We start from the raw sequence: 72,089 nt of genomic DNA on the forward strand, positions 1-72,089 counted from the left end.
GGTATAGATCCACACTTACATTGCAAAGGAACGACTCACATGATCGCTTGAAGTCAAAGAGAACCTCGGCTTCACGAGGTCAGAGCTAAAAAATAGGAAAGGTATTAGAGGGAAGAAAGGGTTGTAGAATTATTTCATCAATATTGTTCTACCCCTGTTTGTCTATCTCTCACCCACTCCTAGTAAATCTGTAAAACACATTGATAAAGCGGAGCTTTTCTACATTTATTTTTTTCCATTTAAACTTACTACAAGACTCAAAAATCTATATTGTTGAAAAAAGCCATTTGCCCCTAAATTAAAAGGTTTTAGAACAAAATCTAAAAGTTGACAGCTGAAATTTTTGGCAATTATTATTCCCTGTTCCTATGAGCATTTAGCTTATAATTTACTTGGTTCGTTGGCCTGTCAGTTATGCAATAAAAGATAACGATACTTATTTTTATTGAGGTTTCTTGATTTTTTTTCTCATGATTTAACGCATATTCTCTCTCTTTTTATAAAACAACTGAATGTATACACTTGTTCGTTTGTGAATTGAAGATTCTTGTGCTTCTTCTTTATAAATGTTGTCATCCTTGTTCATATTGTTCTTTTCAAATTGAAAGTTTAGAATAACAGGGAAAGTTACGTGTAAAATAATTCTGGAAGTTCTAATCCTTGTTACAAATATACCTATACCGTATAGAAATGGTACATGTAGTATCAACAAATCCATAGAAAAACAATGCCTAGAAAAAATCTAAGTAGATGTTTTAACAGATTTGTTACAGAATTTTTTTTTTAAATTCAGTATATTGTAGGGATCTTCAGGGAAGAGACATTAGACGATAATTTAAAGTAACCAATTACAATATAACACAAGTATTTATCCAATGAATAATATAACGTAGTTGTAGAAAATTGGGTACTCTTTCAAAATACTCCCTGAGTATTTTGAAAGACAAAATACCAAAGCACCTCTCAACACTGGATCGAATAGGGTTGATATACAATGTGAATATTCTATTGTTCTGATTCTATGTTGCTTCACATATATATGAACTGAAATTAGTTTCCGAATGTGAACACATTTTCCTAGGTGTTTCCCAATCCTATCTCAATATTTGCTACTAGCTAAAAAACCTTCAAACTTAAAAAAAAAAAAAAATTTGAATGTATTAACGATTTATACATTATACATTCAAAGTTTTAATTTTTCAAATTTTTTTTTTTTTTTTAAGTTTGAAGGTTTTTTAGCTAGTAGCAAATATTGAGATAGGATTGGGAAACACCTAGGAAAATGTGTTCACATTCGGAAACTAATTTCAGATCACCTATTTCTCCCCCTATTTTGTTATTATTGGCGAAGCTTCTCGAGAATTCACCCTGTCTGTCTGACATGGGAAGGTATGATTTTCTTGATTGCTATTTCAGATAGATTGCTGATTTTTTAGTTAAAATACCATTTCCAAAGTATACAACTTACTCGTTCTGTCAGTCTATCTGTTATGCTAGAAAAGATATTTGTAATCATTCATATGACCACTAAACATCTGCTATATAATTGACCGTTGGTCCATCTATATACTTTTATCCTTCGATACTTATGGATGATTCCATCCTTGTTATATTTCTCATTTGCTATTGAATTGAAAGTTTCCAAATAAATTTAGATTTGTGTATTTGAAACAAACTTAACCCCCCTCCGCATTCCTCAACACATCAAGAAGGGAGGGGGCAATGGGCTGTTTATTATACAAGTCCCCAAAGTTTTATAACAAAGTTTTTTTTATTCGTTGTTTTAATAACTTTGGGCATTGATTTTGATTGGTAGGTTCATTAAAAGGCTGTCAACACCGCCCTCAGGCGTTTTTCAGTCCTTGGATACTTGTATTATATTGTGTTAATCCTATAGTATTCATTGTTTATATAAAAAATAGTTTATTAATAAATTATTAATGCAATGTAATTACAATTCATGAATGTTGAATATTAAATGTATATGTTGTTTTGTCCCAATAAAAATATTTGAATTTGAATTGAATTAAGTTGAGTGTCCGAACGTTTCAACCACTAATTATAATCTACAGAAGGGGTAATTTAGTGTATCATCATTAGGGACGTAAATAGGCTTATTTTTGGGTTCTGTAAAGTAAAGTTGGGCCTAATGAATTAAAAAAAAAAACATTTATCAACTTTTTAAACACCTAAAGGGTTTTTCAAGACTCTGAACTTTGAATCCTTTTCTTATTCTGGTTTAAATAATCTTTTGAATTGATTATTTATTTTCTTTAGTATATTTAGAAAATAAGCTATAAACCCTTAGGGGTGCAGGGGGCTAAGAATTATAAGAAAAAGTCAATTTTGAATTAGTTAAGTTTTTGGTTGTGTTTATTTGGTTTAAAATATTCATCTGTTTATAGTATTAGTAATAGCCTAGACAACTTTGTAGGGTAATTTTTTAATCTTTGATACGACTTTTTGATATTTACGCACAATAAATTTAAAAATTCAATGCTCTTTAAAATGCCCTTTGCAACAGTAAGAAATATTTTTAATGCCTTTTAATGTGATAGGTTTAGACAAAGCCCAAAATCTTTACAACTCTTTAATATTACATTACGGATATCTGAAATTTCTTTGGGCATCTAGTTTGATAAATCTATTGTTTAGAGAATTTTGCATTTTGGCAAGAATTCTATCCAAACTCTTTAAGAAAATGTTTTTACAAAACAATATTTTTTATTATGAAGGGTTTCGAAAGGGGAAGATTTGTTTACCCAGGTATAATGTATGGTTATGGGTGGGGGGAAGGGCTTTATTATCCCCTCCAATCCTTGTGATTATAACTGAAAGTTCATTTTGTCGGCTGCGCGTGGATGTTAAAAATTTTACTAAGAGTTATATACTCTCCCCCAAAATAGTTACACACCTTACCGGGACCTATGAGAAACTATCCTGTTAAGGAGAACATCATGTTACTTTATTATAAGTAGAACATTTGTCTTAGAATACAATTTTACCTGTAATATGTAGGAATCTTAGGTGACAAGGCAATGAACAATAAATTAATGTACATCCCCAATAATGATAATTATTGGTTAAAAAGTTCAGAGACCAATCAAGTATCCAAAGAATTTGGACTAACAAATTAGAAAGCATGTTTACTTTGGATACCAATATAATTCATTACCCAATATCCCCTCCTTTTAGCTATGTACGTGTCAGCTATGGGCACTTTTTATAAAAAATTCTAATGTCAGTAAAACAACGATATTCAGGCCAATAGAATTGCAGTTTTAATCATTGTCTATTTTCTAAAACAATATTTGAGTAATTTGCAAAAACACCCATCTCTTTGTGGAAGATAGCCTGATATCTAGTTGCCGAAAGTGTACCTAGCTTCCGCGTCCTATCTCGAAATTTGCTATTAGCTAAAAAAGCTTCAAAATTCCAAAAAACAAATCAAAATTTTAAAAATTAAAATTTTGAATGTATAATGTATAAATCGCTTTGTTTTCACAAATTAAGCTATTTTTACATTTTATTAAATGGAGTTCCAATTGAAAAAGGGAGGACATCTAGGGTAATTAGCAAAAAGAGAGGGGTATTTTAAGAATACCTTAGGAGAATATACAATAAAAGGGAAGGAAAAATGCGTATTAATGGCAAATGAAAGCAATTCATGCGTATTTTGATCACATAAGTCGTCTTTTTATTTATTTTTAAATTACTGATAAGGAAATTATTTTTGTATTAAGTAAATAAAAAATTATTTTTCCTATATCCCGTTTTTATCAAGATAGGATAAGATGAAGGACCAAAGGATCTCGCTAATCGCTGAACCAATAGGGTTTTCCTTAACATGGTTTTCATACATCTCGGGAAGGCTAATAACTATTTTCCCATTGCGAGCTATAATTTATAGAAGCTCAGCTTCTCAGTAATTAGATAAACGTCACATACTCATATTCCTTCATTCAGTAACGGACGTTTAGCTTTTTTGACGATATCTCCATTGTTTGTTAATCGATTTGAAATTTCCCTATGGTATTGCCATGCACCCAGAATTTTATAAGGACATTTCTGATAGTTGCATGAGTAAAAATGTCCAGTATCGGCTGCTTTTGAAATTTTTGATTGATTTAAGCGAACTGAGCTTCTATAGGGTCCTATTGTACCATGCTTTTCAAAACCAGAAAGAGCCTATTTTTCTTAAAAGGGATTTTAAAGAAAGATTATAGATAATAATAAGAAAGAAGTCCTTTATGCATTGGTCCTAAGTCCTTCATCTTATCCTATCTTGATAAAAACGGGATATAGGAAAAATAATTTTTTATTTACTTAATACAAAAATAATTTCCTTATCAGTAATTTAAAAATAAATAAAAAGACGACTTATGTGATCAAAATACGCATGAATTGCTTTCATTTGCCATTAATACGCATTTTTCCTCCCTTTTATTGTATATTCTCCTAAGGTATTCTTAAAATACCCCTCTCTTTTTGCTAATTACCCTAGATGTCCTCCCTTTTTCAATTGGAACTCCATTTAATAAAATGTAAAAATAGCTTAATTTGTGAAAACAAAGCGATTTATACATTATACATTCAAAATTTTAATTTTTAAAATTTTGATTTGTTTTTTGGAATTTTGAAGCTTTTTTAGCTAATAGCAAATTTCGAGATAGGACGCGGAAGCTAGGTACACTTTCGGCAACTAGATATCAGGCTATCTTGTGGAATAATACAAAAGTGTTTAAATAATACTCAAAATTTTTTAAGTAGCCAAGCTATTTCATAATTTCAAATTTTAGACAGTTTTACATTCCGTTCGAGTAAAAAATCATAAAATAGAGCCTACTTTTTTTGTAAGAATCCCCATGCTATTAAGCTTTTTTGCCAGCCAAATAATGATAAGTAATATGTACACATAAAATCATTTTTAGCAGATCCTATTATGGCAGAAAACAAACACCCCTTTGATTGCATGACTATTGTATTTTTGCTGAAGTGAAGTAAAACCCTGAGTATTAGACTGTGGGCCAACTAAGTTTCAAGAGTACACACAGGACAATACAGTACAGTTTCAATTAAACATTCATTTTCCTTAACAATCTTTATATAAAAGTAACAGGATGTGTGTCTGTGTGTTTGTATAGATGGATCTTGCTAACAAATGAACCGATGTGGTACTCTTTTACAGTAAAGCTTCTCATTCCCCTTATATTTTATTTCATTTTTCTTTTTAAAACTAAAATAAAGTTTGCTATGCTTTCTGAATAGTACCTAAATATTTCAGGAATCATCACAAAATCGTTAACACAATTGAATATCAATAACCAAATTTTGCAAACTTAACCTAAAATTTGAATTAAACTAGATTTAATTATTGTTTATTTGCAGATTTGTATAATTTCATTTAAACTTATTGTTCAATCACTCTAGGGAGGGGACATTGGACTGTAAATTACACTTGTACCCATAGTTTTATAAAATCTCACATTTGTTGGCAAAAACAAAGGGTACTTTATCTTAACATTAAATGGTTAAGCACTAGACTAGCAGTATCCAAACTTGTCAACCAATTTTAATCTACACAAAGGGTTATAATGTTTATAATAATTGGGAATTTACATAAATTTATCTTCCATTGTCTTATCCCTTAAAATCCCTGTCAATGGCGTATCATTTTGGATTTGATTATACTTGTTTATTGCAAGGAAACTTATGAATGTGTTATGAATCAGAGATCTAAAGGGATAAGACAATGGCCGATAAATTGATGTACATCCACAATGATGATACACAAAATTCTGTAGATTAAAATTAGCAGTTGAAACGTTTCAACACTCAACTTAATAAACAAACCAATCAAAATCCCTGAAGTCCTCAAAGATGTTAAGCCAACGAATAAGAAAACTGCATTATAAAACTTTGGTGACTAGTGGAATAAATAGCCCATTGTCCCCTCACTCCCTGGTTATAAAATTATATAATGTAAATGTAATAAACTGTTATGTCAAAATGTCATTTTCTATTTTGTCTGTATATTCAAAATTTTTACATAATATAATATATTCTTATTCATTCAAATACGTATTTTATCAAGGAGGGAATGGACATTGGACCGTAAATTATACTGGTACCTAACATTTTATCAGCATAATATTTCATTTGGTGGCACAAAAACTTATTAAATCATAATTAGTTAGTTACAAATTGCAGAACTAGATCTTTAAATCACAGCGATACTAATGCCAATGCCTCTAGTTAGTGGCTCACCTAATAGCATTATTTAAATCACAATGGCAGTGGTGAGTCGGAAAACAATTTGAACTCGGTCGTAAAATCTTTTAAATATCTATGTTTTATTGGTAGCATCGGTAGTGGCATCGGCATCACTAAATGATTTAAAGATCTAGCTGAGTGTAAATTTTTTCACAAATAATGTTTAGTTTACTAGAAAAGAAGTTTTGTTTGCTATCATTAAGGATGTACATAATTTAAAATAAATCCCTGGTATTTAAAATCTAACAATAACTTCGCCTAAAAAATTGGGTGGGGGTAAACACCAACATTTTATATTTATTTATGAAAAAAATAACTCAACAACATAATAAAAATCTAGGTAGGGTTTTAACAGATTTGGTTTCCAAACAGATAATTAAAGTTTAGTATATTTCAGGGATCTTAAGGGATATGACAATGGAGATAAATTCATGTAGAGTAAACTAGATTACAATGCATTAAAAGGAAACCCCAATATTTTATATTTTTTCCAAAAAAATATTTAATTTTTTTAGTCTAATCCTCCAAGAAAATTCCATGAGGTCTTGGGGACTATTATTAGATTTAATTGGTTAGTTCTTTAAGTTGAGTGTCCAAACGTTTCAACCACCAATTGTAATCTACAGAAGGGGTAATTTTGGGTATCATCATTGGAGATGCACACTAATCTATCGGCCATTGTCTTATCCCTTTAGATCCCTAGAGCAAAATAATGAATAGCAGAATACACATTATTTAAACATTCTGCAAGGTTCTAACTTCTACCGCAATTCATTTCAGGCTATAATTTGAGTAAAGATGTTCTTGAAATAATACAAAAAATTTATATTTATTAATAACGATAATGTCCAATAATAGCGGATCTCTTTTGTGAAGATTAAGAATTGAATTTGGAATAAGGCGGGAAGTTTTGTCTTCGGTAAAACGTTTTAGATTTAAATATAATCATTGTTTTTCGCATTGATTTTATAAAAGTTTTAATGAAATTTTTTTTTATAGGAAAGGTTTAGGGATCCTTAGGGATAAGAAAAAGTCCCCAAAGTTGTTATACCAATGGAAAACAAAACGTTATTATAAAACTTTGGGGACTAGTGTAATAAACAGCTCATTGGTTAATTCATTCTGCATATGTGTAACTTACAAGCATCGCAAATTATTACAACAGCACGAACTGTTCAATCCTTCTTTGCATCGTTGTCAAATATCCACAACTCTCTGCTAATTGTTTTGTTGAGAATATGCGGATGTGAATGCACACCAAAAAGGTATATGAGCTAGATTTCCTTACCGACATTTTCCTTGTTTTAATAATGGATATAGGATAAATGTGGATATATTGACAGGGGAAATTTTGTCTTCAATTTATTTAGCTTGCTAATAAGGACCTCATTTATTGGTCCAGTTCGATCATCCAGTTGGTGGTGTGGAGATTGGGTGAAAGCATCACTCTAGCTATAATACAAAGTATAATGATGCCTGTCTGTCTGTCTGCCGTCCGTCCCTTAAAATCGTAACAACCATTGAGATGATATAAATATTGATCAGTGATGACGAAGATTCTCTAACAGCTAGTCAAAAACAGGTTTTCATCAGGAGAAATCAAGAGCTCAAGGCAAAGGTGAGTTGTACAGGGAATGAGAGGACATTTGTCTGTTTATTACACTAGTCTCCAAAGTTTTACAATAACGTTTTATTATTCGTTAGATTAAAAACTTTGGAGACCTCATTTGTATTTAGATGGTTGGTTCTTAGAGTCTACACGTTGCAACCACTTATTGTAATTACAGAAGGAGTAATTTTGTGTATAATCTTTGGAGATGTACATCAATTTATCGGCTATTGTCTTATCTCTGTGAGTTGCAGGAATCTTAAGGGATAAGACAATGGACGAAAAATTGTTATACATCTCAAATAATGATAAAAAGTTACACCCTATTTATACTTTAAATATTGGTTAAAAGGTTAATCAACTAATCAAAATTCAATATAAGTACCCAAAGTTTTTGAGCCAACATAAAAAAACGTGGTTATAAAACTTTGGGTACATTTACTGTAATATATAGTCCAATGTCCCCCTCCTGTCCTGCTAAATTATAATAGACTTTGTCCTAAGGATCCCTCTACATTAACTTTTGTTTAAAACAGAATATTTTTAAATATTGTTTTTCATTTCTTAGTAACCTTTAATAAAAAATAGCCTAAAATTTGTAGTGTAGAAAAATTAAATTTGTATGAAAAACTTTTTTAGAAATTCTAACATAAATTGATTAGGTTTCTTTAGCTATTAAAAAGATATAATATGGATATTGTCATTTTTGTTTTTAGTAGCGAAGCTACTCTATAATTCACTTTGTCCGTCCGTCCGTCAGTCAGTCCGTCAGTCCGTAACGCTATGGGGGAAATGGGATTTACTCAGCTCCTATAAAAGATAGAATGCTGAATTTTTTTGACAACATTCCCATTATTTTTAGATAAAAGATTATGAAAGAAAAAATGGTCGGTTCAATAATCAGCCCAACAAGTCACAAACACCTCTTGGTAAGTAATATAAACATTTAGACCAATTTTTCAATTAAGTGACTCTAAAAATATATAATCCTTATACTAAAGTAACAGGATGTTTGTCTGTGTGTCTGTCTGTGTGTACCGAAGGATCTCGCTAACTGCTGAACCGATCGGGTTCTCCTCAACAGGTTAGCTTCTCATAAGTCCCAGGAAGGTTTATAACTATTTTCTTGGGGGGTGGGACACCTAGAGGCCTCTAGAGGCGTAGCCGCTAGTCCTTTAAATAAAGTAACAGGATCTGTGTCTTTGTGTACCGAAGGATCTCTCTATAGGGTAGCTTCTCATAGGTTCTGGGAAGGTTTATAACTTATTTGTTGGAGGTTACCACTACCCTCCAATGAGAAATCGCCCCTATAAAAATGACCCCCCTCAACAAAAATTTCTAAACCAAAATCAAATAAAATATGGGGGTGAGGGGAGGGGTCGAAACCAACCCCACACCAACCTCAAGTGCCCTGTTTAATGACATTCAGACATAAATATAACTTACTCACTAACAGCTGAACCGATATGGTACTTCCTTGAAGCTTTCTTGAGGTCCAGGGAAGGTTTTGAACTATTTCGTACCTTCCCCAAAAAATCGTCCCTATGAAAAATATTTAAACCTCACCAAAATTTAATAAAATTGTTGTTAAGATGTTCGAGCCTTAACGCCCAACACAGCTGAAATGCACGGTTATCACTCTATGAGACAGGTACGAAAATTAGTGACGTATAGGTTAAAATAAACTATTTTTTTGAAATTTGAATATATACATATATTTAAGGCGTAACCGTACTTACGTGTGTCCCAGGAAGTTGAAACATAATAAGTTTTGTATAATTTTAGGCGTTGGATCAGAACCAGAAGGATAACATAAGAACTCCAAGGTCAAGAGATTCTGTCAGGAAAACAAACATTTATTGCTTAATACTTTTTTAGAGGGGAGGGCATTTAAACGTCCTTGTATATACGGAAAATAACTATTTAATTGATCTTACAGAACAAGGATAATCATGTATTCAAGCAGCATGGCAAAAAATACATATATATCTATGAAAAAAAAGATTAAATATGTTTGTTTTGATTTAGTTATTTTGACAGAAATGAGGGGTAAGTTCTTTTGTTTTTATATTGAAAAAGATAGGAATATGGTCTGTATTTTTATAAAGATCTTACAAACAGTTAATATAATTTGAGTAGAAATAAAGTAGATTTTTATCATTCTTCCAACCCTGCTTTTTTAAAATTTATTTAAAATCATTAAAAATCTATCTTTACTCATTGTGGCGTATTATTTTTTTTACAATTGATTATTTTTTTTATTGCTTATTTTTATATGGACATAACTGATCTTTTTTATCCTGATTTTAGGCAATATTTGAATCAATCCTTTTCCTCTTATGATGTTTCTCCAAGATATAGACAGAGAGATAGAGACCAAGGTAATCTAACCAGAGAGGGAGGGGGCAATTAGCTTTGTATTACATTAGTCCCCAAAGTTTTATATTATCATTTTCTTATTCGTTCGCTTAAAAAATTTAGGACCTTTTTTGAATTTTGAAGTGTCCAAAAGTTTCAAATGTTATCTACAGAAGGGGTAACTTTGTGTATCATCATGGAGGATGTACATCAATTGATCGGACATTGTAATATATACATCTATCTTCCCTTTAAAAAAAAAAAGTTTTAGTTTTATAAAAAAAAACAGGGGAGGGGGGAGGATTTTTATCCAGTCAATTCTCTTATTAGGATAGTCATAGTCATAAACCTATATAGATATTGATCTATCTATCTACCTCTCTCTCTATTTATATATATAGATGGAAGTCCCGAGGCATGGTTGATATTACAAGATGGTCACTCTCCAAGGAAACAAACATTTTATTAAATCTTAATAATAGTTATTTGTATTTAGAATTATGTTTGTCTGTAAAATATTATTGTATACAACTTTTTAAAAGTTGCATTACTAACAAACATTTCAACATCCGTCTATTGAAGTTTTTTCAAAGTTTATGAAAGATAGAAGTTTAATTTTTCTAGAGTAGATTCCTCTAACTATAAGGTAAGTTTGACCATATAATACACTGGCAGCCAGACCTCCCCCTGACTGCTTTTTGGCAGCTTTTTAATATTGATGTTTGTACCTGTCCAGAAATCGGAACGGCTGGCTGAGCAACCAGCAGGGGTATAATAACCACGGGGGACCAGGCAGCATACAGTCGAATTATCCAGGGAAAAAGACGAATAATTTAAAGCGCTTAAAATTGCAATGTGTGACGTCATACAAATAAGAAGTGGGAAAGGACACTTCTAAAAAAGAGATGGATTTAGGCTATTTTTATGATGTCACTCATGACACTTTCCAGCGCTTAAATCATATTACCAGGAAGAGAGGGAACATAGGGCTGTAAATTATACGGGTTACTAAGCAGTTTCTCCCCTTCTTTAATTTTTATTTAACATTGATTGGTTTAGCTTAAAGTAAAATCTACAGTATGGGTAATTTTGTTTATTATAATTAGGAATGTACAACAATTTATCATCTTTTATTTGTTAGAATTTGTCCCCCTTAAGAATATATCTTTTTTAAATTAGATGAAATTATTATGTAACCAAAACTAAAATAACGAGTTCCAAGCTGTTTTTGTGGCCATACAAAACAAACACATCCAGTATTATTTTAGTTATTTTTTTTATAAAAAATTCGTCTTTTTTACCGCAGGTCAGCCAAGATATAAGCTGTCGGTCAAAGATGCCTACCCCTCTCCCAGACGTCAACAGGTAAGAGGCACATCCCCTTGGCCAAACCCTTTGCACGCCACTGCTTTATGATAGTAGATAGGTTCAATTTTGTCAAATTTACACCCGATTATATAAAGTAGTACGTAAACATTTTTTTGTCCGTTAAAATTTCGTTAACCACAAAACCGACTGAGCTCTCCATATTAGTCAAGACACATGAGTTATGTTATGGTTGTGCGCTATTTATTTGTCTTGGAATTGTTTTAGGCCATTTCATTTGTCCCTTTCCTTCTTATGGACCTGTTAGTTTGAAACCAACAAATTAGAATTAGATAAAAGTGCACACAGTTTTTGATGCAACGAATAAGATAACGTGGTTTGTCCAATATCCCATTCGTTACTTAATCCCTTTTGTAGGATTAGGCCTTTTGTAGAAATGAGTCTTTTGTAATTTAGGTCTTTTGTAGCAACGCCTATTTTTCAATGATGGGAGAGAAAAAATTTTTTTTATATGATACTTTTGATAAATTATAAAAATTGATAATTTTCTTATTTTAATTGCCCTTTTTTTCTTATAATTTTGTTACTAACAAGATAATATTTTTTAACAAGAAGAGAATTATACATGAGTAGCGAAGCAATAACAATCTTCATATTATGTAAATATTTAAAGGGGTAATAGCATGAACGATAAACATACACATCTAATGACCACTCCTGTAAAATAAAATTATTGGTGGAAAAGTGTGAACACTACTTATCTATACATCAACCATAACATTTAATAAAATTATCTTTTTTGTAAGGCAACAAAAGAGAGAATAGAACAATTAACTAAAACTTTTTAGACCAGTGTAATTTTGAGTTGAATGTTCCCTTCATACCTAAAATTAGCTTTTTGTTTTGTAATATTTTCAACAAGAAAGACAACATCCATGAGTATCGAAGCATAAAAATATTAAAAGATTACAACATTACAGGCTGAAATTTAAACAGACGAACAATTAAAATAATACAGTAGCTTCACTGCTAAAGACTTTAAAACTGAAATATACGTAATAGGTTATTAATTAAAAAATAAAATAATATTTCGAGAACTTTTTGACGTAGGTTTCTTTTTAGAAAAGGTAATTTTTCGTCAGAATTAATTGAAATGATTTTCAAAAGCGAAGCTTTAATAATGTTTCTACGTCTGTATGTTTGGACGGTTAGCTCTGATGTTAAATCTGTGTATGTAATAATCCCCAGAGAGGGAAAGTGGGCTTTTAATTATATAAGTTCCTAAAGTTTTATGATATTGTTATCTTATTCGTTTGCTTTAAAGATCCTTTAACACTAAGGTATAATCTTGTTTATTTTCGTTTGTCAATCTTTTCATATTGTCGTTAACCTCTCTTTTATATATGTTGTCAACCTTGTTTCATTAATATTTGTTATTGTAAAACTCTTATCGAGAAAATTAAGTTGAATTTTTGAGAATAAAAATTCTATATTTCTAAATAATTAATTATAGAAAAGTGTGAGTATCATTATTTACATGAAAAATGGGGTATTTTAATATCAGGTTGTACATCAACCTATCGTTCATTGTTTCATCCCTTGATATTCCTGATATGAATGTTGTTATTCTTGTTTACTTTAGGTTGGACGTGTTGGAGCAATTCCAGTCAATTTGGCCAGCAGTGTTGGCAGCTATCTTAAGGTAAATATGGCCAGCAGTGATGGCAGCTATCTCAAGGAAAATATGGCCTGCAGTGTTGGCAGCTATCTCAAGGTAAATATGGCCAGCAGTGTTGGCAGCTATCTCAAGGAAAATATGGCCTGCAGTGTTGGCAGCTATCTCAAGGAAAATATGGCCTGCAGTGTTGGCAGCTATTTCTAGGTAAATATGGCCAGCAGAGTTGGCAGCAATATCAAAGTAAATATGGCCAGCAATGGTGCAAGCTATATCAAGGTAATTATGGCGGCCACCAGTTCTAGCAGCTATCTCAAACTAAAAACTATGCGTTGAAGAAGTGTTTTTTACAGTCCCTACCCTCAGTAGGTGGAAATGCAAGTTTTTTAGTTTTAGCTATTTTTGCAACTAATCCTGGAAAGGTAAAGCTGTCACAAAATAAACATAGTTTTTTTTATTTTATTTTAGACAAGTTTTGCGAATCTAAACACAGTGCGAGAAACTCCAGTTGAAACTTTTAGGTAATTTTGAGAAGCAAAGCTTTTCTGTAATTAAAGTTTGTACGTCAATTTGTCATGTACTGTTATATGTTATATATCATAAGTTTAGGCAAAATATAAATGTCTAATTATTTTAAAACTCTTTCATAGTGTGGTTTATACAGACAACTTTTTACTCGATTGAATGTCTGTAGATTTTTAGTAACGAAGCTACTCTATAATTTACTTTGTCTGTCCATCCGTCCGTTCTTTGAAAAATGGAAAAGGATTGGGGTAGGTTACTTTGGCATCCAGACCTATAGGTATTTTAAAATTATTTTAATATAGGAGCGACGATTCAGACCCACTCATCAAAGAAGATAAAAATAGGTAAAAATTCACATTTTTTAGTAGTGAAGCTACTCTATAATTTGTTTATATCCGACAACACGACCTTCTGACACTAATTGACCTTTGACGGTTGCATGCCGTTGGTACGCAAACTTTAAAATTTACAAAGTTAAGTTTAAATCTAAAAATATAGTTTATCTAATTAACTGAGGTTTTATAGAATCTCTTTAATCATTGAGCATTTATAGTATTTTATAAGGAGGGAGGGGATATTGAACTGTTTATTACAATAGTCACCAAAGTCTTTAACGTTTTCTTATTTGTTTGCTTAACAACAAGGGGGATTTTATGAAATTTTGATTGGTTGGTTCATTTAGTTGAGTGTCCAAATGTTTCAACCACTGATTGTAATCCATAGAAGGGGTAAATTTATATATTATCATTGGGGATGTACATCAATTTATCGGCCATTGTCTTATTTCTTTAGATTCCTGGTACGTCAACACAAGCCCAACCAAAATAATCAACTTTTGTAATGAGCAGGGGCGTTACTTTTTACGCCAACTTTGAATTTCATAAGGATAAGTTTAAATCTAAAAATAATGCATTTTTAATTAAGAAACGTTTTTTTACTCTTTATTTATTGTGCTTTTGTCTTTTGTCCAATTAGCTTTTAAAATCTCGTTGAATTAATATGCGTTTTTAAATTATACTACGTTCTTTTATATTTTTTTGTGTGTCTGTCCTTATTTCTATTAAAAGCTATCCATTCTTTTGATTAGTAGCGAATCTACCATATAACTTTGGTTTTTCATCTTTAATTCCATTCATTTTAATAATAAAGTTTTGATAAGAAATCCCCCCTCACTCAATTAATAAACCAACCAATCAAAATTCATTTAGAGTCACCAAAGTTGTGAAGCAAACGAATAAGAAAACGTTGTTATAAAACTTTGATGACTTGTGTCATAAACAGCACATTCTCCCCTTTCTCTTCATCTATCCTGCCCCCCCTTTCCACCCCCTTCTCTTAAACAAAATTTTCCCGAACCCCTCTAAAATTGAAATATTGGATGTTTTTGATAAATTCATTAATTCTACTAATCATTATCTGGAGTATAAATAAATCTACGCCCCTTTATTCCTCCTATTTTTCTGCAGAATTATAGACGTGGCCATGATATATGTGGTCGTTTTTAAAGGTCTTTTTGTTTTGCTACTCATGGGCCGAATCATCCCTGTTCTTTTCATTATGAAAATAAGTTAAATGAACTTATGAAAATTTATTGAACTATTATTTTTATTATTATTAATTCTCATAATTGGATTTTTAAAATTGCGTAATTACTCCAAAAAGTTGTTTGAAGGAGAGATGGGATTAATAGTAGGGAGAATTTCTGGGCCAATAAACAGGCCTATGTTATTACCACACACAACGTTAGGATTTCCAAGTATTGTGCAATCGAAGGGTTGGTTGTCTGTTTGGTTTTACTTGACCAAATATCCAGCTTAAATCAACAACTGGACCTCTCCCCACAAAATAACAACTTCTGCAGATTGAAGTTATTGGTTATGGACACTTCATGTTTGGAATCAACCAATCAAAATTCAATCAAAGTACTCAAAGTTTTACCCAACAATAACATGGTTAACAAAATTTGGGTTTCAGAGTATTTTACAGTCCAATCACCTTCCTCCCTGATAATAATAGTAAATTGGTCGGTGTAAGAGTTTGTTTTAAGAATTTGAACATATTTGTTTTTATGTCAGGTGTCCAACCTGTTTTTGGAATGTTTCTATGTATCTATCTATCCATCTATCTAACTATCTATCTATGGCAGGTGTCCTAGCTGGTTTTGGATTATAATGCTATGTATTGGAGCTCTCTATCTATTTATCTATTAACGGCAGGTGTCCCAGCTGGTTTTGGATTTTAATGCTATGCATCGGAGCTCTCTATCTATTTATCTATTAATAACAGGTGTCCTAGCTGGTTTTGGATTCTAATGCTATGTATTGGAGCTCTTTATCTATTTATCTATCTATCTATTAATGGCAGCTGTCCTAGCTGGTTTTGGATTCTAATGCTATGTATTGGAGCTCTCTATCTATTTATCTATCTATCTTTCTATGACAGGTGTCCTAGCTGGTTTTGGATTCTAATGCTATGTATTGGAGCTCTCCTGTTGATTGGTTTAGTCATTGCTGCGCTATACTTTATCATTACAAGTCAAAGTAAGTAGTTCTTTTTATCCGTGTAATTTATCCACTTGTACTCGAGGAGGTGATAAGTTCGAATATTGACTCCAGTGCTGCGACATTAATAGTTAGATTGGGGGGATATCATAGCCCAAATAAGCCTAACTCACTACTATGCAAAGTTCGGACTTCCAGACAAAGGTCGTGCAATCCTCAAGTTTTTTTTTGCACATGATAACAAAAAGATAATGCTTATTTGCATGAATATGTAAAAATATTATATTTTTCAACTATTTCTAATTTGCATAATCTATTTTTGTTTTTCAGGTTCAGGAAACTCTCAGTTAAATGTTCAAACACTAGACCCGGGACCTGGTGATAATAGTAAGTCTATCTATTTATCTATCTATCTATCTATCTATCTATCTATCTATGTATCTATCTATCTATCTATCTATCTATCTATCTATCTATCTATCTATCTATCTATCTATCTATCTATCTATCTATCTATCTATCTATCTATCTATCTATCTATCTATCTATCTATCTATCTATCTATCTATCTATCTATCTATCTATCTATCTATCTCTCTATCTATCTATCTATCTATCTATCTATCTATCTATCTATCTATCTATCTATCTATATATCTATCTATCTATCTATCTATCTATCTATCTATCTATCTATCTATCTATCTATCTATCTATCTATCTATCTATCTATATATCTATCTATCTATCTATCTATCTATCTATCTATCTATCTATCTATCTATCTATCTATCTATCTATCTATCTATCTATCTATCTATCTATCTATCTATCTATCTATCTATCTATCTATCTATCTATCTATCTATCTATCTATCTATCTATTTATCTATCTATCTATCTATCTATCTATCTATCTATCTATCTATCTATCTATCTATCTATCTATCTATCTATCTATCTATCTATCTATCTATCTATCTATCTATCTATCTATCTATCTATCTATCTATCTATCTATCTATCTATCTATCTATCTATCTATCTATCAATCTATCAATCTATCAATCTATCAATATATATATATATATATATATATATATATATATCTATCTATCTATCTATCTATCTATCTATCTATCTATCTATCTATCTATCTATCTATCTATCTATCTATCTATCTATCTATCTATCTATCTATCTATCTATCTATCTATCTATCTATCTATCTATCTATCTATCTATCTATCTATCTATCTATCTATCTATCTATCTATCTATCTATCTATCTATCTATCTATCTATCTATCTATCTATCTATCTATCTATCTATCTATCTATCTATCTATCTATCTATCAATCTATCTATCTATCTATATATATATCTTTCATGGCATATTTTTGAAGAAATATTTTGTTATCTTTTTTTTCAAAACTTTGACATAAAAAGAAAAGTTTTTGTAAATTTTTTCTTCAAATTTTTCTTTGCTACTTTTTTTTTACATGTTAGTATAAAAAAAGTGTAGTTAAATGATTTAAAAAATCAAATAAAATAAAGCAAGAACTATTATGTCCATAATTATCGCACTGATAAAATCCTTACATAATTTCTATCTAGTTTTGGAATTTGAATTACCTGACGAATACAAAAATAGTTAGACAGACAGACAAATATCCAAACGGGCAAAAAGGCGGACAGACAAAAGACAGGCGGATTGAACCATAGTCTATCAGACAGATATATATAAATGAATAGACAGACGGAAAGACTCGAGGACGGACAGAAGAACAGACGTACAGAAGGAAAGAAATAGAGACAGGCAGACTAACAGACAGATGGACCTAATAACTGTCAGACAGACGGACATACAAATTGTGAGATTAATAGACATACTGACAGAATGGAGGACAGACAGACAGGCGAGCAACCATACGGATATAAAGTCAAATGATATTAAGAAAAGACATACTAACAAACTGATGAAAAGACATATAGAAGGAGATAAAGACAGGCAGACTAATACAGAAGGACAAACAGTTAGATATAAAGACTAACCGGCAGATGGACAAAAAGACTGTCAGACAGACAGACAGACGGACAAACATTTAGATAGACAATCACATACGGACTCCAATTATGAAGCATCTATTCTAATAATAATAAATCTTACAGCGCCCTGTGTTGACTATGTCGCCCTAACAGAGAAATGGCGCCGACTCATTGGCCGCGGCCCATCACAAACCGGCGAAAGATTCCACTGTGATGGACAGTTTAAGGTAAGACAATTTTTCCCTTGAGCATTTTGATAATAAATTTTTGAATGACGTCATAGTTCATTGCTTAGTATTAAAGCTATTTATCTACAAATTACCAAAAAGGATGGTTTTGACTTTATCAGATTTAATAATACCTATCTTTTTACCTGTCTTTTTTTTATAGATGCAATCCAACAAAAATATAGTTTAAAATATCATAGAGTAGTTTCATTTCCAAGATACATTTTAGTTCTCATTCTAAGATTCCATTAAAAGATGAAATTTATGAAATACATTACAATACTACTTACACAGCCTCCAACAATTAAACGTTCATACTATCCAGAAGCTTATATATAAAATAGCATAAAACTTGCTATGACATCCATACACAACTATTTTAAACTAATATCTCCCTGTATTGATATTGATTATATCATGTGACATGCGCTTTGTCTGCTAGGAGAAGAGAAACAAGAAAAGTTGCATTTGTTCTAGTATCCGAAGTCAGATACAACAAAAATAAAGAATATTATATTCATTATCCAATCCATGGAATGAAATTCCTTTAGTAAATAAAAGATATTGGATGACAAGTAGATTACACATTAGAGTAAAACACTAGAGACAAAAAGGGGTTAAATAACTATATCTACCCAACGCAACCACCTTGTGCAACCTATCTATTGGGTCATTGAAAATCACTCAATGGTGTCGCTTATATTAACACAGTCAAGTAGCAGAAAATAATTTAGAAGTGGACGAAAGAGGTCTTTTAAAAAGGAAGGTAGGTAGTTTTCTTTATATACATCTAAACTATAGATCTATCAAATAAACACAAATTTTTCAAACCCTCCAATCCTAATATAAAAGTAACAGGATGCCTATATGTCTATCTGTGTGTACTGAAGGATCTCGACAACTGCTGAATCGTTTTAATTTTCCTTTGCAATTCATAGGTCCTGGGAAGGTTTATAATTATAAATTCCCCTATAAAAAATATTTTATCCTTAAAAAAAAAATTGGGTTTGGGGTTGAGAAACTCCTACCCATTTCAAGTGACTCTAAGGGCGTAACTAATAATCGATAAGATTGTTACAACCTACACAGTAGATGCACTAATAATCTATAATTTAATCTACATTCTGTGAACACCACTATATAACCACCAATTACAGTTTGAAAAGAAAATTATATTTTTTTCCTGTGCTCAGTTTTTAAAGGGATAGGGACAGTTTTTAATAATTTGAATTATCTCCCCTTTTTAAATTTATTTAGCTTTTGTTAAAGATAGATGTCTGCTTTTATTTTCTTATGACCAATGAACATTAATGTGATTCATTATTCACAAATGAAATAAAACTATGAAAAAACATGATTAGTAAGTTTTTTTTGTGAGATCCACAGCAACAGAAGCCATCCAAAATTCATTTTCTAGGGGACTTAAAAAATAATAAATCTCATTTCTTACATGTTTTTGCTCCAAAAACAAAATTAAAAATAAGCATACTTAAGTCGAGGGGGGGGGGGGGTGGAAATAGAAGCGGATCATGAAAAATACTATGGAAAAGATAAACGGAAAAAGTAAGTTTTAAAGCAGATGCGCATATGTGATGAAAATCTTTAGCTGCCAATCTTCAATAGTAGTTGATAAAAACAAATTTCCAAAATATCGGTACAGACTGACTGGTGGACGAACGGACAGACAAAGTGCATTATAGAGTAGCTTCGCTACAAAAAAATACTTGGATCAAATTCAAATACATGATCTAAACCTATGAATATCTGTCCTTCAGTCCTTGAGTTTTCCCATTTCTAAATGAGATGATATGATTCCCTTGCGACCTTACTTACCACCAGGGAGGGAGGGGACATGCCACTGCAAATTATACTGGTACCCAAAGTTTTACAAACACGATCTCTCATTCACTAAACAACTTTGGGGACTTTTAGTATATCTCTATTGGTTGGTTCAAACTACAAGTGTCTTAACATTTCAACCAATAATTTTAATCTACAGTAAGGTTGATATTCATCGGAGGTGTGCACTGGGAGGGAGAGAGCATTGGACATTATACTGGTACCCAAAGTTATAAACTAATTTGTTGGATTAAAACTTTGGAATCTTTAATTATATTTTGATTGTGATGCACATTACTAGTGTTAAAAATTTGATTATTTAAATTTTAATTTACAAAAGGGATAACTTTGTTTATCATCATTGGATTGTTTACAAATTTATCGTTCATTATCTTATCCCTTAAGATCCATGCTTTCTATCTTACTATCTTTCCTCCTGGGGCTTTATAAAAATGTAATTTTTATTTAACTACTTATATAATTTAAGAAAACTTTTATCTATCTTATTTTACCTCTGTATTACATCTTATGCAACTTTCCATAATACCTATCTATCTATCTATTCTTAATTCTATAACCAGAGAGGGTGGGGCCATTGAATTGGAAATTACACTGGTCCCCAAGTTTACTTGCCATCACTGCACCCAAAACTCCACTCCTATTCTAGGGATAAGACAATGGACAATAAATTGACATACATCTAATGAACACTAATGATGATAAACAAAATTACCCCTTCTATATATTAAAATTATTGGTTTAAAAAAAAATAAACCAATCATTGAATATACTCTAAAGTACCCAACGTTTTTTATCCAGCGAAGAGCCACTCGCAGGTTTAAATGTGTCGTTGCTGCTGCACAAGTTATGGCTGTGATTGACCTTGTTTTACCTGAAGGGATGGGACATATGGCTTTTAATTACATTGTTACCCATTGTTAACTTTGGTTACTTTTCCGAAATTTTGATGGTTTGTTCAAACTATGTGTGTCCAAACGGTTTTTAACAATGATTTTAATATATAGAAGTGTTAATTTTGTATATGACCATTTGGTATGTTAATTTTTCGTCAATTGTCTTATCTCTTAATAACCCTGTTCCCTTCCACATGATGAATTACCATGTTTTGTTTGTGTACTAATGCACTTCAAATCAGGGATCTTAACGGATAAGCAAATGGCCGATAGATTGATGTACAGCTTCAATGATTATACACAAAATGCCCTCTTTTTTAGAATAAGAAAATGTTATTAAAAACTACTTGTAATGAACAGTCCATTGTCCCCTTCCTTCCTGACTTCAAGTAAAGATTTAAGTAAAGTAAAAAAGATTGAAAGTTTGGTTGCAAGCAAGGCTCAGCGGCAGCCGAAACCGCTATTCAGCCGCAAAACAATAACAGACGAACAGTAAAAGCTAAAAAAGGCGGCAGTTAGCAGAATAAATTACCCTCAACCATTATTTTTTAGACAACAATTGTAAGCTGCAGCTGGTTATTTATTTTTGTTATCCAAAACCGCATTAATGAATGCATAGCCAAGCCGCACAAAAAATGCGCGGTCGTCAAGACCCTGGTTTCAAAGTTTGAATAAAATTCTGGTTTAAAAATGTTTCAAGTTTCCGCTAGAAGTCAGGGATTTTAAGGGATAAGACATAGATGTACACCTTCCAATTCAAGATAAACAAAATTGCCATTCTGTAGATTGAACAATAAGTGTTAGAGTTTGAATGTGAGTTTGTACCAACCCGTCAAGATATAATAAAAGTACACAAAGTATAATTTACATTACAATATCCTGTCCCTCCCTAGAAACTTAGTTGTCCGCTGTTATGAAAATAAATATTTCCTTTTTTATTGGCTAACGGTTAAAATAAGCTGGAAATATTTTAGTTGTTTTACCTCAACACATGAAGTAGCTTTAACTCTTTGAAGATTTGAAAATCATAAAGTTTCAAAGTTATACATACATGCGCATGCAGGAAGTATTCAATATTATTAAATCATTCTAATTTTTAAAAGCGAAGCTTTTCTATAATTAGGACCAGTCATTACGTTAATTTAAGCATGTTAGAATTATCCTTTCGATATCAAACATTGCATGATGATTCTTGTAATAATTTAATCGTATTATAATATTTTTATTCTGCTTATCAGATATTTAAAACATTGAATCAATGTTCGATAAATCATTTAACAATAATCTTGTTTAAAAATATAAATACTTTTGTTTACAATTCTGTTCAGAATTAATGATTAATTTAATGATATTCATTTGTCCTTCCATTTCAGATCTTCCCTTTTATGGATGTTGTCATCCTTGTTTATTTGTATTTTATCCCATTAAGTGTAACCTTCAAAATAATTAGAATGTTTCTAGGATAAAAAGAGTATATAAATGTTAAATAAAAAAATAACTATTTTAACAAAGAAGAAAGATGAATCTAAAGGGATATGACAATGGCCGATAATTTGATGTAAATATCCAATTATGGTGCATAAAATTACCCCTTTTTTATTGGTTGACACATTTATATGATCTAAATGAACCAACCTTTCAAAATTCAATAAAAGTTTCAAAGGTTTTTAATCCAACAAGTAAGAAAACGTTATTATAAGACTTTGGGGACTAGCGTAATAACAGCCTAATGTTCCCTCCCTCCCTGAATAGTCATACAGATTTTGCTGTAATATCAGAAGTATGATATCAATATTCTATGAAAAAAGCACTCATCTTTATTTATGCAAACGGTCATGCAATCAAAGTGTTGGTTGTCTTCTAGTTTTTCATCCATTGATCTATCCCTGTATCTAAAGAGAGAATTGACCTAAAAATGTGTTATAAAACTTATGTTCTTTAGAAAAATTGTTATTTTGTCACAAGAATGATTTTTAATTAAACAAGGAGGTTCCCGTCAGAAATATGGATAGCTGAAATAAAATAAATATTGGTTCCTTTTCCCACTCCCCAAATGACATTCAGGGGGCGGGTAAAGGGGTGATCAACCGAATTTGGCACCCCCAACCATTTAGGCCGAGGTATTTCCCCCCCCCCCCAAAAAAAAAAAAAAAAAAAATAATCCCTTAAAAATAATTCCCTCCTCTCCCCAAATAAAAAAGGTAGGACGCCCTTACACTCTTCCCCCCCCCCCCCATTATTTTTTAATTTAAAAATAAAGAGAGGTTATTTTTTTCCTCTATACCTAACCCCTGCGGGGCTAACCAATATAACATAACCTAACCTGACCTAAAATTAAAACAAACACACAAAAAACTACCCCACCTTAACTAATCTTCAATTTAAATAATGTTCTACTCTCGCCATGACACTTGGTGGGAAACCACCAAAGAAATATATGAAACAAACTTAATTAAAAGTAGTAGGATGTTTATGTGCTTGTGAATACTTTAAGATCTCATAAAAAGTTTCGGGAGTTTCAGGAAGCTTAATATTTTGTTAATCACCATTCGGGTTGTACATTAATTTACATGATATTTAACAAAAGAGGTACTATTCTTTATAGTATATAAGGTGCTTCTAAGGTGCTCTAAGGTGCTCTATATTTTCTAAGGTGCGCTATATTTTTAAGGGCAGGTAAAAGTAGAAAAATAGACTTAAAATATTCACAGGTTTTTTTTATAAAAAAATGGTCTAAAACCACCACAGAACTTTAAAAATCTTACTACTTTTTACAATAGTATAAGAAAGAATCAGAGAAACAAATTATATTAGAACATGCTTTGCGTTTAAAAACTACAGGGTTATGAAGCACTATAGAAAATATTCTTTTTTATTATTCATTATAATATGTTGTTTACAAAAGAAAATTAATTTTTATAAAATACTTTTTTGAAGGTTTCTTTTTATTAAAAACATTAATTTCCACTTTTTTTTTTATAAAGAATGAATTATTTCATTTTGGCAGTTTCCCACCCCCCCCCCTCCCCCCCTCTTATTTAAAAAGGGAGGGATGTGTAGGTTTTTAGAGTACAGAAGCCCTCCTCCCCCAACCATTTTGAAATAAATTGAAAATTAACTGGGGTGTAGGTTTTTTGAACGTTTGTTATTCACTTTAGTTCATGGTTTGGTCAGGAAGAGAGGGGACTTTGGTCTACATAAAATTTATTGTGACGTTTCCTTATTTGTTTGCCTAACAACTTTGGGGGATTTTGTTGAATTTTAATTGGATGGTTCATTAAGTTGAAAGTCGAGACGTTTCAACCACCAATTGCATTTTTTTGTATCATAATTTAGGATGTATATAAATTTGTCCACTATTATCTTATCCCCATAGATCCTTCGGTTTTGGTACTTTTGGTACTTGCAGCAGATATCAACTACTGTATTAATTTACAAGCGGGTACGCCCCCCCCCCCTAAGAGGCCTCTAGGGGCACTTTAAGGAGGGAGGAATTGAATTCGATAAACCAATTTTTAATTTTAGATTTAAAAAGAAAAAGTTTATTTTTCTAGGAGCGATTTCCTTTGGGCTTGGTAGAACTCTTCCCCTAAATAGTTATAAACCTAGCTTCTCAGAACCTATGAGAAGCTACCCTGTAAATGAGAACCAAATCGGTTTAGAGGTTAGCGAGATCTTTCATTACAGACAGACATACCACCGATGACAAAGATCCTGTTACTTTATTATGAAGATATTACAGGTTTTTTTTTATAAACATTGATGTATTTGACTGTTTTTTCTAGTTTAAATTACATGTGAATGATTTTTTTAGGATGGATGGTACAGATTTGACGGAGAGGCAGGGGAGCGGCTAGCCGACCAGACTGGCCCACCTAGCTGGGAGGACTGCGGCACCAGCAGGGTTGGCTGGCTGTCTGGTTCACATCCAGAATTAAGGTAACTTTTTTGGAGAATGCAATCGTTGTTCTTTTAAACAAAGTTTCCTATGAGTTTCCTATTAACCCTCCCCTAACTTTGTGTATTTTTCTAAACAAAAAGTCTGTGTAAAAAAATAAGGTTAATCTGTTGTAAATATGCTCTAAGACATGGTGTAAGTTATTGACGCTTAAACTCGTATTCATAAAGTTATACCGTGATGGTACGTTGAATCTAGCATTATGTGTGACAGCCTTCAATGGAAACTTTATATATTATACCCTATAGTCATAGGAATCTATTATATTTATTTTAGTGATGGAACGTTGAACCGAACATTATGTGTTACAGCCTTCAATGGAAACTGCGAACTAAAAATGCCAAATGGAAAGGTAATAGCTTTTTTATTCTCAAATATTAAATAAACAGGATTAAATCAAGGATCTAAAGGGATAAGACAATGTCCGAAAATTGATTTATATGAAGATTTGAAAAACTTCCCATTCTATAGATCTAAATTAGTGGTTGAAACGTTTAAGCACTCAACTTAATGATCAACCATTTAAAATTCAAGAGTAAAACTTTGGGGACTAGAGTAATAAACAGTCGATTGTCCTCTATCTTCTTTATATTATAGGATTGTTTATTTAAGGTTCGAGCCTGCCCCAATCCTTTAGGAGGAATCTACTATGTGTACTACTTGGTGAATGCCAGGATTGGATGTAACTGGGGGTACTGCGCCCTAGGATCACCTTCTTAAACAATCAACATTATGGTGCTTTTTCCCAAAGTGCCCAGAGACCACAGGCCCAATTCCTTGCACTTGGAATCTATATAAAGTTATCGGGAAGTTTTAAAAAAAACTTTTTGTATAACCCTTGCGGGTGGGCCATGCAATTTTCTAAACCTTGATGGGTTACCTTTTACATAACCTAACCTAACACCTACGCAATAAAAACAACCCCTCCATTTTCATTTAAATAAAAAAGTTAGGGGAGTTGGTCTTGTGGTAGCTAGAACAGTCCTACATATATGTAGTCTGAGTTTGAACTGCTAGAGTTAGCCGGAGCTTTAATCTATAAATTTGTTACTGAGATTTGTTAAATAAACAATCATTAAATATGATAATTTTATTAGTTGTACCTTGTAAACTATTTAGTTAATACCTAAGCTTATATTGTGCAAACGTTTAGAATTCAAAGTAATCCAAGAACAAAAAAGGACCAGGATGTAAGTCTTAGTGTGAATCAAAGGATATTGATATGGATCTCTTAACAGTTAAGCTTATTATATTTCCTTGGAAGGTTTATAACTATTTTAGAGAAAGTTACTAATACTCAAAATATTTGACAATCCTGCCAAAAGTATTTATGGGCGTAGACGTTGGTGAACAGAACTTACATCTTTGTTGTGTTAAAATTAATATGCTCATTCTTGTTTAACAAAATGCATCTTCTTAAAAGGCATTAAGAGGTTTCAGAATATGTTAATTTTTTAAGTTGCAAAAAAAAGTTTTTAAAAAGTTCAAATCTTGGTGAATTTTCTACTTACTATAATTACAGTTTTAAAGTTTTATTTTTAATTTTCAGTTTTTTCCTGCATTTTTAGTAGCAGAGCTACTTGTAACATTTTCATGTCTGTTTTTAAGATACTTTGGTAAGGGTCATTGTAAATATTATCATTTATCCTTTAATTTGTTTATTAATTTAGGATCATTATAAGAAAACGAAGTAGCGGATTTTGTCGTATTTTCACAATATCTTTTCCTCTATTCCCCTGTCAAAAGCTACTGTGAAAATACCTCGAAACCCGCTACTTCGTTTTCTTTCCATGATCCTAAAATTCTTTTCCTGGTTTAAAACTGGTTCTGAGCACTACTGAAAAAAACATGAATTACGGAAAATAATCAAAAGAAAAAATGTTAGCCCGGGCCGTTAGTCACGCTGTCTTAATAAATAGGAATTACTTCCCCCCAAAAATAATTTATCTGTCTGCGGAAAACTGTTTATAATACGATTAAAAGAACCAGGATAATTATATTCTATAGGTAGCAGCATATTTAGAAGAAAAATAATTCTAAGATGATAAAAGAGTATTGATTTTTTTAAATGAAATAAGGATATAGGTTAGTTATAGAGTAGCTGCGATACTAACAAGTACCTGTAATAATGGTGGTTTTCCCCAAAGGGCCTGGCGAGCAAAAAAAATCCCCAACACTCACTTCAATTTCAATTAAATAAGGGTTAGGGCACCAGAGGTAAGCGCCCTACAGGGTTTGGCCCCTTGCAAAGGTTAGGCGTTTAGAAAAAAATCTACTGCTTATTTAAAAACAAAGGTGTGGGTTTCTATGCTTGTTGGATTCTTTGAGGGAAAGCCCCGTAGTAACAAACTAAAAAAATGCAAATTTAATTTCTTCTAAAAATATTAAAAAGTGTGCCATTAGATGTATTCTTTATTCTTTCAGTAAAATTTTATAAATAAAATATAATATTTTATATAAAAAAATTAAATGTTTAGTTTTTTAAATATTATGCTCAGATTATTTATTGATGTATTTTAAATTTTCTATTTATTTATAATAGTTTTATGTGTTTATTTTTGTTCAATAAATTTATATTTATCTTTTTTTTGCTGATTATTCTTATTTAATTCTTTATTGTTATTACTAGCGGCTGCGCCCCTAGCATCTAGAGGTTCTCTATTTGAAGGGCAGAAAAATAGCCTAAAACCATACCCAGGCTTACTTATAAAAAATATAATAGCCTAGAACCACCTATGGACCAATAAGAAGCTTCACTGTAAAGGAAAACCATATCGGTTCAGCAGTTAGCAAGATTCTTCGCTACAGACAAAAAAAGCTTACTACTTTTTATAATAGGATAACAATAGGAATAAATATATACTATTATATAAAGTAATAAGCTTTTTTTCTCTGTAACAAAGAACCTCACTAACAGCTCAACCGATTTAGTTCTCCTTTTCAAGGAATCTTCAAATAAATCTCAGGATGGTTTTAGGCTATTTTATTTCTGTATTTATGTCTTAGGATGGTTTTAGGCCATTTTTTGCCATTTCGCTCTTGAAATACAGAGCCCCTAGATGCTAGGGGCGCAGCTAGTATATAATAAAGAAAACGGATCTCTGTCTGTCTGCGTGTGTCTGTCTGTATCGTGTGTCTGTCTGTGTGCGTGTGTCTGTCTGTATCGTGTGTCTGTCTGTGTGCGTGTGTCTGTCTGTGTGCGTGTGTCTGTCTGTATCGTGTGTCAGTCTGTGTCGTGTGTCTGTCTGTATCGTGTGTCTGTCTGTGTGCGTTTGTCTGTCTGTCTGTACCGAAGGAATTCCTAACAGACAAATATCTTTATTTTTAGTTATATACAGCTAGCTTTATCCTAAAAATTCAACATATCATAGGTGACAGATTTTTTACACGATATAATTTACCCTATAAAAGCTTAATCATAAGGAATGCGACTATAGCTGACTCATTATGCGAAAGAAACGAAAAAAAAACTGTCCTCTGTAAAAAAAATCTTTACATCTTTTAAACATATAATATGGCTGGGTTGTTCCGCCACTGTTTCCTACGTTATTCCATGACCACATTTATGAAAAGACTTATGGTTGCCATAAACATTTAAAAATGGTACAAACATTTAGAAAGATCATACAAGAATGAATAAGATTCATTTTATTAGTTTAAAATAATTGCAAAATCTTATATTATTTGTATAATGCTTTATCAAATGCTACTTTAAAGTTAAAGTGCATTAAATAAGCCATTATATGTTACTTGATCACATCATTAAAGGCGAAGTTTGAAAATAAGAAAACTTATATTATAGGGGATTTTTAACCTTGTTTTTTCTGTGTTATGTTTTATCTTAGGCTAGGTTAGGTTAAGATACATTTAGAACAGGGTATCTTCGTAGGTATAGGCATACATACCCCCCCCCCCCTTATTTTCAATTAATTAACCCTTAACGGTCGGGGGGAGGGGGCGTTGAACGCCCCCCCCTCTGGTTTTTTCTATTTTATTTTCTGTTTGTGAAAGATAAAGAGCCCAAACTGCGTGACTTTTTAAGTATGGGTATGACACATAACTGAGAGTTGGAATTTTTTGAATATCTCCATCCTGGCGGGCACAGGATGCCAGCAAACCTGGCAGGGTCATCCAGGTAAAGAGCATACTTTTTTTTTCGACTAAAATAAAGCATTTTATCATACCACAATACTAAAATATCCTCTAATAGTACAACCTTATATGAAATACAGGTGTTCGAGTCACTTTCAGGTTCCAGGTATGATCCTTCAGGTCCTGATCCTCCAGGTCTCCAGAAATCTTTAAAAGGCTCCTGTGGCCGCAATTTTTGACTTAGAGACTTCAAATTTTAAACTTAAGCTTTTCTTACATGTCTACATGACGTATTAAAATTTCATAAAGATTCGCCGCCGTTTTCCCGCCGACCGCCGACTGCGGCGGCTGACAGCTGCCAAGTACAGCTGCAGCCGCTGAAATTTATATTTTGATATTTCTAGTATAAAATTTACATAAAGATAAACATTTTCTGGAAAAAAATTGTTCTTCTAGCTTCAAAAATAAGAAAATTACAGCCGTTTGAAATTTTAAAGTAAAAAAAGACCTAAAAACAAAGGTTGTTAAATAAAAGGGTGAAGGAAGCGAAAATTGACTTAGACTTATGAAAGGTCGGAAATTTATTATCAAACAGGGGACTTGCACAAAAAAATTTAGCCCTCTAGCTCTAATAGAAACTGAGATAATAGGGGCGGCAAGGGGCCCGACTGTAAAGGAATAAGAAAGGGGTGTTTCTGTGCTCTTTATAGACTTTGAGGGAAAGCACCATAAACTAATTATTAATACAGACCAACAGATGCAAACAATAGTATATTATCTTTGCTAAAAAAACTGATATGTCATGCTAAAGTCACATTAAGACACAGTGTTATTGGTATATAAATCAATGGAAAGAGTTTTGAAAAAAAAATATATTTAATTATTGAAACAAAATGATCTATTTTCAGCATTTAATTATAATGGCATATTGTGGTTCCCACATAAAAGCAACCGGATGTATGTCTGTATGAGTTTAGTAAAGTATCTTGTTAGCTTCTTAAACTCCCCACTCCCTCTTATCAAAATGCTTCTTATTGTAGTTTGTAGTAGTAATTGTTTGTGATATTGTATCCATAAATTATTAGTGCTACATAAAGGGCATAAATAAAGATTAATTTTCCGGCCTAGACTGTGTAATTTATACAATTTGTCTAACAAAAGTTGACGTTAATTCTTTGGGCCAAAACATTCATAAAAATAATTCCATTAGACACTAGTTCTGATGCAATACAGTTGTTAAAGCGCAGCTTTTCTATATGTCGATCGTTTCCTTACGTCCGTTCGTTTATCTTTAAGTCTGAAAAACATAATGTAAGAGTATAGATTTGTTTGAATCACAAGAATCACATGTGGTTAATTTTTAAAAATTATAGCTACTTTAAATCAGATAAATATTTGTTTTTGAAATCCATCAATAAACAAGGAAGATATGAAATTTAACGTAGTGACGTACATACGTATTTAACCTAGTTTTATAGTAGCTACGCTTGTAGATAAATACTAATTATTTTACACACTTTCTGTTAATTCTGCAGGGGAAGGGGACATTTGACTGTAAATTACACTGGTACCCAAATTTTTACAACCATGCTTTCTAATTTGTTGACTCAAAAACTTTGGATGGTTTAAAGTTTCCAAACCTTTCAATAACAAAAAAATAATCTACAGAAGTGGTATTTTTTATCATCATAAGATATGTATATCAATTAATCGTCTATTAACTTATCCCTTAATATCACTTGTGTCTCTTTATTCAGGGTCATTTATCAAGCATTATGATTTATTAACAAACATTTTTAGGTACAGGGTGTCTGTTGTGGAAGCTGTCATAGATTCAATATTAAAAATTATATACTAAATTATTAAGAACAGTATAACAGAGAAATTAACGATATTATTAGTTACTAGTGGCTTCGCCCACGCCGTCATGGGAAGTCCAACCAACAATAGTTTAAGGTTGGATCTTGAAAAAACTAAATTTATTTTGGTTGCAACAACTTTTACAACACATAAACCGTCAATTTTTAACAAAAGGTCCCCCAATATATATTTTTTGTGAATTTTTTTGGGAGATAGCCTTTTTAAGTTGATGCTTCGCCCCATCCCCCTTTATTGTTTTTCTTTCAGAAAAAAGTTTCTTTCTCTTTCTCTTTCCTTATAACAATATACAAATATAATATTCACCCTGTAAATTGTCAAGTATAAGAAATCATGAATGTTCATTTTTTCCCTAGGAAATATAATTGAACAAGAATCTAATAAAATTGTAGTTTTTAAGGATTATGAAAAATTTCCTATACCCTGTATGTACACATATATATATATATATATATATTATTTTTGCTTCCAAGGCCTTACCTCCTGCAGGGGTATAAACCTAAGTTAACTTAATTGTGTGATTGCCTATATTCTTACCTAACCTATAAAGTCTATTTTGCTTCTTTAGATTTATTTTTTATAAAGTAGTAAGATTTTTTTGTCTGTAGCTTAAGATTTCGACTACTGATCTAATAAGTTTTCATTTTTATGGAAGCTTCTCATAGGTCCCTGTGTGATTTTAAGCAGGGGCGTCCAAGCTTTTTTTTTTGGGGGGGGGGAGGGAGGGGTAAAAAGAAAAAAAAATTTGGGGGTGCCTACGGCATCCCCAAATTCGTTTGGGGGGGGGGGGGGTATAATCCCCACTTTACCCCCCCCCCACCTTGGACGTCTATGATTTTAAGCTATTTATTTTTATATCTAAGTTTGGTTTCAGGCTATTTTTCTACTTTTCTCACTCCTTCGAATTCAGAGCTTCTAGATGCTTGAAGAGAAGCCGCTATTTATATAAAAAAGTATTTACAAAACTAAATGAAAGCAACCAGTCCAACCACTCTACAATTCGACGTCTTTGCTGTAGATTATACTTATAACTATTGCATTAATTTGGCTTGCTGACTTTTTTTTTTAAATATTTGTTATTGCTTATTCAATGTTTAGATAAGAAAAAAAAGTCAAAGCATATGGAATTATATTATTAACTTGTTGTAAAAATGCTTTTGAATGCAGCTGCCAATTACGATTCGTTAATGAACAATTGTTATTTTAGCATGTAATATTATTATGACAACACTATTTTTTTTTATTGCAAAGTTGATTTATGGATTTAAAAAAAAACACTTGCAAAAATAAACAATTATATTTCCACTAAAGTTAAAACTTTAACAAAAATATTTTATGAAAAAGAAATAACTTTTTATAGAGTTGAATTGTTAAATCAAAATTATAAATTTTCTTCTTATCTTTTTGATTTGGCTGATGGGTCTAAATCTAAGATAAAATATTATTAGAGACTTTAGATAACTTTTACTATTAATAGAAATCGCCCCTAGAAAGAAATATCCCCCCCCCCTATTTTTTCTAAAACTAAATTTAAATGAGGTTGAGTGCTCTTTTTAAAAACATAGAATAAAAATTGGGGTATGGAATTCAACTCTCCCTCCTCACGGGCCCCTAAAGTCCTCTAGGGGACCTAGCCGCTAGTGACATAATAAAGTAACACTTATATTTAGTTGAAGGTTACACTTGTTAAATACCTGATTTGATAGTTGCTGGCTCATCTGTCTTATTAGGATCTAAGCTAGAACAATTTTTAAATTAAAAAATAATTATTTTTAAACTATTTTAGTTTTTACTTGAATTTCTGTAAAGGATATCATCTCCTTGTAATCGAGTTCAATACGGTTATACCCACTATAGGATATTTGTTTAACTAACATCTAACAGAAAACCAACTCTATGAGTGCAAGATCTTTGTCTGGAAGTCTTTACTGTACACAGTATTTAGTTCCAACTATTTACAGGTCAAAGCATTTCCCCTAATATTACTTTTAGTGTAAATTGCCAGAAATAGCAGCATCAGGTACCATTTTTGAAATCTCTAATATGATGCAGTGTGAGAATTATACCTGACACCTCCTTATCAGCAAGTAGGCATTCTATTAATTATGTTAATGCCATGGTTTTCTTACCCATAACACACTGATAGTCCACACCTCCATTGGCAAAACAAAACCTAGATATTAATAATAAAGTTAAAATTAATTCCATAAGGGGATGAGCATTATTCTTCTATTGAAGTTTTTCATAAGTTGTAAATAATGAGGTTGTGTCTCATTATCAAATTGAAAAGTTTAAAAAGGGTCAATTTAGTAAACGTGAGAAAATAAAATATTTATATATTTTTTTATTACTTTAATAGCCCATTTTCTTCACAGAGTGAACATGTTTTGTTTGATCATCGTTCTTTTAGTAAGAATCAAACATTTATTAGTCAATTACCTCTTATCAGTTCCCCTTAGAATGTAAACACATCTATCTATACAGTTTGGATTGTAATAAGGAGAATCATACTCAAGATCTGTCCTAAGATAATACTCAAGTTTTTCTGTACATGCAATTTTTATTATTTGTATTTTTAACTAGTGAAACATTCAAAGAAAGAAGTTTAAAAACATCATACAACCATCTAAGGACCTAAATCTAAAATAAAATAGCATAAAACCACTGTAGGACCTACACTAATCTTCCCTAAGATAAAGAACATAATCAATTAATTAAATAGCAAATTAATGAACTTACTCATAGTCATACACAGTAGTTCCAAGCATCTTCTGATAGCAACAATTCCACAGACTTCCTCCTAAACATTGTATTTCCATTTTTTTGGGTGGTTTTTTTTGGGGGTGGGGGAGAAGTTGTACCTATTATTTTAAAGTAGTTATAAGCCTTCCTAGTATATGTTTGCTTCAGCAGTTAGCAAGATCCTTTGGTACAGGAGACACAAATCCTGTTACTTTTATTTAAGGATAAGAATTATACGGTAAAATTTTTTTGCTTCAAAACCAAGTAATATTCGGTGGATTAGAAATGTTTTAAAGCAATACTGTAAAATTATGTAAAGCATTGTATTATATCCATTTTTCTTATAATTGTATATTTTTATATCCCCAGAAAGCTGTTTATAATAGGATGCAAAAAAAAACTATTAAATAATTATATGATAGCTGAAAAAACTTTTATCACCAAGAATACCTGCAACAGCAAACAATACAGAAGCTGCAATAGTCCAATTTATCATCCTCATCCTATGAATAGAAATTAGTGAATGAATGTATTTCTATTATTCTATTGTAATACTTATTGCATAAATGTAGTAAACTATTCAAAAGATGTTTTTTTTGCTTTACCCTAGTTCTGAGGTTATATCTTCTATTCTATACATCTAGTAAATTATGTATTGATTTACCAACTGACAAATTTTTACATTTTGGTTTACTGTTAATGTCCATTTATACCTTAATTGTGAATTTATATGTTTGGAGTAAAAACAATTGATAAATCAAAATACAAAATATGTTGCTTATTTTCAGCCATCTTTTGTCTTTTTATTTTTTAATGGGGAAAGGACTAATATGAATGATATGAAGGTATATTTAGAATGTCAAATTGAAATAAATATGATTTTTTTTTCAAAGGTAGAAAATTTTAAGGGAAATGTTACAGTCCCATAATTGATTGTAAAAACAGTGATATGAGATCAGTGGGGAGATTCCTCCAAAAGTATAGATGGTCTATTAATTACTATTAAATCACAACTAATAATCTTATCTTTTATCATGTTTGATTTAAGAGACTTACCTCCTTTTTGATTAGAAATTCTTTTTCAATTTCATGTAATCATCTAGTGAAGCCAAAGCATCACTTGAAATGGGATATAATCCTATAATGTTCACTGTAGGATATTATGTTAAGTATCATGCAATAGGCAACCAACCCTTTGATCACAAGCTCTAACTGTTTAGCAGCCAAGGCATTACCCTTAATTTTACTTATCATTTGCCAGACATAGCAATTGATGTTACTAATTTTAAAGTCTACAGTATGACCAGGCATAGAACAGACTTGAACCTAATACCTCCTCGATGGCAAGCAGGCACTAAATATACTAATACCCAAATTGAATCGACTTACATATGTTCTGCAGAAATTGGAGTTTTTAGTATTTTTTTTCAGTTATGAGTAATAAAATTCTTGATTAATGATGGGGATCCTGGAATGAAACTGAAAAGGATATCCAAATTTCCAGAACAATAGATGATAATGGTAATAATAAAAACAGAATGATTACTTTCTGAAGTGCAGAACTTGACCAGCATATGAAGGTATATTATTCGTAATACAGATAAATAGAACAACAAAAAGTTACCAACTTTTACTTTACATTTAAGATTAGAATAGGAAAGTTGTTACTGTTAATAAGCAAGGTTATAAATGTCCAAAGTTTCTTCGGTTTTGGCAATTCTTACACATAATTTAAAATTATATAGTGATATTCTTTTTTGTGCCAAACTAAGCTGAAGTAATTATCATTTTGATCCTGCCTTAAATTTCCTTTATAATCCAGCTAAGTATGATTGGATAAAATATATAATTACAATTTACCAAGCGTATTTTTGGTCATTTAAGCTATTGCTATTGCATCAAATTGTGGTGTAATAGTACAAAATTAAAAAAAAACATATAATAGAATTGCAGTTTTTATATTTATTAATTTTAATAATGCAGTAAATTATTAATATCACAGGCAGTCATCATTTCACCAGAATCACTCTAGGAAATTCAGGATTCAGAGAGAACTCATGTTGAAGCTAAAATATAAGACATATGAGAGAGATTTAATTGAGATTTTTCAGATTGGTATTTGATGAAGTGTATTTTTTTGAATTATTGAAGGATAATTCTGTGTGGCCTACAGGTGGCTGACTTACAGCTTCCAAGCATTGATATTATTTTATTCTTGTTATTTAAAGGTTATGTTACTACCTAAAAGATTAGTTTTCCACTACCAGTCAGAATAAAACTTTTTTCCACTGATATAAACCTGTTATACATTATTCCTAAATCAGATGAATCATAAAATTTCCTGACAGATTACTCTTTCCTTTTTTATTCTGAAATTTAAATAAGGATAAGGAGAGTAAATGGTGAAAATTACCTGTTCCTCGAAACATCAGTCTTTTTCTAGTTCATGTCACCATTACAGCACATTTTTTTACATTTTTGGTATGTATTTTACATCATTAATTATCAACATGTAAGACAATCCAAATGAATGTTAACCTTTAAATTCTATTACTTTACAAACATGTAGTAATATCCAAAGTATAATTAATTTATTTATTTCTAATTTTATTGTAGAATATATCTTATATATTACCTTGAACAGTTGTAGTGGGAGCATAGGTCATTGTTGAATTTGTAGCCATATTGGTTGCAGGTGCCATAGTAGGGGCATAGGTCATTGTTGAATTTGTAGCCATATTGGTTGCAGGTGCCATAGTAGTAGCATAGGTCACAGGTGGGTTGTTGGGAGCTGTAATATATGCATTAATCAAAGTAATTTATATTTAAAATCCTATTTAAAGAGAAAACTAAGTAATAAATTAAGAAGCCTATATCAAACAGCAGCCAAGTACATCTGAACCATTCCACATTGGATGCTAACCAAAGCTATCAAAGTTAATAAAGTTTGATTTTAGCCATAATAAGATAGAAGTTGAAGAAGCAGTAATAAATGTAAGTAAGAATAAAATAGACAACAAAGTAACAAGTGGCTTGACTGGCTAAAAGTAATAGGACTAATAAGAGCAGTAACATTTGGAAAAATAGTTTCATATTTAAGTATAAGTCCCTGGGATATAAGAACTCAAAGGAGCTAAAAAGATAATACAAAAATAATAAATTATAAAATAATTCAATTGCTTACTATGTTGTCTATAAAATTAAGAAGATAAATTCAAACTTAAGTTTCAGATAATTGTTTTGGATTCATGGAGGAATTCTCCTTCAATTTAAGTGTTCATCTAGAGAATCCAGAGTATCATCTGTGTGTAATTGGATGCAATACTCTAATATCCAAGGAGATTAGGTCAAGTAACATCCATCAGACAACCAACCCTTTGATTGCACGATATTTGTCTCAGAAGTCATAACTGTGCATGAGTTGTGCCTGTTTATGGGCAAAGGCATTCTCCCAACTCTTACTATTTATTTTGCGTAACTGACATAGCAGCAGAAGGAACCGTTTGTAACGTCTTTAGTTATGAAGCAGTGATGTCCCAAGATTCAACCTATCATGACAAGCGTATGCGCTACATGTTGAGCCACGATTGCGAGTTTTAAATAGAATTAAGTTAAGGCAGTTAACACATTTAGAGGCATGCCTAATCATAAAGCACTAAATGGTATATAGTTTAATGACAATTTGCTAAAAAAATGTTCACTTTAACAAAGAGGATATAAGATTCCAAATGTAATAAAAACTACATGAAAGACTTTCATAGTAGATAAGTAACTTACCATCTGTGACAATTATACATTCTACTTCAGAACCTCCAGATGCAAAACAGTATCTTAAAGAATCATTATTACTTTAGTGTCAATCACCAATTAAAAAATTTAACTAATGGCCATCATGTTCCTAATATGGATTATACAAATTTCATAGTATTGGGACAGAATCAGAAATCTAATAGAGAAGACAATTGGTGATAAATTGATATGCATCCCAATAAATTGTTCATTTTGAAGATAAAATTAACTATAAAAGAGTTTAAACATTGCAGGTTTGTATAGTTATAACCCAAAGAAAATCTATATTAAGTGTACAAAAAATGAGCCAACAAATAAGAGGACTTGTTTAATGTTTATAAACTTTTGGTAGCAAAGTATAATTTACAGTCAAATGTCACCTCCTGAATATTATAGATGCATGTTCTAAAAAAAGTACCTCATATCAGTTCCTTGCTTAATGTAAACACATCCATCATTCATACAGTTGGGACTGTACATGGGATCCATTGGATCTAATTGTTTCCTACAAAGTTTACAAAATCCATTTCAGAAGTATAAGTTAAAACAATGGATATAGAAAACATGGTTACTGTGAGCTATTCCTGTCAAAATATTCACGTATTCACTAATGGCCCCAAATCTTATAAGTCTTACTGAAAAAAAACCTTTTGTGTCATTATATCAAAATATAAACATAGGTCTTTTATATGAATTTCTTATCAATTCTAAATAATACAATAAATTCATACAACATAAATAATGCACACATTTCTTTTCAAGAGTTAAGCATTTACAATTTAAGAATATTAAATTGAAATGTACGCGGTGATTCAGAAAAAAACTGCGTTTTCAGTTTTTCTTACACAACCAGAAGGAATACAGAAAAAACGATTATATGTCCTTGTTCTCTGCAAAAAAGTACATCAAATTATAAAAGGTGTTTTTAAGGTTATGTTTATTAACCCTTTACAGTCGGGCCCCTTGCCGCACCTTAATCAATCGGGGGGAGGGGGGGCGTTCAACGCCCCCCCCCTATTATCTCAGTTCCTATTAGAGCTAGAGGGCTAAATTTTTTTGTGCAAATCCCCTGTGTTATGATGAATTTCCGACCTTAAGTAAGTCAAGGTCAATTTTCGCTTCCTTCACCCTTTTATTTAACAACCTTTGTTTTTAGGTTCTTTGTTACTTATAAATTTCAAACGGCTGTAATTTTTTTAATTTTGAAGCTAGAATAAAATTTTTTTTGCAGAAAATGTTTATCTTTATGTAAATATTATATTTGAAATATCAAAATAAAATTTTAGCGGCCGCAGCTGTACTTGGCAGCTGCCAGCCGCCGCAGTCGGCGGTCAGCAAGAAAACGGCGGCGGATCTTTATGAAATTTTAGTACATTATGTAGACATGTTAGATAAGCTTAAATTTGAAATTTGAAGTCTCTAAGTCAAAAATTGCGGCCACAGGGGCCTTTTAAAGATTTCTGGAGACCTGGAGGATCAGGACCTACAGGATCATACCAGGAACCTAAAATTGACTTGAACACCTGTATTTAATATGAGGATGTACTACTAGAGGATATTTTAGTATTTTGGTAATATAAAATGCTTTGTTTAAGTCAAAAAAAATATTTTTGCTCTTTACCTGGATGACCCTGCCAGGTTTGCTGGCATCCTGTGCCCGCCAGGATGGAGATATTTAAAAAATTTCAACTCTCAGTTATGTCTCATACCCACACTTAAAAAGTCAAGCAGTTTAGGCTCTTTATCTTTCACACACAGAAAATGAGATAGAAAAAACCGGATGGGGGGGGGGGGCGTTCAACGCCCCCCCCTCGACCGTTAAGGGTTAAGTATACAAAAAGAAAAACTGAATATTTATTTCAATGAGGGAATCTTAAATAAAATTTTTAGTTTAATAGGTATAAATTTTATTGGCCGTGTTAAGATGTTGTTTTCAAGTGAGTAAACCTTAAGGCACAAAATTCTACCCAAAAAAAGCACCATACGCATCTTTTGAAATATTTATGCTCTAAAATGCGCCGATATTTTAAGAGATATTAAAAAACACCTTTTCTAAGTTTAATGTATTTTTATAGAGAACAAGAACCTATACTTATTTTTTCCATTTTCCTATTGGTTGTATCAGAAAATCGGAAAACTCATTTCATTCTGAATCATCCTGCATAAAATTAAAATTAAATGAAATCAAAACTTACTCTAATTCATAAGTGCTGCCCAAATGAACCTTATAAGGGCAACAATCATTATCAGAAGTTGCTAAAATAAATAATAAGATGTCTTATGTAATTAGCATAATTAACAATTAAACACCAAGGATGACAACATCTATAAGTTGATCAACGGTTATGGAAATCTTCAAAAAAATATTCAATATAAACTCAGAGAAAACAAATCCTCAAAAAAAATTGTTATCCCAAATTAGTTATAGATCATATGCTTATTGGCTAGCAAATGCATTATACTAAAAATAAAATATCTGGATGCTAAATTGTCAGTGTATCCTTAACAAACCAAATCAGTCGTTTTTCTTAAATATTGTTATCAAAATATCAAAATCTTAGACTTCGAGACTTTACAAATTACAGAAATTACAAATTAGTTTTTGAGCTTTGACACAAAGTGTCTGTTGAGCACTGATAACCCTTTCTCTTTTTTAAAGCGATTAAAAATAAAGAGGGATGTTAGTTTTGTTCTCTATATCTAAAACCCCTAAAGGATCTATGTCTGAAGTGCATTAACACTGCTGGGCTAACCATTATCAAATATATTATAAGCTACACTGTACTAAAATAATATATCAACAAACGAAAAACTACCCTTCCTTCCAATTATTTCATATATAAAAGTGTGTGGGGGGAGGAGTAACATTGCTCAACAAGGGTCTTTGTGTGAAATTGCCGTAGTTCTAGCATTAAAAGAAAACTTACCTGTCAACGCCAACGGCAGACAAGCTGCCAAAATCCAAGTGAACAACATCTCAATGCTTTGACTCTCTTGTCAAGAGTGAGGATTCATAAATTTTACAAGTAAAATAAAAACAATAATGCAATTATACCAAGGGTAATCATGCCTGAAAGTAGCGAAGCAATATTAGGCTAAAGTTATTTTGAATAAAAAAATAATTTTTTATTCAAAATGCATGTAAAGTTTTTATGACTTCAAGACAATATAATGGACAGAAACGTATATACAACATATATTCCCTAATTATATTGTAGCTTTGCTACTTAAATAGAACATATATTTAATTGCTAAAAGGTGTTAAACTTCAATGTAAAAAAAACAAAGCTTTTCTACACAATAGACTGTCAGACTATCCGTCATTCTAAGATAGCAAGATAACTAAACTTCCTGTTTTATTTACCAATTTTACTAATCTAAATATATGAATTGCTATTAATGAAATAATATTATCAGAAATGGTTATGTCGATAATGTCAGCTAACACTACTATTTATTAAAGCCACACAATAAATTTTCATAATTGTCATTTCATTATTCTTTAATAAAAAGCAAGTCTATATTTTGTTATCCAATCCATGGCCTTATGATATTCAAGCCCAAGTTTTTATTGACAAAACCAGCAAATCTATATTTTTATTTTTTTTTATAGTACTTGTTATTGCTTTACCACTTACAAAGTTGTCCTTGTTCCAATAACAAAAGGATCGTTTTTTTTTAAGAGGAAAGGTGATTTTTTTTTAACCAATTGCTTTATTATTATGGTTGTGAAGGTTAGGTTGGGTTGAGTTGGGTAAGGAGTAGTCCGTCAGAGTGAGGTAAAAACGTAGTATTTTCAATAAAAACATAGATGATATTCTTGTCTTAACCAGAGAGAGAGAGAGTGGACATTGTACTGTAAATTATACTAATTATAAAAAATAACTTTTATTTTCGTAGCTGTATTTAGTGCCCTAGGAAAATGGGGATCTATGTCACAGCTTTTGGCCTACTTATTCTATTGACGTCATAGTAGAGGGAAAGAGAAATGGAAGGGGGAAGGAAACCCCCTAGAAAAGTTATGGGCTTGAGGGTATTCCCCGACGTTAATAGAATAGGTAGGCCAAAAGTAGTGATATCTATCCCCATTTTAGAGACTATAGACATCTACTTTCTACCATTTGTATGCTCATAACTTTCGCTAAATATTATAAACACTTAATAAGCTTGTACAAACAAACAGTTTCAAAACATTTCTAGCAGTAATTTTGATTTACTTTTAATCTTGATTGGGAATTTTCATTGATTTATTGTTATAAAACTATTTTAATATTTATTTAAGCTAGATACTTTCCTTTTAACTAAAAAGATTGAATAGCTTTTGTTTTACATTATTATAAAAAAACTTCCCTTTTTCTCATTCTCTCTTTTTTTTCTCTGTATCTCCAGTGTCGTGCACAGCAATTTACCAAGAGGGTCTGCGCCTTTAGGGGGAGACGTAGTAGTGGGACATCCTAGTTCGTTTATCCCCACAAAAATTTTACCCTAAGGGGTAAAATCTATTATATTTCCAAAGAGTTTAAAGGGAATGATCCCCCACCTACATTCTTCGGGTAGGGTGTTAACAATCCTCCCCTCCTCTCACATCTACTGCACGCCCCTGCTCTAGTCTATTCAAATATCCACCTTTGAATAAAATCTTTTGTCCGACCTTTAACAAAAGATTTTTAAAGGAGTTACATTTATTAGACAGAATATTTAACTGACTGATCATTTATAAGGTTTCCTTTTTATTATTTTGAAATAGGAGCGCAGTATAGGAACAATCCGTACTTATTATTTGATATATAAGCATTTAATCAGCTTATCAAGCAATTTTATATTATCAAATGTGACAAGATATAAACAAAAACATTTCTGCTAGTACTTCCTTTTATAAGGTAATAAATCTAAATGGCCGATAAATTGATGTACATTCTCAATGATGATACACCAATATCATAAATTACAATTAGTGGTTTTAACGTTTGAACACTCCTCCCTGGCTATGATTATATTATATGTCAGTCTTGACCACTGTTTTAGTAACCTATAGTCGACAAAAATCAATAAAAAAAAAGTTGCTACAATGCTGTTTCATTTGACAGACTAAGGCCATTGTCTTCCCAAAAATGTCTGTGCACGTTTCGGGATAGGATCTAATTATTTGAATATATTCATTTGGTAAATATAATTATAGGTATTGTATTTCTAAAAATCAGAATTTTGAACACTCTAAAATAATAGATTAATTATTAAGAAAAGAGAATTAAAGAGAGAGAGAAAAAGGGATAAGGAGAGATAGAGAGAAATGAAGAGAGAAAAAAGATAATATTTTTTTTTCAGCCGCTTTAACATTTAAAAAAAAATATGATTGATATTAAACATTTAGAAGAAAAAAGTAACTTTAAAATAAATAGGAATATTCTTTCGCGTAAAAACGTATGAGATGTTGAGTGAGAAAGTTTCCATATTATTTCTGTTATTCGTTGGCTCAACATTTTGCGTTGTTTTATGTTAAGTCTTGACTCTTGATGGGGTTGTACAAAATTACTTGTGTCTAAACTTTTCTACCAATAGTTTTAATCTGCAAAAGAGATGAATTAGATTAGTATAAATGTTCCCTTAACCCTTACAGATCGGGCCCCAATTCCCACCTTAATAGATCTGGGGGGGGGGGGGGGTCGCTAATTTCGGAGAAAATTAATTTTTCTAGTCATAGCTCCTAAGCTGTTTTAAAGCTAGGATAACAAAATTTTAGGACGAAGTTTTTTTTTCATAACAAAAAAATTACTTTTTCTGACCATCGCCGAAAAACGGGAAATAACGGAACCAATTAATATTTTTATCTGTTTATAATAACAATTAAAGACTACAACTAAAAATTGGCTGGTCTAGAGCTGTTTTAAAATTCAGCAACTTGCAGCTTAAAAACGGCAAAACTACAGGTAGGAAATAGAAAATCGGTCAAGGAATGGTCGAACGGTCACGACCTTTCTATTCATGGAAGTTCATTATTGCTCAAGGATTTACCAAAAAAAAATTTATATCTGTAATAGAAGCCACGATATTCATGATATATGTCTATGGTAAAAGCCGGACAAAAAATCGGTCGTAAAATCTGTCAGGGAGCGGTCAAACGGTCATAACACCACTTTTCTCAGATGTTCATTGATATCTAAGCATTCACCAATCAATTTTCTCCGATCTGTAAGGGTTAAGATCCCTGAAATTAAAATCAATTATTAAATCCTAACCCCACTAAGGCTTTGGACGGAGCAAATCTAATAATAAGAAAAAACAGAGTATTCATAAGCTCGTCATGTTACGTTATACGCTTCATATTAAAATAAATTTAATTTATTTCATTATTTTTAATTAAGTGTAAAAGCAAAAATTTTATAAAACTGTGGGTTTTGGTTCTTATGACATATTTTCCCGTCTGCTATTAGAAAGAAACGCCTTAAAAGAAAATTCTATGAACTACTTTTTTATGAATAATCTAATTTTACAAAAGGGGTAAATTTTCTTTATTGTAATGCTTTCATCCTTGTTAATAAAAAATGAAAATACAAATATAATATCATAATTTTAAGAATAGAAAGATAATTAAAACTAATTCTGGAGGTTTCCCTCAAATTGACTGGCAAGCACAGAAGCCCCTTTTATTTTTAAAAATAATTAGGTAAAAAGAAGCGGTTAGTATTTTTTACTTTATGTCTTACCCCTACGGAGCCTATACCTGCGGTACATTAACCCGGCATATTTACTCATACCCATTAAAACCTAACCTTGCCTGAGGTAAAAAATTAACAAGAGAACTGCCCTCTTGTCTTAATTTCAATTTATATTTAAAAAGGGAAGGGGGGGGGGGTTCTCTGCTCACTATGTACCTTGAGGGAAACAACCCTGATTCTTTATAACTTATTTAATCCTTATAACTATAATCTATTTATTTTCAACATCCGGTATTGTTTAATTAAAACAACGCTATGTCAATAAGTAGATACTATTAAAAAAACGTTTTAGGGATCTTAAGTGATAAGGCAATGAACAATAAAATGATATGCACACACCATCTTATGATACACATAATTATTACTTCTGTAGATTATGATTATTGGCTAAAAGGTTTGGACGCTACAAGTTTTGAACTATCCTTTACAAATTTAGAAAATAGTTATTTGTATCTATATCCCAATGTCCTCTTCCTCTCTGCAAATTGCTGCCAATTTCGAAAAAATAAATAAAAGTAACAATAATCTTGTTCGATAATTTTAGTAAATATAAGTTTATACCACAAATTATATAAAAAAAATGTGTGAAAAAAAATCATTTATTCTAGAATGTACATCCATATTTTTGTGTACGTTTGCATGTAGCCATCTTGCAGATTTTGGACTAAGTAGTTCATGGTTTCTGTAAAGTTCGATGTAATATCTTAGTCAAATGCTCTTATTGAGTCAAAGTGCTCCTAATAAGAGCATTTTTCTAAAAGGTTACACCCAATTTTACGGAATATACGAATAAAATGTCCCCCTTTGTCTAACAGTTTATGAGATCTTATCTAGAAAACGCACACACACACACACATATATAAATACAAGCACTAAGCTATTTTAAATTATATGATAGAAATATAAAAAAAAATCGTTTAATCTTATTTACTTCTTTTATAAGTAAAAAATCTACTTTTCTGAATTTATAAAATTAGTGTTTCCATAAAGTCAACATTCTTTTTTTTTTATAGCCAATCTACTGGTAAAATGTGTCCGTCTAGATTTTTTCAGGGTATAAGGGGACATTAACTTATGGATGTAAAATCGTAGATTTATTGATGCAAAAAAATACCCCTGTATAATTCTGTAGATTACAATTAAATGTTGAAACATATGGAAACTCAATCTAGTGAACCAACCAATCAAAATTCCTTAGTCCCAAAAGCTGTTAAGTCAACGAATAAACTCAATACAATTGTAAAACTTTGGGAACTTGTGTAATAAACAGCCCCTTGTCCCTCTTTGAGACATTCAGCTATGATATGCACGTGTTCCCAAAGTTTTATTAAAACATTCTCTCATTCGTTGAAACTTTCTATTTACAAAAGGGGTGATTTAGTTGGAATTGTATATTATTTATCATTCATTATCAACTTAACAGCACCTTGCTTTTTCCGTCTCTTCCTATAAAATAATGTCTGTTTGTTTGTCTGTCTATCTTTTTGTTAGTAAGTATATTCTAAGTAAATCATAAAACTAAAAAAATTTCTAAAATGAAGAACTTAATCATTTCAGTGGTTTGAAAGATCTTAAAGGTTAAATACAATGACTTCTTTATATAAGAGGATATAAGTTTTTTAGCTGTTTCATGGTAGCATTGATCTAAAGTGTGACAATATTATTGAAATTCAATGAAAATGTTTGTCGTTCGCCCCAAGGCAATATATTACGGTTTCAAACGCAGGGATCTTAATGGACAAGACAATGCACGATAAATTGCTGTATAAAACTAATAGTAATAAACAAAATTATCCCTTTTGTAAGTTTGAATTATTGGTTAAAAAGTGAAAAAAGTGAGTTTAATCAAACAAATAAAGCTTTGTTAAAAAAGGACCCTAAGTTTTTAAGCAAACAAATGGTATTTTAATACTTTGGGTACCAGTATAATTTAATGTCCAACTAGTCATTCTCCTTGAGTTTTTAAAGGATTCCTTGAATGGAAGGGAAGTTTTAACAGAAAGGGTAATATTGTTTACCATCATTGGGGATATAGATTATTTTATCATTTCATCCTCTTTTCCCTTATAGATCCTTGGAGGATGTACTGTACTCAATGAACCAACCAATCAAAATCAAATTAAAGTCCCCAAAGTTGTCAAACTAACGAATAAGAAAACGTTATTATAAAACTTTGGGGACTATATACCTGTCCACCTTAATGTATAACCAGTGTCCCGCCAGAATGCAATAATATTTGTACACAAGAACAAAAAAGGAAAACAATAAAATATTTTTAACCATTTGTTGTTTTTTTAGACGAGCTAGACGGGCTAAAGGTTTTAGGTGAAATTTTGATACTCATTTGTGTTTTCGTGGAAAAAAAGACGCAATAAGAATAAGGGCGTGCTTAGAAAGGGGTTGGTATAAATGTGAAAATCCTCTTTTAAATAAATTTTTGTTTTACCTCCAACCTAAATGATCTCGTTCTCTTTTCATTCAGTTTATAACAAACTTTGTCTGTCTGTCAGTCAGTCGGTCATGCAATAAAAACATTCCTAATATATCTCATTCTTTAATCTTCATGTTTTTCTTATTTTTTATTCCTCTCTTTTTTAAAGCGAAGCTTTTCTATAATTAGGCTCGGTCCGTCCGTCCGTCCGTACGTAACGGATAGCTTTTTTCGTTATTTTAGGCATGTTAGAATTGTCCTATCGATTTCAAACTCTGCATGGTGATTCCTGTAGTAATTAGGTACGATTTAGGTTACGTCTATTTTAAACATGTTGATTTTTTTTTCTTTTCAACAACAAATTTTATGTGATCTAATTATCCGATTGATCTGATTTTTGGTATACTGATTCCTGGGACAACAAAGTACAATACTATAAGCGAAGCAACTCTATAATCAAGTCCTAAAAATGTAAGTATGTCCATAAACATTATTCAGTTTTTAAACAAATTTACTTACAAATTTGCTTCGACTCTTATTCATTTATATTCTGATTATTTAGTTCTTACACTTTACAAGTGTTAATGTCCGTTTGTCCTATCGTTTCAGTGCTTCGCTTTTATGGATGTTATCATCCTTGTTTTATCATTACATATTTAAAGGATAATTTACTTTGTCTGTTTGTTCTTTTCTACTTTAATATGATGTCATCCTTGTTTTATTAAATTAAAACATCTGAAGCAAAGTTCATTTTTTATTTAAAAAAACAAAACATTTCAATAAATCATTTTCTTCTATGGTATTTTTAATTAATTGTAAAAGGTATAGTTATTTGAAATTATAAAGATATACACCTGTTTATATTTAGATTATATTTGTAGCATGTCTGTTCTTTAAATATGGTCTATCCGTACGACCGGCAATCCCTCAGTGTAATGTGAGTAGATTTTAAAAAACAGTGTAATTTCAAGTCCAAATGTCTCTTCTCCTCTCCCTGATTTTCCATTTTCAAACCTTTTAATTTACAAAGTACATCGATCCTCGTTTTTTCTTTTGTTTTTCTATCTTATTGTTACTGCGCTAACTATATCTTTCTTGTTTGCATTATATTCACAGTACAAAGCATTTAAGTTTTGAAAGAAAGTAATAAAATATTTTTCATATAATTAAGAAACAAGGCTAGCAATGTTCATGAATAAGTAGCGCAGCAATAACAAACTTTTAACAGAAATGATAACAGATAAGTACGGTAATGCTATAGAATTAAGTAATCCTTTTCCTTTGTTAATTATTTTTTAATTAAATCCCTATTGAATGTCTAAACTGTTTGACCTATATTTATAAAGTTAAGGTGTAATTTTGTTTATCATCATTACGGATGAACATCAATTTACCGTCCGTTGTATTATCCCTTATAAGATCCCGGGGAGGAACTTACAAATTTTGTGTGTAGAATTTTGAAAAAGTTGTTTGTTAAACAAACACACAGGGATCTAAAAGGATAAGACAATGCCCGATAAAATGATGTACACCACCAATCATGTTGCACAAAATTACCATTCAAAATTCAAGTCCCCAAGGTTTTTCAGCCAGTGAATATGAAAATGATAACATAAAACTTTGGGTACTAATGTAATAAACAGTCCTATGTCCCCTCCCTCCCTGACAAACACACGGCAAAGTTTATATGTCCTCGTTGTACTTCAAGTGCTTTCACACAAAGTGCTTGTTAATCACTGATAACAGCCTCCCTTATTTTTAAAAAGGAATTGAAAATAAGGGGGGTGGGTCTTTCTGTGCATAAACCCTGCATTGAGCTATAACAGTGAAGTTCCTGCACATGAAGTGCACTGAATAAGAGGGGTTATCAAGTGCCCAATTCAACAAACGAAAAACTAACCACCCTCCCCCTGCTTATTGTGAATTTATTTTAAGTATATTGGGTGGGGAGGGGGGTGGTCTAGGGGGGTAAGAGAGTTCTTAGTCTCAAAAAGACATTTTGGGGGAAAACAGCTTAATATTATTCTCATTAGTTTTCGCCACTAGCATCCAGCAATATTTTTCTACAAACATTTTTATCTGACTATTAGAGAGATACACTTTTTAGCTAACAAATAACATGATTTTAAATTTCTATAAGCAAAGCTTTAATAAATTAGGTCCGTCCGTCTGTAACGGTTAGCTCTTTTCGTTAATTTCGATATGTTACAATTGTCCTATACATTTCAAACTTTACATGATGATTTCTATAAAAGTTAGGTTGAGAAGATTGAAAGCTATTTTTTTAGAACAAACAAATCACAATTCAAGTTTTTGAGGCAACAGAAAACGTTGTTACAAAACTTTAAGTACCAACCAATGTCCCCTAACTCCCAGTGTAAAATAGATCTTGCAATCATGTGACCACACCCAAGGGAACCACGAATGATTTATAATTACAATTGTCTTCTTCCTTCCTCAAGGTTTCATCAGGAAGGGGGGGAGGGGATATTGGGCTGTTCATTACACTAGTCCCCAAAGTTTTATAATAACGTTTTCTGATTCGTTGGTTCAACAACTTTGGGGGCTTTTATCGAATTTTGATTGTTTGGTTCATTAAGATGAGTGTCCAAAAGTTCCAACCACTAATTAAAATCTTCACATGAGGTAGGTTTATCTATCATCATTGGGGATGTTAATCATTTATCGACCATTGTCTTATTCCTTGAGATCCCTGGATGAGACCGAGGTTGATTTAAATACCCATTGTCCTCTCCCTCCCTCCAGGTTTCATCCTGATTTTACTGTTGATTGTATTAGCATAATATTCGCAAATTCCAATATTTTGCGCTCTATATACCAGGCAGGGAGGGATGGGACATTGGACTCAAAATTACACTGATACCCAATATTTATAACCATGTTAACTTATTCGTTGGCTTGAAAACTTTTGGTACTAATATTGAATTTTGATTGACTGGTCCCAAAACTTGATAACGAATAACTTTAATCTTCAGAAGTAGTAATTTTGTTTAATATAATTGGGGATGTAGACTAATTTAATGTCCATTGTCTTATCCCTGGATATATACAGAATATACAATAGTCAGGCATATGCTTCAACTGCAGTTAATTTATGCGACAAAAAACTATGCGAATAATATTTTGATCTAAATCTAGGAATTTTTTTAGAGTTGCAAAAAATGAAAAAGCTTTTATTTATTCTGGAATGATTGACTATTTCAATATTTATTAGCTTTTTGAAAGTAACTTATATTTTTTTTGTATAGACGAACAAAGTAAAATCCAGAGTTGATTTAATTTTGAAATGGGAACCTTTAAATAAGATTTCAAACATCAGGAGTTGTTAGAAGCTGAAAAATAATATTATACACAAAATAATAATTAATGGACGATGGATAACGTTAATTATAGAGTAGAAGCCCATGCAGGACAAACGGACTTTTGTAATTATAAAGAGAATTTGCAACTTATAAATAGAAGCTTAGTCTAATAAAAATTAATTTAAGACCCCAACTAATATCTCATTATGGGGGCATGGAACTAACATTGTCATAACTGATAAAAGTGTATTATTTGCACTTTTGACAGTGCTAATAATTGGCAAAGCCAGAAATATGTATTTTGTAGAATAAATTACGCATCAAATATGATCAAGAATAAAGATTGAATTTAAAAAAAATAATATTTTAATCTAAAGAAAACATTAAATAAACTTTAAGTTCAATAAGGGGCCGAGATAATGGGTTTTGATAAAGATATCAGAAAGAGTTTTAAACTTAAAATGATAAATATCTTGGCAAGTCAAGACTTAAACTCACTTTGTATGCAATTTATATATACTAGTGGCTGCGCCCCTTTGAATCTAGGGGATCTGTTTTCGAATAGGCAAACAAATAGCCTAAAATCATCTTGGGAACGATGTGGAGTTTCCTTGAATAGGAGAACATTATAGGTTCAACAGTTATTGAGATCTTCAGTTCTACTTTATATGGTAAGATTGTCTTTTTTTTCATAATTGACAAAAGAACAAATTGTCACACTTTTGAGGGTTGTTTGGTGTGCCATATTCTGTATCATGTGAATGCATATCATAACAATATGATGACACTAGCAGTGCCTATTTCATTTATGAAGCTACATGTGGCAGCGCCCCTAGCAACATATAAACTTTTATTTAGGCATATTCTATTGAACGTCTGTTAGTTATCTTAATTTTGTTAAAAGTGTGGTTCCTTTTTATCACATTAGTTTATCTGTTCAATACAAAATACATACATGGTATTTTTTCAATTCCTAAAGTTTTACTGATTAACATTAATTATTGCTACCACCCTTTTTCACATAAATTAACTCGTTTTTAAGTGTATCTTTAGAAATTAGAAGAAAAAAAATTAGTTTAAATTAAGTTTTAAAACCTTATCTTTCTAAAATTCTCACTTTCTTTCTTCGCACCTAGCTTCTAGGGGCTCCTTTATCAAAAAGTTTAGGGAAGACTTTAAAAAGTCAAAAACTACCCCAAGACATAAAACCTAAGATAAAATACCCTAAATCAAGCTTCTCTAATATGGAGAACTCAATGGGTTCAGTAATTATTGAAATCTTAAGCTACAGACAAAAAACAGCTTACTTTATGATAAAACAGGATTTGTTGATTTAACACATAAGAGATACTTAACATTTAAAATCCAGAATCTTTGTTTAGGCATTTTGATTCAAGTTGCCTAACCTTAATATTTATGTCATGCACCAGACATTGCAGCATATTTTTTGTAGCGTCTCTTGTAAGACATTCTGTAGTCGAAACAGACTCGAACCCTACATCAAGACAACAGGACAAGAGGTTCAATAGTGAAAACATTGCTTGTTTTTATGATTTTTTTTTTCAAAAACAATTGGTTGAGTTTTAGAGTTTTAGAGTTGCTACGGTCTTAAAAATGCAACTTTTAGTTTCCGTCATCTTGCTTTGCAATTCTCTAGAAAGGTTAGTTTTCAAAACAACAAATAAAAACAGTCTAATAAGTTTGTTGGTGTTTTTAAAATGATTATTTGTGGATAGTTTGGACACTGATAGTATGAACCAACCAATAAATATTTGATAAAGGTTCTCAAAGTTTTTAAGCCAGGGAATTTTGGGTACGAATATAATCATAAGTCCAATTACATCCTAACAACCAAGGCATCAGATGACAAAAAGCTTTTGATTGAAAGTCATTTATCTGGAATTCTATCATTTATATGTTATTGATTTGCTCCTGTTATCGGCCAAAGCATTATCACTCTTTCACCTATTGGCAGTAGATACAATTTTAAATCTTTTCTTATGACATTGTTCTCATCGACATTAATCAGATGACCTAAGTTTTATAATAATATTTGCTAAATTAATATTTTGCCTGTTTTCAAAATGGCAGCTTTTTCTAAAGTTTTCTCGCGTTCCTCCAGTTTTATACACATTAGGAATCTTAATCTGCAAATTTTCAGTTTTGCAAAGCTACTCTATAATTTGTTTAGAACTTGCTTTGTGTTTTAGAGCGGTTTCCTCAGAGAGGGAGAGGACATTTGGCTGTTTATTACATTAGTACCCAAAGTTATATGATAATATTTTATTATTTGTTGGTTTAAAAACTTTGGGGCTTTAAAAAAATTCATTTGAAAGGTTGGTTCATTTATTGAGTGTTTAACCACTAATTGTAATCTACAAAAGGTGTAATTTTTGTGTTTTGTTGAAGAAGTAATCGGACGGCATTATTTATATACAGGGATCTTAAGGGATAGGACAATTGACGAATAATTTGAATATACCCTCAAAAGGTTACTGGTTCTATAGCAAATCAGGCTTTTATTTATTCTAATTGGTTTGTTCAAAACTACTAGTCATTTACAATTTAAAGAAAGGGTAATTTTGTTAATTTAACTGCAAGGACAATTTAAATGGACAAATCTAAAGTTTAAGAGTAGCTGTACCACTCAAAATTAAATATAATATTTTGAAACAAACTCCATTCATAGTTTTTCTTTCATCAACTAAATTTCAATCAAATTGGAACAAGTACAGTTTTATCAAATGTAATATAGCCTTATGAAAAAATAAAAATATGATTTTCTCTGAAATAGGCTACTTCTGTGTCTTATTATAAAATAATTCCGGATTTAGAGATATCCCTTCAAACATCGAGCGAGCATAACATTCCGCCGCCCCTCCCCCACCCCTATTTTACTTCAATTTATGGGAGGGTTTTTAACTAAGCATAAATCTTTTTCAAGACAAGCAACATTTAAAAACAAAAAAAAACAGTATCTTTTTATTATATAAGTTTCTTTTGTCTGTAGCATAAGAATTTGATAACTAATGAACGGATTGAGTTCTTCATTTTATATGAATGCTAACAATAGTTGAAAGACGGAAGGCAGGATCATAATCATTTAGTAGCTTTGTTATTAAGAATGAAAAGCTAGTTTAATTAAAAACCTTCATTGAAAAAGTTAATTAAAATATTTGTATACAACAAAAAATATTATAATATAATGTATCAATTCACTGGTTTTAGGTCAGCCATTTTAAAATATTAATTGAAATAATACCTTTTTGGTTCATTCGCTCTTTTTCTTTACAGCAACCCCTGTTTTTTGGTTTACCAGGGATCTAAAGGGATAATACAAAGGCCGATAAATTGATGTACATCCCCTATGATTATATCCAAATTACCCCTTATGTAGATTACAATTAGAGGTTCAAACGTTTGGATACTCAACTTTGTAAACCAACCAATCAAAATTCCATAAAAGTCCCCAGGGTATTTAACCAACTAAAATTAAAACGTTATTATAAGACTTTGGGGACTAGAGTAATAAACAGCCCAATTTCCCCTCCCTCACTCCCTTACTTAAAACTTAAAATCTATACAGTACATAATTCTAAACAAAATTGACTGCTATTTATCAGTTTTTTTTATCTGAAAAGTTTTTGGCTATTTGGCTAAGGTACGTTGCTGGCAAACTGACAGAGATATTACAATACTAAAAATGATGTTTTAAGGAACATTGCCCGTATAAACTGAATGATATATTATAATTACAGTCGGACTATACATGGAAAATTACATTTTCTTCAAAAAAATATAGGATTTTCCTACATTGATGTTTAGACAATAACTCAAATATATCAAATGTTAAGTTAGTCATGGAAACGACTTGCAACGCTTACTAAACATGCATAATTTTTACTGGAATCATCATAGGAAGTTTAAAATCTATACGACAACTCCAACATGTCAAAATAAAAATCTAAGAAAACAATAGCCTTCAAAATATGGCTTTTTATCAGTGATCCAAAGGAATAAGACAATGACCCATAGACGTCCAAGGGGGGGGGGGTAATTTAGTGATTACCCCCCAAAACGAATTTGGGGGTGCTGTAGGCAAACCCAAAATATTTTTCATTTTACCCCTCCCATTTAAAATTTATCCCCCCCAAAAAAAAATCCATAACAAAAAAAAATTTTGGCGAGCTTCGCGCGCATTTTTACTACTAAATATTAATACATTATCAAAATACCCCCCCCCCCCAAAAAAAAAAAAAAATGTTTACCCCGGGGTTAAATCTTTTTTTTGGGGGGGTAACCAAAATTTACCCCTGCCAAAAGATTTCACGGGGGTAATAATTATTTGCGGCGCGCTTCGCACGCCATTTTACCCCCCTAAAAGCAAATTACCCCCCCAAATAAAAAAGCTTGGACGCCCCTGCGAATGACCGATAAATTTATTTACATCTCCAATGTAAATTTACTGCAACTTTATTAACCAACCAATCAAAATTCAGTGAAAGTGACCAAAGTTGTTAAGCTAACTAATAAGGAAACGTTGATATCAAACCTTGGGGACTAGTGTAATAAACAGCCCATTGTCCCCCCTCTCTCTGCCTTTTATGAATATTATTTTGAACAAGATTGTTGGGTAACCTTAAAAGACAGACCATGTATGAGAGAGAAAGAGAGTCGCCCCAGGGGGATTAAGATAATTATCAAGAAAATTTCCATGGAAAAAAAGTAAAGAATTATGTCAAGAAAATATGAATCTTTTAGCGATCTAAAGGGCTAAGACAATGACTGATAATTTGATGTACATTCCCAATGATGACATACAAAACTACCCCTTCTGTAGATTAGAATTAGTGGTTGAAACGTTTGGACCTTCAACTTTATAAACCAATCAATCAAATTTTAATAATAGTTTCCATAGTTGTAAAGCCAACGAACAAGTAAACTTTATTATAAAACATTGGGGACAAGTATAATGAACAGCCTAATGTACTCTTCCTCACCGAGAATTATGTGAAGATGTGGTATCCGCCGAGGATAATTGGCAGACACCGGAGTTCAATTAGATTACGGCAGTGTGACAGACGTGGACACCTTACTATAGAGAAGCTACGCTTCTCTAGCTTTCACTAGATAATGATCAACATCTATTTTCAGTTGTCACTTTATTGAAGGGTTAAGAGATACTGAAGCTATATACAACAAACAATAATAACATGGATAGGAATAAATAATCATAACATAAAAGCATAAATAATACATATACAATGGTCAGTTTGGGCAATAATGATCCCCCATCCCTGAAAAGGGTGGGGGAGAATTAAGAATACAGTTAACCATAATAAACATGACAGATTCAATCATTAATTCTAAGCGTAGGGAGGGGGTCACTAGACCCCTTCCCCAGGACTCGGGGGAGGGCCATTGACCCTCCACCGAACCCCAGATCAGGGGTGCCATAGGCATGGCTCACGGTTGCCGAATACCACAACTCTCCCCTCGGAAGGCTGGGAGGGGGTTTCCCTACCAGACTTCCGACAGTGGTTGAGGCCTTCGGCCCGCTCCTTAGGGCTAAAATATATACAAACGATAATGATTCAATGGAATCCTAGTGGTGAGTATCTTCTTAGGGTTGATGGGCTCCCAATGTGGGATAGAAGGCAGAGGCTGGCTTGGGTTGGACACGTTGGTCAGCGCCGGCAGGTATCAGGTTTGCTGGTGGCACAGTTGTTGCTGGAACAGTCAGCAGTGGGGCCTGCTGGTTGTTGTTGGCAGCGGCTGGGGCACTGGCTGTCAGGTTGATCGTTTGAGCAGCGGCCTGTCCTCCTGAGGGGCCGCGGGGTCTGCCAGAGGGCGGTCCTGGCCTACCTGGGCGGTCATGCCCGCTGTCAGTGGATTTCATAGACACCATTTCCTCTGCTGCTTCCCTGCCGATGGGAATGGCATCCCAGTCCACTGAAAAGTCCCGGGACTTGGCATGGTTGAGCCTGGCTCTAGCCAGCGCTTTCCTATATAAAGCTGGATGGTACAGGAACACTTGTGATATCGCATTCAGGGCTGCTCGGACTCCTCCTTGTGCTGCTGCTAGGGAAATGATGGTTAGATCCCCCAGCAGTTTGAGGATCAACAACAGCAAACACAGTATGGCTGCGCCATCTCCCCACTCGTGGATGGCTTGTCTAAATCCAGCCCAGACATCCAGGGCTGCCTCTCCTTCCTCCGCCAGTCGGTCAATGTTGTAGGACACTATCCCATGGTCTCCTGTGGCCGAACAGCTGCCTTGCTGAACGCAGGAGCCATAGGATAGGCCGGTCAGCATGGCACTCTTGTATGCTGGGAACGCCAGCAGTTGTTGCCAGTCGTTCAACTCAGCCTGCGAATACAAGCCACCTGAACTGAAGTCATCTAAGGGTTCTGTCAACAACTGCTTAGGCGTATCCAGCGGGGGTGGCCTCTTCTTGGGAGCAGGGGTTAACTCTATCCAGCCTTCCTCCGCGTGCACAGTCAGGGGGTAGGTGGAGGAGCAAGGAATCTTGGTGGCGTGTTCACTGTATACCCGTGTCACAGCGTCTACAAAACCTGTGGGCTCTACTGGCACTTTGTCCCAACACTCCTTGTGTTCGCGGACAACATACTTGTGGCGTTGGCAGGTCAGCTGCAGCAGGATGTCTCCCCTCAGTACCGAGAACGTGCTCCCCTGGACACGCACCGGGTGGGCCGGGTCTAGTTGCTGGAGCTTCCAGCAGTTGGCCGCTACTTCTTCTGCTGCGGTGCTTTTCATGCGCGTTTCCAGGGTAAACCCAATATAACCTGCATGGATCTGTGCTTGAAGGGGAACGTCAACATCCCTGGCCGACACTCTGGGCAGCGCAGCCGCGGCTGGGTCAGCTGCCACGAACAACGCTGGATGGTTTGTGGCATGGGCCTCGAAGTCGCAGTTCACAATCGAGGTAGGGTTGGTCATGTTGATGAAAAACTGGGCCTGATGGTCAACCAGATATGCATCCATCACCAGGCTGGGCTGGAGGCTGCGGATCAGCCTCAAGGGGCAATCTCTTCCCAGGTGGTCCCACACGTAGGTTGCTTCCCCAGTGATGCAGGACAGCTCAGAATGGGGACACTCTAGGGTCAGGTGGTCAGACTGGGACTCCACCCGTCCATCCTCCACCACATAAGTCTCCTCCTTGACCAGCAGCCGCCGCTCCTGGAGCACTAATTCGTTGCGGTATAGCTGGCCCTCAAAGTGGACGTCCTCCCCCTCGCAACCCACCCCCTCGGGGCTGTTGACGAGGGCGCCCACCATGTCGATGGTGAAGAACAGGGGGTGGTTCAGCTGGAACGTCAGTGGCTGGGTCTTGCCTGGCAACGTGTAGACTCGGTTCCTGGCCAGGTCTCGGCACGCTTCTGGGTCTATCTTGGTTGGCCTCATGAGGGTGGGGACCGAGGTCACCTTGAGGTGACCCCATACCCCACACCTGAATGTCCACTGGGACACGGTGAGCTGACAGCTGTACCCAGTGGTTTCCCTCACCTTGACTTGCTGCAGGACGTGCACTTCATGGCCCAGGGGCACCTCCTGGTGTAGGGGCTCCGTGTTACACATCTTTTCTTTATTGTAAGACGTGACATGGGTGGGGTTGGCACAGTCCCACCCCACCAGGACGTAGCTGGTTGTAGGCCACACGGCTGCCAGCAGGAGGCCCCACAGGACCATCCACCAATGGGAGAGGCTTCCAGGTAACCATCTTCCTCGTACACGCGGCTGGGGATCTTCAGCTCTGGTCACGGCTGCTTCTTGGGACTGGACACGGCTGGGCTGCTCCTGGCTAGATACAAGTTTCCATTGAGCGTTATCTGTATGCGGCCGAGGCACCCCGATACCCTCCCCAATGACAGACTGGCAAGCGACTGGCACTTGCCTGGGTGTCGGCTCCCCTAGCCCTAAGTGCTCCCTTCCCTTGTCCAAAGCATGCCCAGTGGCATGGGGCTGAAGTGCATGTGGCACAGGCTCGCCCTTACTCACTGCCCTCCCCTGCCCTAGGAACTCAGGTGCATGTGGCACAGGCAAGTCCTTATTTTCCCAAATTTCAATCTCCCCAGCCTCAGGTGCAGGGGGCACAGGCAAGGCTGGGTGTTTACAATATTTTGGATACAACACATTTAACAAATTCAACTTATCCTGATGTTGAGCAGCTGGGTTCCCTTGGCTGGCAGGGGGCTCTGGATGGCAGGTAGCTGGACTCTCCCTGCAGGCTGGTGGCGCTGGCTGGCATGTAGCTGGGCTCTCCCTGCAGGCTGGTGGCGCTGGCTGACTGGGGGTGACGGGTGTCACCCCTTCCTCTGGGACCGCTGGCTCGTTCCAGGACTCAGGTCTCTCGGTGGCGGCGACGGTTGTCGCCCCAGACATCAGGTTGGAGGCTGGCTCGTTCCAGGATCCAGGTATCTCGGTGGCGGCAACGGTTGTCGCCCCAGGCACCAGGTGGGAGGCGCTGGATAGCACCCCCCCATCATCCCAGGTGGCGACGCCGGGTGGCGTCCCATACATCGATGCAGAGGTGCTGGCTAGCACCTCCTGCCTCTCTCATTCGGCGGCTGTCAGGACCTCCCCGTACACCGTCTCAGGGACGCTGGGCAGCGCCCCTCCACTCTTGCTGGGTAGGCTCAGTCGGGCAGGTTCCATCATGTTGAGGCTGAAAGGCTGGGGCCTCAGCACCTCTGGCTCGGCTATGTTGTTGGGCTGTATCAGCTCTGGCCCCAGATGGTTAAGACTGAAGCCTAGGCCAACCCGGTTGGGTTCAGCCGCGCCGCCCAGTACGTTGATCCTAGCTGGGACAGTCCCGAACTGCGGCATCCCATCGGCTCGGTCCGCAGCTCTGGGGGCGGCTGCTTGCTGTGGTGGTGCTGGGGGCGCGCTCCCTTCCATATGGGCCACTCTGCTGGGCTTCCCTGGAGGGGCACCCTTGTCGGCGGTGCGCCTGCGGCTGGCTACCTGGGCCCAGTCAGCTCTACAATCGGCTGCCGTGTGACCGTCATAGTGGCAACGCTCACACTTGGCAGAACGGTCACGGCGTGGCTGGGTGCGTCTCTCCTCTAGGCTAACTTCCACAGGCGTTGGGCAGTCTCGAGCTCGGTGGCCTCTCCCCTGGCAGCGGTAGCAGCGGCCTGGAACCTTGTCATCTGGAGCGACCTTCCCCATCTGGTGGAGACCCGGAGCCAAGGAGCCAATCTCCATTGGCTCCGACTCGTCATATTGGGGCAACTGGATGCAGGCAGATCCAGTCAGCCCGTCGGTCGAGTCCACTAAGCACACACCTTCCTTCAGCTGCTTAGTAACCATGGTCACGGTGAACATGGCCTTACGAGTGTACTCAGGTACACTCGTAATTTCATGGTTCATCATGAGGCGTTTTACATTGGCGTTACGAATTCCACGATTTAATTCGTCCACCAACAACTCAAGATCCTCATGGTTGTAGGCGTCCCTATACAAGGCGCACTTTGTTGATATGTACGCTTGTATAGGTTCTGTCGAGTGTTGCTTGTAATCCCTAAACGCTTGTTTAAGCGTTTGGGATTCAAAAGCAGGGCGAAATAGCAATTCACACTCGGTCTTGACCTGTTCGTAGGTCAAGGCTTGGCCTGCCTCGCCAAACAGATGGGACGCCATTTCCGCCGCTTGCCCTACCAATGACAGTAGTAGGGCGTTGCGGCGGTTGAGGGAATCATGAGGTGGCACGCGGTAAGCCGCCCATGACATCTCAAGTCTGCGGATATGTGCCGACCAGGATTGCTTGGGCGGTCCTCTAAACTCCGGCAGATTGCTCAGCATCAGCTTGCGGTACTCGGCTGGGGCCGGCTGAGGGTCATCCTGGAGCCATCCTGGGGCTTGGTCACCTCCTGGGGCTTGATGCTGGTCCATTGGGTCAACGGTGAAACGACGGGCACAAAGTTATACAGTACTAAAATGAATGGTTTGTCACTTGAGGCTTCCTAGCCTAACAGCCAACACTGTTTGTATCACTAGGTTGGGAGTTTAGTTGCAAGATATAACTTAGCTGTACTTATCACTAGTTAGGTGTTGAGGTTGTAGGGTAGGCTGGTAGAGGTAGATAGATGTTGAGGGTCTGAACTGCTGTCAGGAACTGATTGGGTTTTCCCTTATCACACTAGAGCTAGAAGGAAAGAAACTTGCAATTCTTTATTTGCTAAAAATACCCCTGTTAAATGCTATGGAGTAGCTCCGCTCCGGTGTGAGTGTGTGTGTGTGTGTGTGCGTGGAATCTCCTGTCCTTGTAACGCGCGTTCGCGCCGTCAAATCCGCGCACACGGGGAAAACGCGCTCTCACCCCTCAACTCGCTCTCTCATTGGTCCGCTTCGTCCGTTGGATTTATGATATTTTCCGCACTCTGTTGCGCTACCCGTGAATGGCGCTCTGTGTATCCGATCGCTAGCTCCACACTACAGGGGGACTTAGTCTAGTGTGGGTAGGAAGGGGGAAACGCGTGAGGGGACGGGGGTAACTCCGTCCGTTCCCCCTGTGAGGGAGGGGGGTAACTGTGTGCTGGTGTAATAGGGCCTTTTCTTCTTAATCTTAGGCTTATCTATTATATCACCCTGATTGTATTTGCCTTCAATGGAGAGGGGCCCCTCCCTTTCCCTTGGAATAAGGGGTGTATTGTTGTTGTGCTGTGGGCTTGAGATTGTTTTGATTGTATATCAGGGTCTTGATTATATTACATCTAGCTTCTATTTTTGTCCTTATCACAATTGCATAACAGATTTGTTTACCAACTCTGTTCTATTTTTAGCTGTTATCACAATACACAGTAATCCAAGCCTGTTCTATTCTTAGATTTATCACAACACAACAATTTGTTTGCCAAGCTTTGCTCATAAATCTATTGTTTGGCCATCACACTAGGGTGGTAATCCCTGCAAATGTGATATAATATCTGTTTTCTAGATGGGTGGCTGCGTTGTAGCTTCTCAGGATACTCGGGGTTGACGTAGTTTTTCTCTGTTCTGGTGCACTACACTCGTATGTTAGCTCGCAGCTTGCAGCTATGTGGCATGTTTCAGCCTATCGGCGGCAGGGAATGTCCCGTCCTGCTAGCGCCGCTGATCCAAATCCGGCTGATGGCGGCAGGGAATGTCCCGTCCTGCTAGCGCCACTGGTTCGGATCCTGCTATTTCTTGCAGTAAAGTTGGCCTATTTCCAGCCGTTTACACTTATTTGGCTTGTTTCAGCCGGTCCGCAGGCCTGTTTCAGCCCTATTGGCGCTCAATTCTCCGTTAGATATCAGCGCTGCTCGCGGTTATTCGTCAGATTTCGCTGTCTCGCTTCCACAACTGCCGGATGCAGAGTTAAACTTTGCTGTCCAGGGTGGGTAATTCAGGTTGCTTGCGTCAGTTTTGCCAGATTCACTGCTGGGAGTACCTTAGCCTCAGATGCGCGTCTGCTCTACACTTGTGGTTCGCCGTAATCTCACACAGCTGTCACCAAAGTTGTGGTATCCGCCGAGGATAATTGGCAGACACCGGAGTTCAATTAGATTACGGCAGTGTGACAGACGTGGACACCTTACTATAGAGAAGCTACGCTTCTCTAGCTTTCACTAGATAATGATCAACATCTATTTTCAGTTGTCACTTTATTGAAGGGTTAAGAGATACTGAAGCTATATACAACAAACAATAATAACATGGATAGGAATAAATAATCATAACATAAAATCATAAATAATACATATACAATGGTCAGTTTGGGCAATAATGATCCCCCATCCCTGAAAAGGGTGGGGGAGAATTAAGAATACAGTTAACCATAATAAACATGACAGATTCAATCATTAATTCTAAGCGTAGGGAGGGGGTCACTAGACCCCTTCCCCAGGACTCGGGGGAGGGCCATTGACCCTCCACCGAACCCCAGATCAGGGGTGCCATAGGCATGGCTCACGGTTGCCGAATACCACAAAGAAACTATGAATCTTAACATGAATGTTTTTTTTTGAAGCTCAACTACTCTATATTTTTGTTATTATTTTGTTAATCCGTAGGTCTGTCAGTCTGTTTGTTATTTTATGATCACGTTTTCTTAATCATTGGCTTCACTATTAGGGACTTTAATTGAATTTTGCTTGATTGGTTCATTGAGTTGAGTCTTCTAATCTACAGAAGTGGTAATTTTGGGAATCATCATTGGGGATGTAAATCAATTTATCTGCCATTGTCATATCACTTCCTCTTCCCAGCAAGTAAATAAAGATAGGTGTAAAACCTGAAGAAGATCAGCGAAATAAAAAAACATAGAAAAGATAGACAAAACATCCTGTTACTTTTATATAAGAAACATTTTATAAACATCCCCCCCCTCTCTCTCTGACCTTTCAAACTAAATACCGCAACGATTGATAAAATTTTTAAAATATATGTCATTATGCATTATATTTTTCTTCTTTAATTGTATGTTAAAAATCTTTTCTTTTTAATTAATGGTTAAATATCCGATACTGGGAAGTTATTAATTAACCCACCAAATTGGACAAACTCAGTCTTGCATAAGAAAAATGGATTTAAGATATACGTGGATATATTGACAAGGGAAAATTTGTCGTCAATTCAGCTTGTTGATATGGACCTCATTTATTTTATTTGAGGGTATTGGGTAAATGGGGGATATCGTTATTTAAGCCAGCTGCAGGTATCACTTTATCAGAGTACATGAAAATTTGGTGCAACATCCAGTAATAATCGATCAGTTAGCATAAGGAAAATGGACTATTATGTCCATAAGTAGCGCAGGAAGTACATACAAGCGTACAACATCATTTTCGACAATACAATTGGTTATATACGTCTATAATTCGCACAGCAATAATAATTTTTGATAAAAATTAAATTTATAACGTGCGATTTAGATAAATTATATAAATTACAGGCTAGGTCCTATTGGATTCGGGGTAGCCCCGAAAGGTTAGGTATAGACACCGCAGACGTAAATCTAAAAAAATAGACTATATCAAACCTTGGACCTATGTGAAGCATTCCTGAAATCGGTTCAGCATTGTAATCTTTACTAATTCAATCATATTACAGGATAATTTTATAGATTTAAGGACGAAACGAAACTTCTATAGAGAAGATTTTCTTATGCTAAAATTATTTCTTTCAATTCCATATTATTTTTTATCAATAGAAAAATTTGAAGTAGTTTTCCGAAATGGCCTTGTTCTAAAAATTTTCTTTTGTCTGATTCTTTTTTTATGCTTTTCAATTGATTTTCACAAAAAAAAGGAATTACTATTCTAAAAATAATTTAACAATACTTAACAGAAAATATATTCTATAATGAAGTTTGTCTGTCCGTCTGTTTAATTATATTTATGTCAGAGTATATCTTATATTTAAGGGATTCAAGGGAAGTTTCAAATTAAACCAACTAAGTTTTTTTTGTTATATTGATTGTGCAAACAACATTCCTCCAACACCTTGAAGATATTGCCCTATAAAAAAGATAACCCCCCCCCCCCCCAACCAAACATTTTTGTTTTAACTTGTAGGGAAATCAATTATGTGTCTGTTTTTCTGATGTTTGGAATAATGATTCATAGGTTAACAAAATACAATATTATAAGGAATACATCTCTATAATCTTGTTGTAAAAATGTAAGTATGTCTGTAAACACTATTTTAGCATATATATTCTGCTTTTTTAAAGTTCTGACACCCTAAAAGTGTTGATGTTCGTTAGTAATACCTTCTGATTTTAGAGCTTTGCTTTTTAGTTATTGTCATCCTTGTTATATCTAGTTAAAATCTAATCAAAGGAATTATGCTTCTAATTATATAATTGTCTTTGTTTTTCTCTATCCAATTTAAAAAAAATACTGAAATAATCTGGCCCTGGAAGCAAACCAAGGTTATCCCCCAATCAAAAAGAAAATAATTTAACCTAATTTAAGTTAACTAGAAATAAAAAGCAATTATAAGCTACAAGGAATATAATATGCATAGCATAATAATAAAAGTCAAAAAGAAAGGGGACAAACGGTTATTTATTACACTAGTCACCAAAGTTTTATGATAACGTTTTCTTATTCGTTGTTTGGAAAGCTTTGGGGACTTCAGTGAATTTTGGTTGGTTGATTCATTAAGTTCAAATGTTTCTACCATTTATTTTAATATAACTTATATTGGAAATGTACATCACTTTATCGGCAACTAGCAGCTACGCTCCCTAGAAGCCTTTAGGGGCACTTAATGTAGGAGGGGGAAAAGTCGACCTCATCCCATTATGAATTTAAGTTTCAAGAGTAAAAATAAAAATTTGGGTGGGAGGGGGGTGAAGACACCCTCCTCAAAAATAGTTTAAAACCTTCCCAGGACCTATAAGAAGCTTAAATGTATGGAGAACAATATCGGTTCAGCGGTTAGCGAGATCCTTCGGGACAGACAAAAACCACTTACTACTTTATATGTATAATAGGATTGTCTTATTCCTTAAGATCAATGAATAATAGCTACTTTACGAAACAAATGTCTTTGTCCCATTAGGCCTCTAGGGTGCATTTTAATTTTAGTTTTAAACATGAAACGTACTTTTTAGGGGTAAGTATTCGGTATCATCCATTGAAATAGTTACAAACCTTCCTGGGACTTTTCACTTTTCAGGATGGCATAATCGATTAAGCAAATTGTGCTGCAGATACCATAAGTTAATATGTTATTAGTTTCTTGTTTCAAAAATGCGGCTTAAAGCAGCTGCTAGATAAGAGGCGGAGGTCGAAAAAACGTAAATTAATTAGTAGCAACGCTTATTAATAAGAAAAGCAAAAGTGATTAAAATGAAGAAAAAAGTTTTTGCTCCAATTACACAGGTAGGGAGGGGATAATGAACAGTAAATTATAATGATACCTAAAGTTTTATCATATCCGTGACTCAACATTGGGCTCTTTTACTAAATTTTAATAGGTTGTTCCAAATTATTTTTAGTGTACAAACTTTTCAACCGATAATTTGATCTAATTTGTTTATCATCATTGGGGATGTGTATTGTGTATGAATTTATCCCTTAACTCCCTGGAATTGCCTAGATGAATAATTGTTCTTAGTATTTAAGTTTTCTTTCTTAGAAATTTCCTTGCTCTACTTTTAGTAGCAAAGCTTTTTTATAAAATTGTCAGTCCATTAAAATAAAGTTAATATTGATTTTTAAAGATAAGGAGAATGGGATATTGGAAGAGTTATTTTTTCGCATCGTATTATAGACAGCTTTCAATGGGTATCAACATGAAATATTATAGGATTAAAACCAGTTAGCCTAGTAGAACCAAAGCGGGCTAACACAACTGGTTATCATCTTAGGATTTTTTTTTCATATTTGTGGAAAATTTTCTAAAATATATTAATCGGTTTCGAATCATACTGGAATACAAATTACATGAATATCTAAAGTTTTATATAAGCGTTTTCTTATGGGTTGGCTCAACAACTTTGGATACTTTTATTTTATTTTGATTGGTTGGTTCATCAAGTTAAGAGCCCAAACATTAAAAATTTTTGGGCTTTTATCATTGGGGATGTGTATCAATTTATTGACCATTGTCTTATCCTTTAAGATCCAAGGAATTACGTTATTTTCTTTTAAGACCTTTTGTTGTTGCGTTCCTTGTTAAATTAAATTAAAATAAATAACCAACACACAATTTTAAGTTTCCTCCGTTTTCTCGCAAATTTATTAAAATACGTAGTAGAGATACTCTGTAAGCATTACTATCCTTTCTTCTGTTTTTTACAAATAATCTTTCACATTTAATCTCTGAAGCAGATTATCGTGTCCAATAAAAATGACATAATAGAATACAAATGACCAATGATAGGTTAGTATACATTGTAATTGTCCAGGGTAAAATATATACTGGCCTTCTCATTGGTCATTTGTATTGTATGACGTCATTATTTATTAGGCACTGTAAGCTCCTTCTTAAACTCTCATTCCAAGGATTAACAAAACTTTTTGGGTTTCAGGACAAACGCTGGAGTCCCAAATGTCGGAGAGGTCAAACGCAGGAGTGTTAAAATATTAATTTTATTAAGTATTTCTATATAGGTTTGGTTAGGTTAAGATATGAATATACAAATAAGCCCCTTATTTAAATAACTACAAATTAGTTTAAATAGGTTAGGGTAGGGTTTCCACTCTGACTTTTGTAACTCCGACGTTTGTCCACTCCGACATATGGGACCGATTAATATCCGGTGGATTAGAACTGGTCATACTATATTACTACGTATTATATCCAGATTTTTACGGAATTAAAATTGGCAATCACAAGATTAAATGCAGTTTTTTAACCCGTGCCTTCGGCGTCTTGGGGCTAAAAAAATATGTTTTTTTATCGTATAATTGTACACTTTTATATCCGAGTAAATATGTTTATAACACGATAAGATGAATAACTATTATAATTTTTGGGGATATAAAAATTAATACATTATCGTCCTTGTTTTAAATTATTTTATTGTTAGACAACGCAAACTTTTTTCTTTTGTGACATTTGATAATAATTTTATGAGACTTTTGCAAAATTTTGATGCCAAATAATTGTTTTAGAAAAAGTTTAGATATTAAAATAAACAACAGTTGTAAAAATAGATCTATCTATCTATTTCTCTAACTCTCTATTTCTCTATCTATCTATTTCTCTATCTCTTTTTCTCTCTATCTATCTATCTATTTCTTTATCTATCTATTTCTCTATCTATATATTACTCTATCTATCTATTTCTCTATCTCTTTTTCTCTCTATCTATCTATCTATTTCTCTATCTCTTTTTCTCTCTCTCTATCTATCTATCTATCTATCTATCCATCTATCTATCTATCTATCTATCTATCTATCTATCTATCTATCTATCTATCTATCTATCTATCTATCTATCTATCTATCTATCTATCTATCTATCTATCTATCTATCTATCTATCTATCTATCTATCTATCTATCTATCTATCTATCTATCTATCTATCTATCTATCTATCTATCTATCTATCTATCTATCTATCTATCTATCTATCTATCTATCTATCTATCTATCTATCTATCTATCTATCTATCTATCTATCTATCTATCTACCTATCTATATATATATATAGATAGGTAGATAGATAGATAGATAGATAGATAGATAGAAATAGATAGATAGATAGATAGATAGATGGATAGATAGATAGATAGATAGATAGATATATATATATAGATAGGTAGATAGATAGATAGATAGATAGATAGATAGATAGATAGATAGATAGATAGATAGATAGATAGATAGATAGATAGATAGATAGATAGATAGATAGATAGATAGATAGATAGATAGATAGATAGATAGATAGATAGAGAGAAAAAGAGATAGAGAAATAGATAGATAGATAAAGAGAAAAAGAGATAGAGAAATAGAATATATCTATCTATCTATCTATATATTTATATATCTATCTATCTATATATTTATATATCTATTCATCTATCTATATATTTATAAATCTATTCATCTATCTATTTATTTATATATTTATCTACATATCTATCTATCTAACCAAAACTAATTACTGCCAAAAGTAATTACTAATGAAACTAATTGAAAGTTTTTTTTGTTTTTTTGCTAGAGTTACATAACTTTACCAGTTAAATTAAAAACTTTTTAATTGAACACGAAATTTTAAGATTTTAAAATTAATTTAATGCCGTTTAGAACAACTGTAAAAACTAATTTTAAAAGCAAAGCTTTTATACAATTAGGGTTTGCCATTTACAACCTCGTTGAATAAACTTATCATAATATTATATAAAGTGGTTTTTTATCTGAAGCTTAAGATTTCAATAACTACACAACCGATTGGGTTCTCTCAAGGTCTTGTTATAGTTATAGGCTATTTTATTTTCAGATTAAGTCTTGGAATGTTTTAAAGCTTTTTTTATATCTCCTCTACTCCCCTTTGATTACAGAGTCCCTATAAGTTAGGGGCAAAGCAATAAGAATTGATATAAGGTATGATATAAATGGTTCGTTTCATTGATTATAATAATTTTTAAGTCAAAATCAGGTTGATGGCATCCAAAGGAGGTATATTAACAATTATTAACGAAAAACAAAGGATTAAAATCAATAAAAATACAGACAAACATACATTGGACGTATATTTACTTACAAGACACTAATAAAAACTGAAAATTGAGTTATTTATTTTATTCTTTTTATTTAATGTAAGTTTGAACTAAGCAAAGCATTTAATTCGTCGCCATGTTTAAATATAAGAGTAGTTATTTCTCGCATCGTATTATAAACAGCTTTCTGCGGATATAGAATGTACAATTATAAGATTAAAGCCCCGAGGTGCCGAAGGCACCGGCTAAAAAACACTGGTTTTAATCTTATGATTGTACATTTTTATATTCGTAGAAAGCTAGATATAATACGATGCTAGACATAGTTTTTTCGTATGGATAAGAACCGGTTCCTATCCATCGGATGCGAATGAATACGAGAAAATGTTAAATTTCATTACTAGAAAACAAATATAAAAAAATTATTATTTAGTAAAGGCAAAAAGGAACAGCAAATCATAATACAGGAAATCAATGTTCAAACTGCTTGAGAAATACTTTAAAATGAATGATCAAAGTTTTTAAAAAGCTACCGGACTGAGTTTTAAATAAAATATAAATACTATCAGTTATTATATAAAAAATACAAATCCCCGATTTTTTTTACTTTTTCTTTTTACACCTGAAATTGAAAGAGATGGCCGTCTCCCCCTCCACTTTTTTCTAAAATGTCACAAGAAACCTCAAAGTTTTAAGCCGCTTGCATACTGTAAAACAATATAATAAATCATATTTTGATATTTTGACTATTAACTATGATTTTGATTACCATAAACTTTCAGAGAAAGAAGGGATATATCAATAATAAAAAGTTGTCATAATTTTTATCGGCCTTTTTTATCAAAAATCTGTTTTTGTTCTACATTAACAAAAATTGAATTCAATATATGATTTTTAAAAAAGAATAGTAAAACTTTCATTGACTTTAATATTGCTAACAATTAGAAATTAGATTATAGACGTGATTATGAAAACATAATGTAATATATGTAACTATCGTCAAAATCTTAAAAAATAAAATGTATAAGAAACCTAGTATGATAACATCCAAGAAAGCAGGGCCTAAGAAATGATAAAGGTGCAACGCTATCTTATTTATAATGAAGTAACAGGATCTCCGGCAGATTTTAAGTATTTTGGGGGAGGTTACCACATTACATAAAATTAAAAGATAACATTACGTTCTGCTAAAAACCTCTAGGGGCGTAACCGCTAGAATTATATAAAAAAAAACTGTTTTCATGATTTATTTAGATTTTTTAGTCAGAAGAGGGTAATTTCATATAATTAGTGATAGGACAACCATTGAGCCCCCAAAACTAATTTTTTTTACCCATAGGTTAGGTTTGGTAATGAAATGACCTGTATTGTTTGATTCCAAGACATATGTCAGTAATATTGATATATAGAGAAGAGGTAATGCCATGGCACAAAAACGGTTTCAACTCATTATCAGGCATTACACAGGAGGGCAGTTGTTTTTATATCGATTTATGCCATTCTTCTAAAGAGTTTGTATATATCAAAGAAACTGAAATCAAAAGAAAATTAATATTTCATAATAAAAGGAAGAAAAAAATGAAAAATTCCGGAAATTTATAACAATAAAAACAAGGATGGTAATTTAATTAATTTTCAATAAGCCTTAAGAAAAAGGGAAAATTAAGCCTAAATAAATCAAAATTAATTTAATATTATAAAGCAGAAACTTCTTTATCTAAAGCTACTGAATTTAATGAGTTCTCCATTTTAGGGACGCATCACATAGGTCCCAGGATGGTTGTAAGCTATTTTATTTTTAGATTTAAGTTGGTTTTAGGCTATTTTATGTCAATAACCCGCGACCGTGGCTCAACACGTAGCGCATCCGCTCGTCGTCGGGAAGGTGATAGGTTCGAATCTCGGTCCGACACCGCGTCATAACTAAAGACGTTAAAAATTGTTCCCACTGCTACTATGTCAGATGCGCGACGTAAATAGTTAGAGTGGGGGGAATGCCTTGGCCCAAAACAGGCGCAACTCGCTACCGTGCACAGTTGGGACTTCTCAGACAAAGGTCGTGAATCTCAGAGAGTTGTTTGTCTGATGGGTGATTGGACGCTTTACACCGCAATCATTGCAATTGCAAGTATGTTACAAGGTGCATAGAGATATAGGTCTAGTACCCGAAGCGACACCTAGCCCCCTAGAGTCTTAACTCTTATTTTATGTCAATCACTGCCCCTTTTGAATGCAGTGCCCCTAGATGCTAAGGGCACAGCCACTAGTTAAAGAATAAAAAACAGAAATACTGAAGTATCTCGAACGGCATGAAGGTAGATATAGAAAATGATAGGAAGATAAAAATTTCATGGAGGAAAGGACAATATTTTTTTAATTAAACTTATCTACACCTCACTTTCCACTAAGATACTTTACAAGCAGAATTTGAAATGTAAATTTGGGGGTGAGATTCATTTCTTGTCCCTTGTCCTTGTGTAAAAATTCAGTTCAGGTAAACTTGATTCCATTGGGGAAACCAATTCATTGCAGCATTTGATCACCCACACACACACACACACACACACACACTCCCAAACAAACAAACATCCACATAAAAACACCAAGACACACACACTCAACATACACATCTATAAACAGACACAAGCAAACACAAATTATTAAACCTGTGTTAATTTCTGATTCATTATCCTATCCTATCCTGTAATATAACGTAGTAAGGTGTATTTTGTCTAGCGAATGATCTCGCTAACCGCTGAATAGGGTTGGGCCGGATATTTTTTTTGGCCGGATACCGGATATCCGGCTAATTTCAAATACCGGATATCCGGCCAACCGGATATCCGGCAAATATCCGGTTATCCGGCCAAATTACCGGATATCCGGCCGGATAACCAGCCAAATTACTACATATTAAAGTATCAAAAAAGGATATAGTCCCTTTCGTGGCAACGCACCTTAAGGGGCGATTCGTTTTATTTTTTAAATTCCTTTTAACCCTTTACAGTCGGGCCCCTTGCCGCACCTTAATCGGTCGGGGGGGGGGGGGGCGTTCAACGCCCCCCCCTAATTATCTCAGTTCCTATTACAGCTAGAGGGCTAAATTTTTTTGTGCAAGTCCCCTGTTTGATAATGAATTTCCGACCTTTTATAAGTCTAAGTCAATTTTCGCTTCCTTCACCCTTTTATTTAACAACCTTTGTTTTTAGGTCTTTTTTTATTTAAAAATTTCAAACGGCTGTAATTTTCTTATTTTTGAAGCTAGAAGAAAATTTTTTTTCCAGAAAATGTTTTTTTTTCTTTAAATTTTACATTAGAAATATCAAAATATAAATTTCAGCGGCCGCAGCTGTACTTGGCAGCTGCCAGCCGCCGCAGTCGGCGGTCGGCGGGAAAACGGCGGCGGATCTTCATGAAATTTTAATACGTTATGTAGACATGTAAGAAAAGCTTAAGTTTAAAATTTGAAGTCTCTAAGTCAAAAATTGCGGCCACAGGAGCCTTTTAAAGATTTCTGGAGACCTGGAGGATCAGGACCTGCAGGATCATACCTGGAACCTGAAAGTGACTTGAACACCTGTATTTCATATAAGGATGTACTACTAGAGGTTTTTTTAGTATTTTGGTATGATAAAATGCTTTGTTTTAGTCGAAAAAATATTTTTGCTCTTTACCTGGATGACCCTGCCAGGT

At 33.5% G+C, this 72,089-nt stretch overlaps 3 protein-coding genes and 1 long non-coding RNA gene across 4 annotated transcripts; 2 read left to right on the top strand and 2 right to left on the bottom strand.

The window, feature by feature from the left end:
* The first annotated feature begins 7,511 nt into the window (after nucleotides 1–7,511).
* LOC145324516 (uncharacterized) lies at nucleotides 7,512–10,709 on the top strand. The gene is made up of 8 exons (XM_080167099.1): nucleotides 7,512–7,519; nucleotides 7,819–7,891; nucleotides 8,745–8,811; nucleotides 9,475–9,533; nucleotides 9,668–9,724; nucleotides 9,909–9,931; nucleotides 10,193–10,263; nucleotides 10,642–10,709. The coding sequence occupies exons 1-8, from the start codon at nucleotides 7,512–7,514 to the stop codon at nucleotides 10,707–10,709; spliced, it is 426 nt and encodes a 141-aa protein (XP_080023225.1).
* Nucleotides 10,710–10,979: 270 nt separating this feature from the next.
* On the top strand, nucleotides 10,980–27,841 carry LOC145324292 (oncoprotein-induced transcript 3 protein-like). The gene is made up of 11 exons (XM_080166910.1): nucleotides 10,980–11,053; nucleotides 11,544–11,605; nucleotides 13,209–13,268; nucleotides 13,710–13,762; nucleotides 14,069–14,110; nucleotides 16,209–16,306; nucleotides 16,598–16,654; nucleotides 18,441–18,544; nucleotides 25,112–25,236; nucleotides 25,532–25,607; nucleotides 25,868–27,841. The coding sequence occupies exons 6-11, from the start codon at nucleotides 16,234–16,236 to the stop codon at nucleotides 25,973–25,975; spliced, it is 543 nt and encodes a 180-aa protein (XP_080023036.1). The 5' UTR covers nucleotides 10,980–11,053; nucleotides 11,544–11,605; nucleotides 13,209–13,268; nucleotides 13,710–13,762; nucleotides 14,069–14,110; nucleotides 16,209–16,233; the 3' UTR covers nucleotides 25,976–27,841.
* A 4,690-nt stretch (nucleotides 27,842–32,531) lies between these two features.
* On the bottom strand, nucleotides 32,532–34,511 carry LOC145324293 (uncharacterized). The gene is made up of 6 exons (XR_013881230.1): nucleotides 34,418–34,511; nucleotides 33,965–34,025; nucleotides 33,665–33,748; nucleotides 33,355–33,398; nucleotides 32,920–32,963; nucleotides 32,532–32,653 (listed from the first exon to the last, which is right to left on the bottom strand). It is a non-coding gene; the product is annotated as an uncharacterized LOC145324293 (long non-coding RNA).
* Nucleotides 34,512–35,908: 1,397 nt separating this feature from the next.
* LOC145324294 (uncharacterized) lies at nucleotides 35,909–40,761 on the bottom strand. The gene is made up of 6 exons (XM_080166911.1): nucleotides 40,684–40,761; nucleotides 39,952–40,012; nucleotides 38,175–38,261; nucleotides 37,745–37,797; nucleotides 36,381–36,758; nucleotides 35,909–36,033 (listed from the first exon to the last, which is right to left on the bottom strand). Exons 1-5 carry the CDS (start codon nucleotides 40,730–40,732, stop codon nucleotides 36,592–36,594), a joined length of 417 nt encoding a protein of 138 aa, XP_080023037.1. The 5' UTR covers nucleotides 40,733–40,761; the 3' UTR covers nucleotides 35,909–36,033; nucleotides 36,381–36,591.
* Nucleotides 40,762–72,089: the final 31,328 nt, after the last annotated feature.

The sequence above is a fragment of the Acartia tonsa genome, chromosome 7 (genome assembly GCF_053477335.1).
Source record: "Acartia tonsa isolate MP-2025a chromosome 7, ASM5347733v1, whole genome shotgun sequence".
In the NCBI taxonomy this organism is placed as follows: domain Eukaryota; kingdom Metazoa; phylum Arthropoda; class Copepoda; order Calanoida; family Acartiidae; genus Acartia; species Acartia tonsa.

Bases quoted from the DNA above. Each gene is read 5' to 3' on its own strand.
- LOC145324292 (XM_080166910.1), top strand. From the start codon at position 16,234: ATGCTATGTATTGGAGCTCTCCTGTTGATTGGTTTAGTCATTGCTGCG. The intron at 25,237-25,531 runs GTAACTTTTTTG...TATTTATTTTAG, and splicing joins GGTTCACATCCAGAATTAAG to TGATGGAACGTTGAACCGAA. The intron at 25,608-25,867 runs GTAATAGCTTTT...TGTTTATTTAAG, and splicing joins TAAAAATGCCAAATGGAAAG to GTTCGAGCCTGCCCCAATCC.
- LOC145324294 (XM_080166911.1), bottom strand. From the start codon at position 40,732: ATGTTGTTCACTTGGATTTTGGCAGCTTGTCTGCCGTTGGCGTTGACA. The intron at 40,013-40,683 runs GTAAGTTTTCTT...TATTTATTTTAG, and splicing joins TCTGCCGTTGGCGTTGACAG to CAACTTCTGATAATGATTGT. The intron at 37,798-38,174 runs GTACTTTTTTTA...TGATTCTTTAAG, and splicing joins AAGCAAGGAACTGATATGAG to ATACTGTTTTGCATCTGGAG.
- LOC145324516 (XM_080167099.1), top strand. The intron at 7,892-8,744 runs GTGAGTTGTACA...CATTATTTTTAG, and splicing joins ATCAAGAGCTCAAGGCAAAG to ATAAAAGATTATGAAAGAAA. The intron at 10,264-10,641 runs GTAATCTAACCA...TTATATATATAG, and splicing joins ACAGAGAGATAGAGACCAAG to ATGGAAGTCCCGAGGCATGG.